The sequence below is a fragment of the Salvelinus fontinalis genome, chromosome 39, assembly GCF_029448725.1.
Source record: "Salvelinus fontinalis isolate EN_2023a chromosome 39, ASM2944872v1, whole genome shotgun sequence".
Lineage (NCBI taxonomy): Eukaryota > Metazoa > Chordata > Actinopteri > Salmoniformes > Salmonidae > Salvelinus > Salvelinus fontinalis.
The window spans coordinates 16590005-16662093 of record NC_074703.1 but is presented as its reverse complement, the minus strand read 5'-3'; the positions used below and the strand labels follow the sequence as shown (position 1 = coordinate 16662093).

The following is a 72089-nucleotide window of genomic DNA, read 5'->3' as shown; positions in this document are numbered from 1 at the left end:
AGTGCCTTTGATTGGTGGTCTGCACATGCGCAGTTCGACACCGAACGACCATTAATACCGATTATGTGCTTCTGCGCATGAGTTTAGCTAGCCAACGTTGCCATGACATCACCCACAAGCGTGATAGGGGATTTCTATTGGAGATGCAGTTTCTACATACTGTAAAACTTAAATGAATAGCCAGAGCGGTTTATTTGCTTCAATCACCGAACACAACTGGCGCATACATTGTAACACTTGCAGATCTGTCTAATGGGAGTTTGAATTGGAGGCTTCCATTTGAGCAAGGAATCTATTGTTCAACAACATGTTGAAAAGACTACCACACTTTATTGTGACCAGTATGACCAGTATAAACATTATAATAACACATCCATTGCAGATCAGACTTGCAATTTCAGCTTCAGCATCATTCTCTCACTCTTTGTATTCACTGTAATTGAGGCGACCATGTCAAACCACACTGCAGTCTCATCCATGGCAATACTGTTGCCCTCCTGTATCTTTTATTGCGCAATCTTTACCATTTGCACTGAAGTTCACTTGTAAACAATGTATTTAGATCCATCGTTTTTTGTAAACATGCCCGGCTATTAAAAGGAACAGGCAGCTATTTGAGACTGCATTTAATTGAAGTTTTATGGTATCTTCATACTCAACCATCTTTGACTGCAGGACAAATGCAGGGTGCAGTTTTATAGGCTAAAATGTCAGGGCCTAATGTTTGCCAATTCAGACCAATTTACAGCAGTAGGCAAACACTATGGTGCAATTCATTCAACAATGGGCCATAAAATCAATATTGATATCATCAATGCTAAAACTCCTTCTCTTTAGATGAGTAGTCCCACCTTGAAAGTTGATTGATTCCTTCACTGAATAGCTTCAGACATTCAACTGCCAGAAAAGCAATCAGATGATTGATAGACTATTAGACTAATGTTAACTAACGAGTTCAATAAGCATCGGTTATATCGTCTTATTCAACAGATCATATTTCAATAATAATTATATGTTTGTTATCGTTTACAAAACCCCTTTCCATTATTCTACACGGGTTACAGGAAGACCATACTGAAACAGGCTATACCCTGGGCAATTGGGAATTATGAATAATTTATAATGGATTCATTCCGTGCCTCATGAATGCTCTCATCAGTGAGGTAATATTTGATTCACAGAGAACAAAATAATGCATAGGCTCTACTTAACAAAACAAATTCTTGATAAAATATAATTTGTAATAACATATTAACAAAGAATTTAGCTCATCTAAAACACATTGCGTTTTTCTCCATCTCTCTTAGAAACAGCATGCCCAGCAATAGAGGGAAATACAATTGCGCACACCTACCGTTCCATACAATCTTCCTCTGCTGTTCATTGCGACAAACAGCTCACTTTTCACCCCATACATACTTAGCACTCCTATCTCCACCGTGGAGATCTCTATTAGACCTAGTCAAACAAAGCATGGTGTTATACAGAGGGACCTTGTCAAATTGACAGTGTATCAATGCGTTTGATTATGGAGGAACAAAGACGTGCATAATACAGCGGTGGGTGTAACCTTGTAGGTGGCTACTCTGCACGCATCGTCTTTGTTCTGTATCATTTGGGGAGCAATGCTGTTCATCTCCTATTGCCCAAATAAATATCTATCATAACTGCACTTTCTGACGTGCATGGCAATCCTTTTCTGGGCCACAGAAGGAGCCAGTGTAAAAATAAGTTGGCGTCTATATTGGTCCAAGCATTCATGTCATGTTTTGGCCTGGGAAGATATTTAGCACTGACTGATACAAGGTTTTTTAATAGATTTGTCTTTGCTTTGAGAGACATTCAATGTTGTCGACCCCAATGATTAAATATCATGCAAGACCGACAAGGAGCTCTCAAGTCGCCTTTACTTGGGACCGCTCATATTATACGTTCTCTATTGAATTACATTTCAGGATGCGACTCACTGTACTGGTTCTCATTATGTACACCGTTTATCCTGCCGTCAGGGAGGATCTGCAGGTGAAATCCAATGCCCACGTTGCAGTAAAGTCGCCGCACTCTCTTGATGCCCAGCAAATAGTCCCTCTCCCAGTTCATGTCCGATTTCGCCCCAGAGATTCCCAGAACGGAGCGGGAAAAGAGGGTCTCCCACCTTTGCTCCAATAAAGTTGCATTAGTCCTGCTTGGAATCGGATATGATGACACAATCCCCAATAGAGACCCCAAGAGAACAATTGCAGTCAACGTCCAGTGCGTGCTTGCCTCGTTGCACATACCGATGAAGAACCTTTGCGCAATGGCCATCCAGTTTACCTTCGGGGCACGTGGTCAAAGTTAATGGCCCTAAAAATACCTCTCTTCTTGTTTTTCTTCCTTTGGCATGGTGGTAAAAGCTTATTTTTGGAAGGCAGGTCAGGTCTTCTGGGTTGAAATGACAGCCCGAAAGAGGAGTAGAAAAAGGAGAGAGCGTGACAGAGCTTGAGATGGTGGTGATGATCATCTTTTGCAGCTCCGCGCCTCTCTCGATAGGCAACGCTGGCTGTGGAGAATACCACTCACCAAAAACCTATGTCACCTTGCCAGGCACTCGCATCCTTATATGACATCACTCTGACTTCATTGCTACCCGTCGAAGTGAGGGAGGGGAGAGAGAGAGAGGAAGAAAAAGTTGCAACCCAGCAAGTGTATGCAGCAAGCGCTGAGCTGCAAGTCTGATGAGAGAATGTGCAGCCGCGGTCACCTCACATGTGAGATGGGGCAGGGGGAGAGGAGTTTCATTGGGTAGAGTTGAGCAATCATGGGATGCGATGGGTACTTTGACGGAGCCCAAATTGGGACGCTGGTCATATGTCTGACAGGCTGCTTCCTTATTTAGAATGAAGGTGTAAAAACAGTCCAGTAGTCACCGGAGAGCAATGGCAATCCTGTCCGCCACTTCCTTCGCTGTTTGTTCAGGAAGTTTACACAACAACACATTTCGGAATGCCTGAAAATATTTCTTATTATTATTTCGGAATGCCTGGAAAGTTTATTATATAGAGAATGCACTTGTTACCGATTAAAAAAGGAAAACCCATGTCACAGGAATGTGAGTGATCTTTCTGTCTCGGGGTTCCCTTACGCCCCCAAACTTCGGGATACTGGAAAACGCGGTGCTATTGTCAGCCTTGAACAGACGACATAATACATATGCCGCGGGGAATGCCCATACGTCAGAGAGTACCATGCTACGTGGTTCCCCAAGTGCTCTGGGTGCCAAGGAGCACAAGTCAAGTCATACCTTGGCAACCACTATGAGGGGCGCTGTTGCTGATACACAAACAACAGTTATATGAAATCATTGCTGTGCTTTGGCAACATTTTCAATTTGAAAAGACAAAGCATTTTGTCTGCTACGTCATTTATATCTATACATTTCTTAAAATCAGAATTTAGACCAGTTTCCATGAGAAATAAGATTTTATTACATAGCAAATATTGCATTTGTATAGGTCTACAGGAATGGAGTTGAGTAGCCTGATTTTTGTTCTTCCAGAAGTGGATATGGACTGTTATTCTATTTGTGAAATAACATAAAACACTCCATTACTATACAATAAGCAATAACTGTTGTTAATGTTGTAACTTCCAAAAATGATTGCTATAAAAATTCTAATTGGGACAGTTGTAGTGGGGTACCAAAGAGTCAGAATATTCCAATATGTTTCACAATTATACAGTTTAAGTGATCTACAGTTCAAGTGAAAGGGGAACAGTAGAATAGGCAAGCATGGCAGAGAGTTTATTCAGCAGGCCCTCAGTCTGCACAGAGGCCAACAAGCAGTTACAGAGACCAACAAACTGTTATAGAGGCCAACAAACAGTTACAGAGACCAACAAACTGTTATAGAGGCCAACAAACAGTTACAGAGGCCAACAAACCGTCACAGAGGCCAACAAACAGTTACAGAGGCCAACAAACAGTTATAGAGGCCAACAAACAGTTACAGAGGCCAACAAACCATTACAGAGGCCAACAAACAGTTACAGAGGCCAACAAACAGTTACAGAGGCCAACACACAGTTACAGAGGCCAACAAACCGTTACAGAGGCCAACAAACAGTTACAGATGCCAACAAACCATTACAGGAGGCCAACAAACAGTTACAGAGGCCAACAAACAGTTACAGAGGCCAACAAACCATTACAGAGGCCAACAAACAGTTACAGAGGCCAACAAACCGTTAGGGAGGCCAACACACCGTTACAGAGGCCAACAAACCATTACAGAGGCCAACAAATCAAATCAAATTTATTTATATAGCCCTTCTTACATCAGCTGATATATCAAAGTGCTGTACAGAAACCCCGCCTAGAACCCCAAACAGCAAGCAATGCAGGTGTAGTAGCACGGTGGCTAGTAATAACTCCCTATAAAGGCCAAAACCTAGGAAGAAACCTAGAGAGGAACCAGGCTATGAGGGGTGGCCAGTCCTCTTCTGGCTGTGCCAGGTGGAGATTATAACCTAACATGGCCAAGATGTTCAAATGTTCATAAATGACCAGCATGGTCAAATAACTTCTTGCCACTAGGGGGGTGCCATTTCGACATAGCACAAATGTGTACCCAATGTAAACGGCCTCGTACTCAATTCTTGCTCGTACAATATGCATATTATTCTTACTATTGGATAGAAAACACTCTCTAGTTTCTAAAACCGTTGGAATTATGTCTGTGGGTGAAACAGAACTCTCTCTGCAGCAAAATCCATGACAGGAACTGCGAAGGTCTGAAAACTAGGCTCTGCTCTCGGATCAGTTTAAAGATCTGTATGTATCCTATGGGTCGACATGAACTGCACCCGCCTTCCCCTGGATGTCAGTAACCAATGAGAAGTGGAATGGACTTTCTGCGTAGTTCCCAGAGTTTATAAAAGGCCAAGGAGCGAGAGGACCTATCTTTTCAACGCTCGCCATTACGCAAAGCAAGACCTCAGGATGGCATTTTGGAACGCTCAGTTATCGTCCTTAGATATATCCGTCTGCAATTTAATTCGTTATAGGTGTTAGAAACATCATAACGAAGTTATTTTAAACCGAGTTATATCAGTTTATGCGAGTATATTGCTATTTTCGTAATTTCCTTAGTATTGAGTATAAAGTTTTGGGCATGCTGTTTGTTATAGCTACTTGTTAGCTGCTACTTCCGAATTTGAACACAACGTTTTACAACCAAGCAACAATTCTTTTGGACAAAGGACCACTTCGCCAAGATTCTGATGGAAGCTTGTCCAAAAGTAAGAGCTATTTATGATGTTATTCCGTATTTATGTGGAAAATTTTTGCGGCACTAGTCTGGCTGTAACGCACACTGTATGTCTAATAACGTTAATTTTTAAAATATAACTCAGCGATTGCATTAAGAACTAATTAGTCTTTCAATTGCTGTCCAACCTGTATTTTTTTAGTCAAGTTTATGAATAGCTTTTGATAAGAGTAGGTGCCTTTCCAAGATGGCGCAGGACAGATTGCTTGATTGTTTGCCCACTAATCACGGTGTGTAACCACGAATTGTGCGGCTAAATATGCACATTTTCGAACCAACTCTATATGAATTGTGTAATATGATGGTACAGGACTGTCATCTGAAGAATTCTGAGAAGGTTAGTGAAAAATGAATAGCGTTTGGTGGTTTATAACGTTATTGCTATCTTTGCCTTGAATCAATGCTGCTGTGTGACTGACTTGTAGTAAGCTAAGATAACGCTATATTGTGTTTTCGCTGTAAAACACTTAGAAAATCTGACATATTGGCTATATTCACAAGATCTGTGTCTTTCATCTGCTGTACGCTGTGTATTTTTAAGAAATGTTTTATGATGAGTAATTATCTATTACACGATGGTCTCTGTAGTTATTCTAGTCATTTTAGTGACAGTTGTGATGGGGGCTGCAATTGTAAACTATGATTTATACCTGAAATATGCACATTTTTCTAACAAAACCTATGCTATACAATAAATATGTTATCAGACTGTCATCTGATGAGGTTGTTTCTTGGTTAGTGGCTATTTATATCTTTATTTGGTCGAATTTGTGATAGCTACTGATGCAGTAAGAAAATGGTGGAGTATGAGAGTGGTGTCTTTTGCTAACGTGGTTAGCTAATAGATTTACATATTGTGTCTTCCCTGTAAAACATTTTAAAAATCAGAGATGATGGCTTGAATCACAAGATCTGTATCTTTCATTTGGTGTCTTGGACGTGATTTCATGAACATTTTATTTTATGATATCCCTGTAACTTTAGGCTAGGCTATGCTAGTCAGCTTTTGTGATGGGGGTGCTCCCGGGTCCGGGTTTGTGAGGCGTTAGAGGATAATAGTAATCACAGTGAACAGGTCAGGGTTCCATAGCTGCAGGCAGAACAGTTGAAACTGGAGCAGCAGCATGGCCAGGTGGACTGGGGACAACAAGGAGTCATCATGTCAGGCAGTCCTGAGGCATGGTCCGAGGGCTCAGGTCCTCCGAGAGAGAGAAAGAAAGAAAGAGAGAGAAAGAGAGAATTAGAGAGAACATACTTAAATTCACACAGGACACTAAGACAGGAGAAATACTCCAGACATAACAGACTGACCCTAGCCCCCCGACACATAAACTACTGCAGCATAAATAAACTACTGCAGCCTCCCTACCTCTGAGGAAGTACAGTTCCCGCTCAGCCCAGTCAAAACTGTTCGCTGCTCTGGCACCCCAATGGTGGAACAAACTCCCTCACGACGCCAGGTCAGCGGAGTCAATCACCACCTTCCGGAGACACCTGAAACCCCACCTCTTTAAGGAATACCTAGGATAGGATAAAGTAATCCTTCTAACCCCCCCCCCCCTTAAAAGAGTTAGATGCACTATTGTAAAGTGGTTGTTCCACTGGATATCATAAGGTGAATGCACCAATTTGTAAGTCGCTCTGGATAAGAGCGTCTGCTAAATGACTTAAATGTAAATGTAATAAATACTGGAGGCTGAGACAGGGGTCAGGAGACACTGTGGCCCCATCCGATGATACCCCCAGACAGGGCCAAACAGGCAGGATATAACCCCACTCACTTTGCCAAAGCACAGCCCCCACACCATATCTTCAACCACTAACTTACCATCCTGAGACAAGGCCGAGTATAGCCCACAAAGATCTCCGCCACGGCACAACCCAAGGGGGGGGGCGCCAACCCAGACGGGAAGACCACGTCAGTGACTCAACACACTCAAGGGATGCACCCCTGCTAGGGACGGCATGGAAGAGCACCAGTAAGCCAATGACTCAACCCCTGTAATAGCGTTAGAGGCAGAGAATCCCAGTGGAGAGAGGGGAACTGGCCAGGCAGAGACAGCAATGATGGTTCGTTGCTCCAGTGCCTTTCCGTTCACCTTCACACTCCTGGGCCAGACTACCCTCAATCATAGGACCTACTGAAGAGATGAGTCTTCAATAAAGACTTAAACGTTGAGACCAAGTCTGCATCGATCACATGAGTAGGCAGACCATTCGTAAAAATGTAGCTCTATAGGAGAAAGCTCTGCCTCCAGCTGTTTTTTTAGAAATTCTAGGGACAATTAGGAGACCTGCGTCTTGTGACCGTAGCGTACATGTAGGTATGTAGGGCAGGACCAAATCGAAAAGATAGGTAGGAGCCAGCCCATGTAATGCTTTGTAGGTTAGCAGTAAAACCTTGAAATCAGCCCTTGCCTTAACAGGAAGCCAGTGTAGGGAGGCTAGCACTGGAATAATATGATCACATTTTTTGGTTCTAGTCAGGATTCTAGCAGCCGTGTTTAGCACTAACTGAAGTTTATTTAGTGCTTTATCCGGGTAGCCGGAAAGTAGAGCATTGCAGTAGTCTAACCTTGAAGTAACAAAAGCATGGATTCATTTTTCTGCATATCTTTTGGACAGACACTTTCAGATTTTTGCAATGTTACGTAAATGGAAAAAAAGCTGTCCTTGAAACAGTCTTGATATGTTCGTCAAAAGAGAGATCAGGGTCCAGAGTAACGCCGAGGTCCTTCACAGTTTTAATTGAGACGACTGTACAACCATCAAGATTAATTGTCAGATTCAACAGAAGATCTCTTTGTTTCTTGGGACCTAGAACAAGCATCTCTGTTTTGTCCGAGTTTTAAAAAAAGTTCATGAATTTATTACTGCTAAAGAGAAAGCCATCCTCTCTTGGGGAATGCTGCTTTTGAGTTAGCTTTGCGACAGTATCAAAAATACATTTTGGATTGTTCTTATTTTCCCCATTTAAGTTGGAAAAATAGGATGATCGAGCAGCAGTGAGGGCTCTTCGATACTGCACGGTACTGTCTTTCCAAGCAAGTCGGAAGATTTCCAGTTTGGTGTGGTGCCATTTCCGTTCCAATTTTCTGGAAGCTTGCTTCAGAGCTCGGGTATTTTCTGTGTACCAGGGAGCTAGTTTCTTATGACAAATGTTTTTAGTTTTTAGGGGTACAACTGCATCTAGGGTATTGCGCAAGGTTAAATTGAGTTCCTCAGTTAGGTGGTTAACTGATTTTTGTCCTCTGACGTCCTTGGGTAGGCAGAGGGAGTTTGGAAGGGGATCAAGGAATCTTTGGGTTGTTTGAGAATTTATAGCATGACTTTTGATGCTCCTTGGTTGGGGTCTGAGAAGATTACTTGTTGCGATTGCAAACATAATAAAATAGTGGTCTGATAGTCCAGGATTATGAGGAAAAACAATAAGATCCACAACATTTATTCCATGGGACAAAATTAGGTCCAGAGTATGACTGTGGCAGTGAGTAGGTCCAGAGACATGTTGGCAGTGAGTAGGTCCAGAGACATGTTGGACAAAACCCACTGAGTCGATGATGGCTCCGAAAGCCTTTTGGAGTGGGTCTGTGGACTTTTCCATGTGAATATTAAAGTCACCAAAAAATGGAATATTATCTGCTATGACTACAAGGTCCAATAGGAATTCAGGGAACTCAGTGAGGAACGCTGTATATGGCCCAGGAGGCCTGTAAACAGTAGCTATAAAAAGTGATTGAGTAGGCTGCATAGATTTCATGACTAGAAGCTCAAAAGACGAAAACATCGTTTTTTATTTGTAAATTTAAATTTGCTATTGTAAATGTTAGCAACACCTTGGGCTTTGCGGGATGCGCGGGGGATATGTTCACTAGTGTAACCAGGAGGTTTGGCCTCATTTAACACAGTAAATTCATCAGGCTTAAGCCATGTTTCAATGAGGCCAATCACATCAAGATTGTAATCAGTGATTAGTTCATTGACTATAACTGTCTTGGAAGTGAGGGATCTAACAATAAGTAGCCCTATTTTGAGATGTGAGGTATCATGATCTCTTTCAATAATGGCAGGAATGTAGGAGGTCTTTATTCTAGTGAGATTGCTAAGGCGAACACCGCCTTGTTTAGTTTTGCCCAACCTAGGTCGAGGCACAGACACAGTCTCAATGGGGATAGCTGAGCTGACCTCACTGACTGTGCTAGTGGCAGACTCCACTAATCTGGCAGGCTGGCTAACAGGACTTTCTGAGTCCCAGAAAGAGGGCCAATTATCTACTAATTCTATCTTTTGGGAGGGGCAGAAAACAGTTTTCAACCAGCGATTGAGTTGTGAGACTGCTGTAGAGCTCATCACTCCCCCTAACTGGGAGGGAGCCAGAGACAATTACTCGATGCCGACACATCTTTCTAGCTGATTTACACGCTGAAGCTATGTTGCACTTGGTGACCTCTGACTGTTTCATCCTAACATCGTTGGTGCCGACGTGGATAACAATATCCCTAAACTCTCTACACTCGCCAGTTTCAGTTTTAGCCAGCAGCATCTTCAGATTAGCCTTGACGTCGGTAGCCCTGCCCCCTGGTAAACAGTGTATGATCGCTGGATGATTCGTTTGAAGTCTAATACTGCGGGTAATGGAGTCGCCAATGACTAGGGTTTTCAATTTGTCAGAGCTAATGGTAACGGGAGGAGTAGAGACCAGAGACGGCTCGGCCTCTGACTCCGACTCGCTGCTTAATGGGGAGAACCGGTTGAAAGTTTCTGTCGGCTGAATGAGCGACACCGGTTGAGCATTCCTGCAGCATTTCCCTCCAGAAGCCATGAGAAAGTTGTCCGGCTGCGGGGACCGTGCGAGGGGATTTATACTACTATCTGTACTTACTGGTGGCACAGTCGCTGTTTCATCCTTTACTACACTGAAATTACCCTTGCCTAACGATTGTGTCTGAAGCTGGGCTTGCAGCACAGCTATCCTCGCCGTAAGGCGATCATTCTCCTGTATATTATGAGTACAGCGACTGCAATTAGAAGGCATCATGTTAATGTTACTACTTAGCTTCGGCTGCTGGAGGTCCTGACGAACCATGTCCAGATAAAGCATCCGGAGTGAAAAAGTTGAATGAAAAAAAAGTTGAGTGAGGGAACAACTAAAAATATAAACGTAATTAAAAAGTAAAAACCGTAAAGTTGTCAGGTAGCAAAGTAAGGTTAGCAACAAGACGCACAGCAGCATGTAAACAAGTCTGCTTGTTGTTGGCCTCTGTAACAAACAGTTACGGAGGCCAACAAACAGTTATGGAGGCCATCAAACAATTACAGATGCTAACAAACCGTCACAGAGGCCAACAAACAGTTACGGAGGCCAACAAACAGTTACGGAGGCCAACAAACAGTTACAGAGGCCAACAAATAGTTACAGAGGCCAACAAACTGTTACACAGGCCAACAAACAGTTGCTGTTGACGTGCCCTTGGTGAGGGTGCTTGACCCTGGGTGCTCCTGTGGGTCGCTCTGGATGGGAGTGTCTGCTAGATGATTGGAATGTAATGTACATTTTGAATGGCTTCACTACGGGTAGATTGTATGTTTGAAAATTCAACAACACCAAAAAAAAACAGTTACATAGGCGCTTTGCAATCTTCACTTATTAATCTATATGAGCTGAATGCGCACAGCGCTGTTCAGTGACCGTGGTGCTGAATCACTGATTTTCTGTTTTCTTTTCGCTGATTGCTGGGTTGTCCATGGTTCCGAATGTTTGGCTGCACTGTTCCGTTTAGTTCGTGCTGATCGAGGTACTGTCCATGGTGCTGAATGTTTGACCGTACTGTTCTGTTTAGTTCGTGCTGATCAGGATAGGCCTACTGTCCATGGTGCTGAATGTTTGAGCGCACGCTGTTCTGTTTACTTCGTGCTGATTGGGCTTCTGTCTGTGGTGCTGAATGTTTGAGTGTGTGCTGTTCTGTTTACTTCGTGCTGATTGGGCTTCTGTCTGTGGTGCTGAATGTTTGAGTGTGTGCTGTTCTGTTTACTTCGCGCTGATCGGGGTACTGTCCATGGTGCTGAATGTTTGTGCGCCGTGGTATTAGGGGGTATTAATATGCAGTGATGCATCGCCTAGCCACGCTAGCTTTGTCCAGAGTGGCTCGTCATGTGGTTTCTAGCAAGCAGACAACATGCTAGGTAGTGCTCGGTATCAACAGCCAATCCAGTAGGGGCTTGAAGCTATAGTGAGCTTCGATTGGTCAATAGCCCCGCAATATTGCTGAGTACTTGCATAAAGTTCCGTTTTCCCCAACTTAAGTCCCGCCTTGGTCACGCTCCCTCACCCACTTTGCTTCTCATCACTTTTCTTCCATTGAAAAGGAATGACTTCCGTTGTTTCATCGCCTCACATCGTCTTCATTTAACACGGGCTGTTAGTGCACAACAATGGTCGTCACTATCTGGCCAAGAAGCCCTGGTTTCTTAAAGTCTGATTTTGAACCTAACCCTAAGCAAATTCTTTACCCATAGATTTTAACGATATAGACAAATTTGATTTTGCAGCTTGGCCATAGTGGGAACCCACAACAATGGATTCCTGCAAGCTAGTTAGATGTCTTCATTGTACCTGCCGCTTCTACAATTGAAGTTACAACATCAGTAAACAATGCTGAAAAGCACATTTATTGTATGCCTACAGCATTTAACTTGCTGGGCAAGCTGAAAGTCCTGCAGACAGCATCTGAATAGGCAAAAGGAAGATGGCATTGACAAAGTAAACCTTAAATCAATTTTGGGAAAGCTATGTTAATGAGAACCATGCTGAGGCCCCGACACTGACGCTGCTGAGCTCTCAGACACAGACATGGATCACAGAGAACTTTCAATAGTCTGATTAAAGTGCAGCTCAAACTGCTGGGTGTAATGACATAGCCTAACAGATAGTGATTTTAGAGTAGACCTTGCTATACCACCACCATCATCATCAGCTTACCACCATATGTCCAGTCCTGACAATACTGCACGGATACTTGATGATAATACCTAATATTGGCCATCATATCTGTATCCTCTGTACAAAAAAATCATTGCAAAAAAATATGATTAACTGCTTTCGTCCAGAATTTCCATATCAAGTGTATCTGTACTGACAAAATGTAGGGGTTTCTTTAGCAGAAATGAAAGAGATCCACTGTCAAATTTGAAGTGCACAGCCATTATGGGTTGTTTAATGGTATTGGGACATCCTAGAAATAACGTTCTGGAGCAAAGTTAATATTTAAAATGCTTAAGGGGGTTACCCAATGGCCACGTTAATCTTGTTCATTTTATGAACGACCCCTAGACACCTCTGCATTTTGAACCGTGACAATACTTTCAAAGCCTCACTACAGACCATGACGAGATGATGGTATGGGAGGAAAACTAATGGGCATCAGCCAAGAACATTGCAATTTCCCAAAGCATGTTCTGACATACTTTCCATTAGCATTTAGAATGCATTATGTCACACAGCGAGATTAAAAGACGTCTAGATGCATGAATCCTTGACAGAGACAACTGTACTTGACCCATTAACAGCTGGGTTACTATCCACAGCAATCTGACTAGAAAGATACAATTAAGCACAGCTGCCTGCAGCACAAGAAGGAAACAGAAACAGGTCAACAGCAACTGCTGTTGTCGAACAAACTGGGTCTCAAATGTGGGTTTGCTTTCATTTATACTAATATACAACCAATTTCAGAAAAACTAAGGATACCATCGAAAAGAGAAATTCTCTACTCTGAGAAGAAGTAACCCCCTCTATGGAGTTCATATTATCGTTTCTCTTCCTCCCTCCCCATCAAATTTCTAAGACCTTACAGTTTGTTTGATATGTAAAATATCACTGAGTCGGCAGGATTATTCAACACTGAGGGTGAAAGAGAGATTTACAGCACTATAAATGATTGATGAGCAAACTCAGCCTAGGCCTACTACTAATCTGGCACAACGGCACATAATATCAAGATGTGATTTAGCCTTCTGTAAGGTTAACAGCTAGATCAAAATGCATTAATTGACTTGCCTTGACCTCAAACATTAATAGTATGTGCGTGTGTGCGTGTGGAATGATCATATACGGAACAAAGAAACAGGCAGTTACCCAGAGGGAAATGTGCCAGAGAGGTTTCTTTTGTTATTGGCAGGTCAGCTGTCTCCATACCAATTATAGGGTCCTCTATTCAACACACACACAGACACACACACACAGACACACAGACACACAGAATGGGCCGAAGGGTATAGCCATTCATAGAGGCTTTGTGTACAAGTGCAAGTAACTGGATATACTGGGATATCAAGCTCCTTCAATTAGGCTTTTATTAACGTGGGGTTAGATGATATTGAAACAACAGCTGGGGAGACCCAGTATGCATTGGAAGAGAATTGTTCAAGGATGACATCAGAACCACTAGCATACCCCCAGCAGTGTATTCAGCACAGATATCTTCAAGCAACTAGTCCAACCAGCACTGTTAGTGTAGCCTATATGATAGAGCATTCTTTAAACATAGGATACTATGAAAAACATTCTGTTGAAAGTCAATACAGTACTTAAAAATTGTTGCATGATTGCATGTCTGCTCATCTATCAATTATCCCTTTCAGTACTAACATTCCTGACCATTACATTTCAGGAATTGACATCCCACTGGGCACAGATGTAATTTCAGCGTGTAGTTTTGATTTAGATTTGATTATGTTGTCAACTAACGAGAGTTCAACGTGAAATTAACAGAAATGTGATCATGTCATTAGATTTAGGTTAAAAGTTGGTTGAAAAAAAGACAAAATTCCCTTACGTTGATGACTTCTTGCAAATCCAATCTGTTTTCCACATTGATTCAATGTCATAAAGTAGATTTTTTTATTGTTGAAATTACTTGGAAACAACGTTGATTCAACCTGTTTTTGTCCAGTGGGATGAGAAATTCACATTTGAACTTGAACCCAAAACTAGCAGTAACTCTGCTGCACGAGCTCATTCAGATTACAAAACTGAATTTCCAACTTCGAAATCGAGTAATAAAACTCACAAAAACAAAGTGGACAAGCATTCACTTCAGTGATATGATGACAATTAAGAAACCCAGTAATCAATATGGGATAGACTTGAAATGAAAAGCATTGGATTTCAGTTGGAAGGAATATAGGCCAGTCAAGTCAAAGGGGACTGGATACAACGTGGGGACTGGATACAATGTGAGGACTGGATACAATGTGGGGACTGGATACAATGTGGGGACTGGATACAATGTGGGGACTGGATACAATGTGGGGACTGGATACAACGTGGGGACTGGATACAACGTGGGGACTGGATACAACGTGGGGACTGGATACAACGTGGGGACTGGATACAACGTGGGGACTGGATACAACGTGGGGACTGGATACAACGTGGGGACTGGATACAACGTGGGGACTGGATACAACGTGGGGACTGGATACAACGTGGGGACTGGATACAACGTGGGGACTGGATACAACGTGGGGACTGGATACAATGTGGGGACTGGATACAACGTGGGGACTGGATACAACGTGGGGACTGGATACAACGTGGGGACTGGATACAACGTGGGGACTGGATACAACGTGGGGACTGGATACAACGTGGGGACTGGATACAACGTGGGGACTGGATACAACGTGGGGACTGGATACAACGTGGAGACTGGATACAACGTGGGGACCGGATACAACGTGGGGACCGGATACAACGTGGGGACCGGATACAACGTGGGGACCGGATACAACGTGGGGACTGGATACAACGTGGGGACTGGATACAACGTGGGGACTGGATACAACGTGGGGACTGGGGACTATTTTCTTGCCGATGCAGCTGATCCATAATCCATCAGCAGAAAAAGAAGCAGTATGACTTGGCCGTTTGGCATTTTCTACGACAGCAGGAACTGGCAGTGTTGTATTTATTTATTAATTCTGTTTGATGGAGCATGTGCTTGTACACTTCAGCGAGCAGGCCTTTCTAATCGACCTGGCCCGGGTATCCTGGAAGGATATTGACCTCATCCCGTCAGTAGAGGATGCCTGGTTGCTCTTTAAAAGTGCTTTCCTCACCATCTTAAATAAGCATGCCCCATTCAAAAGACTTGACTGCCCTTGGCCAGCACATAAACATCCTGTGGCGTTCTGCATTAGCATCTAATAGCCCCCACTATATGCAACTTTTCTTGGGAAGTCAGGTACCAATATACACAGGCAGTTAAGAAAGCAAAGGCTAGCTTTTTCAAACAGAAATTTGCATCCTGTAGCACTAATTCCAAAATGTTTGGGACACTGTAAAGTCCATGGAGAATAAGAGCCCCTCCTCCCAGCTGCCCACTGCACTGAGGCTAGGAAACACTGTCACCACTGATAAATCTACGATAATAATGTCAATAAGCATTTTTCTACGGCTGGCCATGCTTTCCACCTGGCTACCCCTACCCCGGCCAACAGCTCTGCACCCCCTGCAGCAACTTGCTCAAAGTTGCAACCCCCCCCCTCGCTTCTTCTTCACCCAAATACAGACAGCTGATGTTCTGAAAGAGCTGCAAAACCTGGATCCTGTCACGTTCCTGACCTGTTTTCTGTTGTTTTGTATGTGTGTGATGGTCAGGGCGTGAGTTTTGGGTGGGCAGTCTATGTTTTCTGTTTCTATGTTGGTTTTGGGTTGCCTGGTATGGCTCTTAATTAGAGGCAGGTGTTTTGCGTTTTCCTCTTATTGAGAGTCATATTAAGGTAGGTTGTTCTCACTGTTTGTTTGTGGGTGATTGTCGCTGCGTCTGTGTTTATTGCACCACACGGTACTGTCTCGTCTCGTTCGTTCGTTCGTTCGTTCGTTCCTGTTCATGTGTTCTTCGTTTCATGTAAGTTCGTAGTTTAGGTCTGTCTAGTTCATTTTGTTATTTTGTAAATTAGTCAAGTGTATTTCGTGTCTGTCTTCATCTTGCATTAAAGCATTATGTATTCATCACCCGCTGCGCCTTGGTCTAATAACTATCCGAAAGACGACCGTTACAGATCCCTACAAATCAGCTGGGCTAGACAATCTGGACCCTCTCTTTCTAAAATTACCCGTCGAAATTGTTGCAACCCCTATTACTTGCCTGTTCAACCTCTTTTTCGTATTGTCTGAGATCCCCAAAGAATGGAAAGAACGAACCTCCAAACGAGCTTCAATGCCATTACAACACTCCTTCCGTGGCCTCCAACTGCTTTTAAATGCTAGTAAAACTAAATGCATGCTCTTCAACCAATCGCTGCCCGCACCCGTCCGCCTGACTAGCTATCACTACTCTGGACGGTTCTGACTATATATACTAATATGTGGACAACTACAAATACCTAGGTGTCTGGTTAGACTGAAAACTCTCCTTCCAGACTCACATTAAGCATCTCCAATCCAAAATTAAATCTAGAATCGGCTTCCTATTTCGCAACAAAGCCTCCTTCACTCATGCCGCCAAACATACCCTTATAAAACGGACTATCCTACCGATCCTTGACTTTGGCGATGTCATTTACAAAATAGCCTCCAACACTCTACTCAGCAAACTGGATATAATCTATCACAGTGCCATCCATTTCGTCACCAAAGCCCCATATACTACCCACTACTGCGACCTGTATGCTCTCGTTGGCTGGCCCTCGCTATATATTCGTCACCAGACCCACTGGCTCCAGGTCATCTATTAGTCTTTGCTCGGTAAAGCCCCGCCTTATCTCAGCTCACTGGTCACCATAGCAACAACCCACCCGTAGCACGCGCTCCAGCAGGTATATTTCACTGGTCATCCCCAAAGCCAACACTTCCTTTGGCCGCTTTTCCTTCCAGTTCTCTGCTGCCAACGATTGGAACGAATTGCAAAAATCACTGAAGCTGGAGACATATCTCCCTCTAACTTTAAGCATCAGCTGTCAGAGCAGTTTACCGATCACTGTACCTGTGCACAGCAAATCTGTAAATAGCACAGCCAACTACCTCATCCCCATGTTGTTTTTCTCTTCTTGCTCTTTTGCACCCCTGTATCTCTAATTGCACATCATCATTTGCATATAATCACTTCAGTTTTAATGCTAAATTGTAGTTATTTTGCCTGTATGGCCTATTTATTGCCTTACCTCCCTAATCTTCTACATTTGCACACACTGTATATAGATTTTTCTATTGTTTTGATGACTGTACGTTTGTTTATCCCATGTGTAACTTTGTTGTTTTGTCACACTGCTTTGCTTTATCTTGGCCAGGTCGCAGTTGTAAATGAGAATGTCACGCCCTGGCCTTATTATTCTTTGTTTTCTTGATTATTTTAGTTAGGTCAGGGTGTGACATGGGTAATGTTTATGTTTTGTTGGTTTTGGATGTTTATTTGGTAAAGGGGTTATGGGGTGTAAAATATGGTTTTGTGTTTAGTGTAGAGGTCTAGCGTTGTCTATGTTGGTGAGTGATCTAGAAGAGTCTATGGTTACCTGAATGAGTTCCCAATTAGAGACAGCTGATGTCGGTTGTCTCTGATTGGGAGCCTTATTTAGGGTAGCCATAGGCTCTCATTAATGGTGGGTAATTGTCTATGTCAGAACGTTTGTAGCCTGTCTGTCTATGCACAACGTTTGTAGCTTCACGGTCGTTTTGTATAGTTTGTATTAAGTGTTTCGTGTTTATTTTTCGTCGTCTTTAAAATAAAAGAAGATGGCTTATTTTCCAAATGCTGCGTTTTGGTCCGTCAATCCGCCACACGATCGTGACAGAGAACTTGTTCTCAACTGGCCTACCTGGTTTAATAAAGGTGAAATAAAAAAGTAAATAAAACATGCATGATACTATGCTCACATACTTATACATGCCGCTTACTCAGAAAGGTAACTGATAGCCTAAGTTATGTACTGTGGATAACATGTGCATGTATAAGATTCTGATAGGAATAAACACGTGAAAGAGTCAGAGGTGTATGGGAGAGATTGAACAGCAGTGAGCACGCCACACAACACAGTAGCCTACATTCACTAGCCTAACAAAAAAACTAAATACACTACTAAACAGACAGGCTGCCACAGAGGGCCCACCGAACGTAATCAATAATAAACCCTGGTTCAAATGGCATGCTCAGTCCGACCTTTTGGCGGCATTGAATTGGGTAAGCGCAGCTTGGCAGACGGGAGTGTTCAGAGTGGAAAGCAGTTTTCAAGGATATAGCCTCTGCAGAGAAAGGAAAAGTGCATCTGGTACACAAGTGTCACAGAAATTCTCAAATGGGCATAAGTGTTTGAGGGGAAATGTACCAGGGCAGAGGTGACCTTTCTGCAGGTCCACATTAATCGATGACACAGCACAAATCATTGGCATTTTACTTGAGTCAAAAATACTATTTAAACAGGAACTGCTAGCATACTTCTAGCAAAATGTTCTGGACTGTCTTAGAAGAGGGCTGTAGTCAGAAGGATATGATACTTCTCCAGTATCTCCAAAGAGGTTTCTCAGTCTATAAATACAATACACCATTTATGACAACAACGTAACCCAATCCCGATAAATTGTCAGCCATACTCAATTGTGCGTTTAAGTCCATTCAATACACTTTAAGCAGAATCTGATATGAAGCCTTTAGATACTGTATTTATTTTGATCACAAGGTTGCAAATTCAATGGACAAAATGAATTGGAGAATGTTGACCATGGGAACATTTTCTCCTCATCTGGCTTGAGTGTTGAAAAGCAATTCCTGTCGAGCCACATCACTCATAGGCTAACTAATAGATTGGCTTTTACTCCAACTGACAAGAGGATGCTTCACAACATGGACATTGATTCACCCCATGATAGGTGAGGGGAACAGCAACGCCTCTTCAATGAGATGTGATCGAACAGACTGGTAGGCCTTGCATGGCAAAATGTTCAGGGCATTCCAATCTTCCTGCTACACCACTATGTCTGTGTCAATTTTCAGTTCATCTGACTATTCCCTCATCAATGAGTTTTCAGTCATTATTAGGATCCCCAGGAAACAACACAACAAATAAAATACATCATATACATAAATATACATACATAGCACTACATTTACATTATAATTTAGCCATTCAGCAGACACTCTCATCCAGAGCGACCCACAGCTATTGCATTCATCTTAAGATAGCCAGGTGAGACAACCACATATCACAGCTGTATCCCAAACACATATCACAAACATAATACAATACAATACACAATACAATGCAAATACAATACAAAATGCATAAAAATGTCTGTGTCTCTTCACTGTCCCTGTCGTGCTGTAAGGTGTTCTTTTATATGTTTTATTTGCCAGCTTGAGTTACCTGTGGTGGCAGAGAGTTCCATGAAGTCATGGCTCTATTTAGTACTGTGTGTTTCCCAGCCTCTGTTCTGGACCTGGAGACAGTGAGGACACCTCTGGTTGCATGTCTTGTGTTGTACCAATGAGTGTCTGAACTGTGTGCCAACTGCTTGAACAGACAGTTCGGTACCTTCAACACATCACACCTCACACAAAGACCAATAGTGACGCAGTCCATCTCTCCTCAACTTTGAGCCAGGAGAGATTGACATGCATGTCATTGACATTCGCCCTCCGTGTACATCTAAGTGCAGTACGTGCTGTTCTGTTTTGTACCAACTGCAATTTGGCTATGTCCTTCCTGACCACACAACTGGACAGTAGTCCAGGTGCGATGAAACTAGGGCCTGTAAGACCTGTCTGGTTGACTGAGATATCAAGAAAGCAGAGCAACGCCTTATCATGGACAGACCTCTTCCCATTTTAACAACCATTATGCCTATATGTTTTGACCATGTTAGCTTGCTATCTAGGGTAGCACCCAGCAGTTTAGTCTCTTCAACTTGCTTAGTAGCCACATTATTCATTAATAAATCCAGATGAGGTTTCGGGTTGAGCGAGTGATTTGTCCCAAAAATTATGCTTTCACTTATTTTAAAATATATTTTTTTGACTTTTTAGCCCTTTTTCTCCCCAATTGGTAGTTACAGTCTTGTCCCATCGCTGCAACTCCCGTATGGACTAAGGAGAGGCGAAGGTCGAGAGCCATGCGTCCTCCAAAACACGACCCTGCCAAGCCGCACTGCTTCTTGATACACTGTTTGCTTAAGTTGGAAGCCAGCAGCACCAATGTGTAGGATGTGTCAGCGTGTCTGTGCCTGGCCTGCCACGGGAGTCGCTAGAGCGCAATGGGACAAGGACATCCCGACCAGCCAAACCCTCCCCTAACCCGGACGACTGCGACACAGCCCGGGATCAAACCCGGATCTGTAGTGACGCCACAAGACCGCTGCATCACTTGGTTTTTGAGATATTTAATACCAGCCTATTGCTTGTACACATTCAAAAAATGACTGTAGCTCTATGTTAAGGGTGTCAGGTATTTATTTTACTGTTGCAAACGATGTCTATAGTGTTGAGTTGTCAGTGTACAGGGACATACATGCTTTATTCAAGGTCAGTGGAAGGTCATTAGTAAACACAGAAAACAATAATGGTCCAAGCTGGCTGCCGTGTGGTACACCACACTCAACCGAGTCTGCATTAGAGAGTCTTCCATTAAAGAAAACCCTCTGTGTTCTATTGGATAGGTATCTGTCCATCCATAATAAGGCAGAAGATGTTAATCCATAACACCTAAGTTATTTCAGCAATATGTTATGCTCAATGATACCAACGTCCCTCCGAAACTCCAAAGTCCCTCCAATACTGAAGTCCCTCCGAAACAGCTCACATAATCTTCTTATTATAAATGTATTTCAGCCAATCATCAGTCATTTGTGTCAGTGCCGAGCATGTTGAGTGGCCTTCCCTATAAGCATGCTAAAAGTATTTTTTTTTGTCTTATGTTGGTGGGGCATACTACTCTGTTTTAATGTCACTCCTTAATCTCTAAGATAAATAAAATCATTTTTCTTGAGTGTACTTTTAACATAGCTGAAATTTACTTTAAAGTGCAACGTGTAGAAATACAGGTGAAAACAGTTATTGACCTAGACATGGTGGAGTAGCAGAACGATTGGAATGCTGTGAACCAAGAGGTTGTGAGCTAAAATCCTAGGTGAGATAATGTTAAATATTAATTACTGTATAAGTTAACATACACAATGTAATCATGTCAACGTGTTAAAATATGAAAGTTGAAAACATTATATGTTAAAAGCACTGTGTGTGATTTTCATATTATGAGACAATTTGAGCTAACACATCATTGTACGTTTTTTGCCTTTTTTTGCCTTTGTTTTTCTCATGTTGGAGCTAAGTTTGAGCCAACTAAAATGTTAAGTTCAGGTAACATTTTGCCCGAAAAGTTGAGTAAACAAAAAAAAGGCTGTGGAACCCAGTTACTTAATAATATTTGGTTGAAACAGCTAGATCATTTTTTTACAGTGTGGCTTAGTATTTAGTTAAGGGTGGAGGACGGAGGGAGGGAGAGAGAGAGATCAGAGGTGTCAGCTGCTGAGTCGGCACCCTATTCCCCTGGCTCCTCTTTCCTTACCCCCAGGAACCCAACACCGAGCCAGCCACCCCAGACCTATCCCAGGAATGTAAGGAATTCTGTGACATATTCACTCACCGCTTCGCACATTCTCACCCTCACACAACGTAAACTGTGCCACCGGCTTTGAGCGCGGTGTGAGGGTGTGACCACCTAGTCTCCGCAGAGTGATTTGTGATGTAATAGGCATCCATAAAGGTAATCATGTTGATGGAGACGCTCAGGGATGGCACACCGCTGTAGGTGTGAGTCATCGATACACCGATTCTGTCATTGTGCCAGCAGACCAAAGTTGACATAATCTCTGTCTAACACGGCCTCTACAGAACAGACAGGATGTCCGCATTCACTGAACTTATCAAACAAAACTGAGGGGATAACTGTAATGAACTGAATTAAAGTTGACTGTAATCAAGGCCAACTGAAAACGTCTCAAATGTTCAATAATGCTAATCAAGGCCTGCATCCACAAAGCATCTCAGAGTAAGAGTGCTGATCTATGATCAGGTCCTCACCTGTCTTTGCAATCGCATTTATTGTGATCTAAAAGGCTAAATTGATCCTAGATCAAATCAAATTGTATTAGTCACAAGCGCCGAATATAACAGGTGTAGACCTTACAGTGATATGCTTACTTACGAGCCCCTAACCAACAATGCAGTTTAAATAATAAGAATATGAATAAGAATAAGAAATAAAAGTAACAAGTAATTAAAGAGCAGCAGTAAAATAACAATAGCGAGACTATATACAGGAGGGTACCGGTACAGAGTCAATTTGTGGAGGCACCAGTTAGTTGAGGTAATATGTACATGTAGTTAGAGTTATTAAAGTGACTATGCATAGATGATAACGACTATGTAGCAGTGGTGTAAAAGAGGGGGGGGGGGGGGGGGGGTAATGTAAATAGTCTGGGTAGCCATTTGATTAGATATTCAGGAGTCTTATGGCTTGGGGGTAGAAGCTGTTCAGAAACCTCTTGGTACCTGCTCCGGTACCGCTTGCCGTGCGGTAGCAGAGAGAACAGTCTATGACTAGGGTGGCTGGAGTCTTTGATCATTTTTAAGGCCTTCCTCTGACACCGCCTGGTATAGAGGTCCTGGATGGCAGGAAGCTTGGCCCCAGTGATGTACTGGGCTGTACGCACTAGCCTCTGTAGTGCCTTGCGGTCGGAGCAGTTGCCATACCAGGCAGTTATGCAACCAGTCAGGATGCTCTTGATGGTGCAGCTGTAGAACCTTTTGAGGATCTGAGGACCCATGCCAAGTATTTTCAGTCTCCTGAGTGGGAATAGGTTTTGTTGTGCCCTCTTCACGACTGTCATGGTGTGCTTGGACCATGTTAGTTTCTTGGTGATGTGGACACCAAGGAACTTGAAGCTTTCACAGCTGCACTGTATACGGGCACTGGTCTTTATCTAAATCTAATAGTGTTTCACCATTTCAGTTTTAGTTCGGAAAGCTAATTTATTGGATAAGAATCTGTGTTTCTTTTGGTGACATTCTTAAAATTCAGTTCAAGCTCTTGAAAGTCCCCATATTACAACACGTAGTCAAATTCATACTCCACCTTGTTGTCCAGATAGAACTCATTGGATTTTTACTTTTTAAATGGTAGTAAGCATATTTGTTAGGAAGCACTGTTGGATCACAGTCAAAGGGCAATGCTTGACATTGATGAATAAGGCTTGGCGTAGCACTGTGAAATGAGTTTCCATTCTGGGCTGCGTGAGTCACTGTTGTGAACATCGCCATCTGGTGTGGAACAGGTGGAAAGACAACACACCCTGTCCAACAGATAATAATTCACTGCATTGCAGCATTCATTGGGTCACCACCAGCACATGGCTTGACTGAGCATCAACTGTCTTTTTTTTTTTTAAAGGACATAAATATATATTTTTTAAGAACTGTACATCTGCATTGTTTTCACAGACAACCTTTCCATAATTGGAGCACGGACATAAGCAGATTTACTTTATCAAGCCAATGCATCATGCATTGTTTAAGTAATAGGACACTGTGTCAGCCCCTGCATTGCAGGCAGTGAGTCTCAGTGGAATAGCAAACAGGAAAAAACTGCCCAGGAGCATCTGCAAGAGGGAGCTACTTTAGGCCTAAATCTTTTTAATACGGCAGTTTAATTGCTGTAACTGTTGTTCCCCCCCTAAAGATAACTAATTTGTGTTAATTTATCTCTTCCATTTGCTATTACATGGAGAAGTTGTAGAAATTTTACAAATGGATTGTGAATAATTAATCGAGAAGGGTGGGACTGGAGTCATCCCATGTGCAGCAACCAAATGCCTTGATTACACCGGAAGCGACGAGTGCTGTGTATGTGGGTTTGTGGGGACTCTGATTGGTCTGAAAGCTGGGCTTGTCTCTCTACGTCAGCACAGAGAAGGAGGGTGTGAGGGTAAGGATGACAGGGAGGGTCTGATACAGACAGCTGCACAGTGAACACACACGCAATGCATCTATCGCTTCATGAATCACAGAAAAACTGTGTTTATAGAGTCATTTACAGATTTTAACGAGAAACAAAACACATATTGTACAAAGAATATGAAATCAGTTTGCAAGTTGTCTCGTCCGCCAGCCGGCTCGCTCTACAGTAAGAATTAGCCTGGGTGGGGACAAGGTTATTTAGAAAGTAATACAATAGGACTTGTATGTCATCTTCTCTAGTTAAATATTCATAAGCATTTTTCATAAGGCCAGTTACATAGTAACATACAGTTGACTCCTACATAGGAACACTGGCTATTGAGATGGGATTGTTAGAGCTTGTGTCTTTCAGCCAGACACTTCCCTTGGGGGAGAGGTAGTCCTAATGTCTTTCAGCCAGACACTTCCTCTGGGGGAGAAGTCGTCCTAATGAGGCTGATCCTGGGTGCCCTTCAAGTGCCACGCCGGAGTGTAGAAAACTATGCTGTTTTAAAGATGCTATTTTGAATGGTGTCAGAGTGTAAGACTGGCAGCACTGAATGCTGCGAGGCCCTTCAGATGCTGTTTATATCCCCTGAGTCTGTCAACACTTGTAATCATACTGCAGATGCCTGACCCAGGGGCTGACACTGGCAATAACCCCCCACATCCCCTTCCCCAGAACTCAAGTTCCTACATTCCTCCCCAAGAATGATTCAGCATATGAATGATACAACAGAATTTATATTTATTCATATGCACTATTCTGATTGTGCTCCATCATCAAATATAAAACTGTATTTTTGTTATATTCTATTCTGGAGTATTTTAGGATTGAGTTCTGTGCAAAGGTTACAGAATAATATGCCAAACATTTACAATTTGGATACAATGTTTCACCGTGTCGGCTAGGCTATATCACAGATATTTACACACAAGGCCAGCTCAGTTCTGGGACCGGAATATGCCTACCTCACTCAGAGAAGCACTGATGAAATTGAGTCTGTGGTGAGTCCGTTTGTGATTGTTTTTCTACCGCCTCACATCCCCCCAGCAATTAGCATTGGGCTGCCTGGTGAGTGCATAAATAAAGTAACTGAAAGCGTACACTTATGAAGAGGAGTCTTGGACAACAAACTCCGGAACACACTGATCGAGTGACTGGTCTGGCCCACTTTGGTCCGCCTGAGGGCTGGAGCGGTGGCTGCTGTGGTCAGAACTGTTTGGTGCCCAAAGACATCAGACCTAAAGCCATTTCTGAGTTACAACAACACCACGCTGACACAACCTCAGTACCGGCGGATATCCGAAACACTTATGAGCCAGACAATCCATATTTAGCAGAGGGTTGTGTGTGCATATATACAGCGCCACCTAAAGAGTACAAATTACACTATCCGGTCTAGCAGTACTGAATTAATTGGTAAACAATCAATTAAATTCAACGATTTCAATATTCAATCCAATATATTGGTGTGATTGCTGTGCGATCATCAGGGTTGTGCCTCCGTAAAAAAACAAGCATCCTTTTGGACAAGCATCCTTTTGCAAATGATTTAGCAAAACTTAACTTAAAAAAGTTGAGATGCCTTAAACTTGTGATTTCCAAAGATATTCTTAAAAAATACATGCACTGGATGCATGCGGTAGATACATGCAGGTAGTGGATGCATGCGGAAGATAAATGCGGGTAGTGGATGCATGCGGAAGATAAATGCGGGTAGTGGATGCATGCGGAAGATAAATGCGGATAGTGGATGCATGCGGAAGATAAATGCGGGTAGTGGATGCATGCGGAAGATAAATGCGGGTAGTGGATGCATGCGGTAGATAAATGCGGGTAGTGGATGCATGCGGAAGATAACCGCAGGTAGTGTCCCTGTGAAAGCATCTTCCTGTTGTCTGAGCCTCTATTAAAGGGGACAAGTCAAACAATGAAAATCTTTGTGGCCAAACCAAACCAATGTCATGAAGGGTTCAATGAGACTGTGACCAGTAACAGCATCAATATCTAGCAACAGACCTATATATGTAAATAGATGTTTTTTAGGGGATTTAAAAAAATGTAGTCCAATGTAAAGAGCGTAAAAAATTATAGGAGTTACGGTAGTGGTTTAAAGAGAAAAAATGTGTCCAATTCCATTCTTTTATACTACATGTTCACAGTAAGTAGCACACAGATGACCACACTGCTGCCGTGCCAAGTAGGATAAACACTCACTCCTAAGACTGAATGAGTGAATTATTTGTTGAATTTGTCAGCAAATTCCCTACCCCTAGTAGATGATTTACATGGTGGTTGCTCCAGCACTAAGCAGGTAATTACATTGTCACATGTAATTAGCCTACCTTGTCACAGTATGTTCTGAATGGGTAATTACACTGGAAATCTATTCATTAGATATTCACTCTTTAATTAAACTGTAATTCATTGTGTTTAATACCCATAACCCCCAGTTATTGATTAAATGGTAAATGTAGTGCAATATAGTGTATTTATTTGCAAAACCCATTAGCTGTCTGCCTAAGCAGAAACAACAGTGATGTTTACTCTTACTGCCCAAAATATTATGATTGACTTTGTTTGGGTACATATAGTGGTCAGGGAGTGTGCTATTTCCCCTTTCCTGTACCGAGTTATAAAGAGCTAGAAGTCTATATGGATAAGTGCCAATGCAAATTTCTGATGGGTATGTCCTAGATCAGTTTAGCATAGTCTTGTCTCTCTAGCCTCAGACTGTCTGGTCTGTGGCATATGACACCAACTATCAACGTTTTACATTCTGTATGCTATTGAAACACCTTTACCTGTCAAAGAAAGTGTGATGTTATGACCGCAAGATGGCCGGGGCTGATATTTTAGTCTGAACTGTAGGCAGTGTTGTAGGAGTAGAGGAATGTGACCGCAATCCCTTTAGCCTGGCTGCAAAAGCATTCCGTCCTAAGTCTGGGTCCAGGGATATGGACCATCACTAGAAAGGTCCACTGCGTGACAAACCACACCCGACTGTCTGCCACCCACCCACAAACTAGAAAATGACAACCCTCCAAAGTGGTGCTTGTTCAGAAGTCTCGTTATAAGAGAAAATGAGTGAGTTGTGATTGCTTCCAGCCGGCGTGTGGGCGGGCTGGGGACGTGTCACGTTCATGTCACTCACCAGGTCACCAGGCCATCTGAAACTTATCCAGTAGGACAAGTCACATAGTGCCACCTGCTGGATCACTGGCTTCTGTAGAATTGTGGCTGTCACTTAAGTCTGGGCCTGCAACAGAGATCAAAGGTATCAGTACACAACGTACTGCTCTGGTCATGTGACAAATGCAACTCTAAATTTAATGAAAATAGCTATGTCCTCTCACACTAGACCCTGATGTGCATTAGTGGGGGCTGGTGGGATGAGCTATGGGAGAACAGGCTAATTGTAATGTCTGGAATGGAATAAAAGAAACAGATTCCAACATGGGATTTCCATATGTTTGATGTTTTTGATACTGTTCCATTTCTTACATTCCAGCAATTACAATGAGCCCATTCTCCTATAGCTCCTCCCACCAGCCTCCTCTGAAGTGCATGTTATGAATGATGATCATGACGCAGCAGCTCCCTCTAGTGTCATACCTTCAACATATGCAAAATAAATTGTACAAATTCAAATGATTTCACAACAGTTCAAACATGGAGGGGTAGTAAGCTAACATATTACATTTTTTAAGATGGTCCTATCATTTAGCTGTTCTATTTTTTTATTTTAGGACCCCAGACAGTCAAAGAATTAAGGAATAATAGTTTGAAGTGCCTGTCCAATATCTAGGAGATATAAGAAAGCTCAGGAAATATTTTGTTTTCTTTGGACACATATTTAACCCCACAAAACTACATCCATACTTCCATTCATTTGTATGGGTTCAAATCCAATCCAATCAAATTGTATTTGTCACGTGCGCTGAATACAACAGTTATAGACCTCACCGTGAAATGCTTACTTACAAGCCTACCTACCTACATGTACAATATACCTAGACTAACCTGTACCCTTAACCAACAGTACAGTTCAAGAGTTAAGAAAATATTTACTAAATAAACTAAAGTAAAAAATTAAATTGAAAGTAACACAATAAAATAACAATAACAAGGCTATATACTTGGGGTACAAGTGCCTAGTCAATGTGCGGGGGTACAGGTTAGTCTAGGTATATTGTACATGTAGGTAGGGCTAAATTGACTATGCATAGATAATAAACAGTGAGTAGCAGCAGTGTAAAAACAGGGGGGGGGGGGGGGGTCAATGTAAATAGTCTGGGTTGCCATTTGATTAATTGTTCAGCAGTCTTATGGCTTGAGGGTAGAAGCTGCCTTTTGGATGTAGACTTGGCGCTCCGGTACTGTTTGCCGTGTGGTAGCAGAGAAAACAGTCTTTGACTTGGGTGACTGGAGTCTTTGACAGGTTTTTGTGCCTTCCTCTGACACTGCCTAGTATATAGGTCCTGCGTGGCAGGAAGCTTGGCCCCAGTGATGTACTGGGCCATATGCACGACCCTCTGTAACGCCTTACGGTCGGATCATTTGCCATACCAGGCGGTGATGTAACTGGTTAGGATGCCCTCAATGGTGCAACTGTTGAACTTTTTGAAGATCTGGGGACCAATGCCAAATCTTTTCAGTCTCCTGAGGGGGAAAAGGCATTGTCGTGCCCTCTTCACAACTGTCTTGATGTGTTTGGACCATGATAGTTTGTTGGTGATATGGACACCAAGGAACTTGAAACTCTCGACCCGCTACACTACAGCCCAGTCGATGTGAATGGGGGCGTGTTCTGCCCTCCTTTTCCTGTAGTCCACGATCAGCTGCGTTGTCTTGCTCACGTCGAGGGAGAGGTTGTTGTCCTGGCACAACACTGCCAGGTCTCTGACCTCCTCCCTACAGGCTGTCTCATCATTGTCGGAGATCAGGCCTACCACTGTTGCACCGTCAGCAAACTTAGTGATGGTACTGGAGTCGTGCTTGGCCACACAGTTGTGAGTGAACAGGGAGTACAAGAGGGGACTAAGCATGCACCCCTGCGGGGCCCTTGTGTTGAGGATCAGCGTGACAGATGTGTTGTTGCCTACCCATAACACCTGGGGGCAGCCCGTCAGGAATTCCAGGATCCAGTTGCAGAGGGAGGTGTTTAGTCCCAGTGTCCTTAGCTTACCAAATCTGGCAATCTTCTGTATACAAACCCAATCACCTGACCTAAACCCAATTGAGATGGTTTGGGATGAGTTGGACCACAGGGTGAAGGAAAAGCAGCCAACAAGTGCTCAGCATATGTGGGAACTCCTTCAAGACTGTTGGAAAAGTATTCCAGGTGAAGCTGGTTGAGAGAATGCCAAGAGTGTGCAAAGCTGTCATCAGGGCAAAGGGCAGCTACTTTGAACAATCTCATACATAAAATAGATTTTGATTTGTTTAACACTTTTTTGGTTACTATATGTTTTCATATGTGTTATTTCATAGCTTTGATGTCTTCACAATGTAGAAAATAGTAAAAATAAATGAAAACCCTGGAATGAGTAGGTGTGTCCAAACTTTTGACCGTTACAGTTTGTAAATAAGATATATTTTTTAGCAAAAATGTCTAAAAACCTGTTTTCACTTTGTCATTATGGGGAATTGTGTGTAGATTGATGAGGATTTTTTTTTAAATTCAATTTTAGAATATTTTTTTATATTTTTTAAATATTTTTTTATTTCACCTTTATTTCACCAGGTAGGCCAGTTGAGAACAAGTTCTCATTCACAACTGCGATCTGGCCAAGATAAAGCATAGCAGTGCGACAAAAACAACACAGAGTTACACATGGGATAAACAAACGTACAGTCAATAACATAATAGAAAAATCTGTATACAGTGTGTGCAAATGAACTAAGGAGGTAAGGCAATAAATAAGCCAATAGTGGCGAGATAATTACAATTTAGCAATTTACACTGGAGTGATATATGTGCAGACAATGATGTGCAAGTAGAAATACTGGTGTGCAAAAGAGCAGAAAAACAAAAACAAATATGGGGATGAGGTAAGTAGTTGGTTGAATGGGCTATTTACAGATGGGCTATTTACAGGGCTATATACAGCTGCAGAGGTTGGTAAGCTGCTCTGACAGCTGACGCTTAAAGTTAAGGCTGTAACGTAACAAAATGTGGAAAAATCAAGGGGTCTGAATACTTTCCGAATACACTGTAGGTTTTCCTTTTGTCCAGGTGGGAAAGGGCAGTGTGAGTGAAAGTCTCATCTTTCCATAAAGTGGTCACATTAGTTTGTAGTCCAAACCGTTTGAACAATACTAACGTTTTTGTGAGAAGAACGATTTTCATGATGTTTCATGGTCTAACATTCATGGTTGACCTCCTTCCACCGCAATTGCGGAAAGCCGTCATGCAGCAGATTGAGACGCAGGCCATGCAAAAAAATTGAAATCTCTAGTTTAAACTGACTAATTTTGACTGGGATTTTCTGCGCCAGCGATGCGGTGCCCTAGACCACTGCGCCAGCCTCCCGGGTTCGCGCCCAGGCTGGGCTGGGTTCGCGCCCAGGCTCTGTCGCAGCCGGCCACAACCGGGAGGTCCGTGGGGCGACGCACAATTGGCATAGCGTCGTCCGGGTTAGGGAGGGTTTGGCCGGTAGGGATATCCTTGTCTCAGTATGTAAAATGTATGCACTCTACTGTAAGTCGCTCTGGATAAGAGCGTCTGCTAAATGACTAAAATGCAAAATGTAAATGTACATTTATTTATATTTTTTATGTTACTTAGATTGACACAGAGCTTGAATGGAAAGCTGCCAGGAAAAAGCTGGGAAAATATGCGTAATGTCTTAATAATAAAACACAATGTTCCACCACCATGCTAGAGTGGCTAATGCTACTGTACTTCCTGATGTTCAGCCAATCCTGTTGCAGCAGTCTGTTGTTAACCCTTGGCTGAACGGAATGGCGTGTATTTTTTATTAACACATTTCGCATATTTTTTCCAGTTCTTTTCGGGCGGCTCGCCATTAAATCTAGTTAAGAAGGAAATCGACACCCTTGCACCCTGAATGGACACAAGTGTATAGCCGGCTGCATACATTCCAGTTGGACACACATGACAAAAGACATAAAATAAATAGTAGTGGCATTGATCCCCTCAAATATTTCCGCTTGCACAGCCAGCATTAACCTTTTATACAGTGGTGGAGAAAGTAGCCAATTAATCAATCAATCAAATGTATTTATGAAGCCCTTTTTACATCAGCCGATGTAAATTGTCATACTTGAGTAAAAGCAAAGATACCTTTATAGAAAATAAATCAAGTATAAGTGAAAGTCACCCAGTAAAACACTACTTGAGTAAAAGTCTACAAGTATTTGGTTTAAATATACTTAAGTATCAAAAGTAAATGCAATTGCTAAAATATACCCTGCTCAAAAAAATAAAGGGAACACTTAAACAACACAATGTAACTCCAAGTCAATCACACTTCTGTGAAATTAAACTGTCCACTTAGGAAGCAACACTGATTGACAATAAATTTCACATGCTGTTGTGCAAATGGAATAGACAACAGGTGGAAATTATAGGCAATTAGCAAGACACCCCCAATAAAGGAGTGGTTCTGCAGGTGGTGACCACAGACCACTTCTCAGTTCCTATGCTTCCTGGCTGATGTTTTGGTCACTTTTGAATGCTGGCGGTGCTTTCACTCTAGTGGTAGCATGAGACAGAGTCTACAACCCACACAAGTGGCTCAGGTAGTGCAGCTCATCCAGGATGGCACATCAATGCGAGCTGTGGCAAGAAGGTTTGTTGTGTCTGTCAGCGTAGTGTCCAGAGCATGGAGGCGCTACCAGGAGACAGGCCAGTACATCAGGAGACGTGGAGGAGGCCGTAGGAGGGCAACAACCCAGCAGCAGGACCGCTACCTCCGCCTTTGTGCAAGGAGGAGCAGGAGGAGCACTGCCAGAGCCCTGCAAAATGACCTCCAGCAGGCCACAAACGTGCATGTGTCTGCTCAAACGGTCAGAAACAGACTCCATGAGGGTGGTATGAGGGCCCGACGTCCACAGGTGGGGGTTGTGCATACAGCCCAACACCGTGCAGGACGTTTGGCATTTGCCAGAGAACACCAAGATTGGCAAATTCGCCACTGGGGCCCTGTGCTCTTCACAGATGAAAGCAGGTTCACACTGAGCACATGTGACAGATGTGACAGAGTCTGGAGACGCCGTGGAGAACGTTCTGCTGCCTGCAACATCCTCCATTATGACCGTTTTGGCGGTGGGTCAGTCATGGTGCGGGGTGGCATTTCTTTGGGGGGCCGCACAGCCCTCCATGTGCTCGCCAGAGGTAGCCTGAATGCCATTAGGTACCGAGATGAGATCCTCAGACCCCTTGTGATACCATATGCTGGTGCGGTTGGCCCTGGGTTCCTCCTAATGCAAGACAATGCTAGACCTCATGTGGCTGGAGTGTGTCAGCAGTTCCTGCAAGAGGAAGGCATTTATGCTATGGACTGGTCCGCCCGTTCCCCAGACCTGAATCCAATTGAGCACATCTGGGACATCATGTCTCGCTCCATCCACCAACGCCACGTTGCACCACAGACTGTCCAGGAGTTGGCGGATGCTTTAGTCCAGGTCTGGGAGGAGATCCCTCAGGAGACCATCCGCCACCTCATCAGGAGCATGCCCAGGCGTTGTAGGGAGGTCATACAGGCACGTGGAGGCCACACACACTACTGAGCCTCATTTTGACTTGTTTTAAGGACATTACATCAAAGTTGGATCAGCCTGTAGTGTGGTTTTCCACTTAAATTTTGAGTGTGACTCCAAATCCAGACCTCCATGGGTTGATAAATTTCATTTCCATTGATAATTTTTGTGTGATTTTGTTGTCAGCACATTCAACTATGTAAAGAAAAAAGTATTTAATAAGAATATTTCATTCATTCAGATCTAGGATGTGTTATTTTAGTGTTCCCTTTATTTTTTTAGCAGTGTATTTAAGTATCAAAAATGAAAGTATAAATAATTTCATATTAATAAAACCAGATGGCACAATGTTTTAGTTTTTTAAATTTACATGTTTTAAATACTGACATAATTTTCAAACGAAGCACCCCCTAAAAATAAATAAATAAAATAATATTTACAAAAAAAAGCAACAAAAGCATTCCTGTTAAGTGAGTATGCGAGGTCAGAGGCAGTAGGGATGACCAGGGATTTTCTCTTGATAAGTGTATGAATTTGATCATTTTCGTGTCCTGCATTCAACATGTAACAAGTACTTTTGGGTGTCAGGGAAAATGTATGGAGTAAAAAGCACAGTATTTTCTTTAGGAATGTAGTGAAGTAGAAGTTTTAGTTGTCAAAAAGATCAAAAGTAAAGTAAAGTAAAAAAATACTTAAGTCGTACTTTTAAATATTTTTACTTTACTTAAGTACTTTACACGATTGCTATTATATTGCACTTGCTTAAAATGTCAATTTATGTAGCTAAACCTGTACAACTCGAATTAAATTAATTAAGTTGATATTGTTAATTCACACAACAATACCTAAATTAGCTAATCTAATTTCAGCGATTTTTAGCCCTAAAACAGAGGCCACACATAACACTTGCTACTTCTACAACTTCAATGACATCATTTACAATTCAATGAAAATAAAGCAGAAAACAATTTCTGTACAAAACAAAACCTCTCGAATTGTTAATTGATTACTGATGGTTGATTAATCTTTTATTGGCAGCAGGAAGCCTAGTGGTTAGAGCGTTGGACTAGTAACCGAAAGGTTGCAGGATCGAATCCCGAGATGACAAGGTAAAGAAATATTGTCGTTCTGCCCCTGAACAAGGCAGTTAACCCACTGTTCCTAGGCTTTCTTTGAAAATAAGAATTTATTCTTAATGACTTGCCTAGTTGACTAAAGGTAAAATAAAAACTGTTCCTTGGTATAATCTGATCCTAGACCTGTGGTGATTGGTGAAAGTTGTATTTGTTCTCAGTAGATTCGCCTCTTCTCACCATCACACAGATGGAACAAGGAGGGTTAGTTAAAAATATCTTTGGGAAGATCTCGTCTCCTTCTCACAACACATTGGAGGAGAAAGCCAGAGGTCCCGCCCCTCTGACATTCTTCTCCATTGGGTTTTGAGAAGGAGACGAAGAGAGGACGCAACGATATTTAAGATGTGAAAATCTCCCTTTGTCTCATACACGTGAAAAACAAGAAACGACGAATCATCGAATCTAAATCGTGAGATTTGTAATCACATTTTCGAGCGGGATGATTGAAAGTTTGTTTTCGTGGACCAGTGACCACTGTTGAAAATCTGCATAGTATGTTTTATGGCTACTTTTATGATACGATCATTAAAACATTTGAGCAATAATATAATTTTGACCATCGCTAAAGAAAAGAAACTGATATGGAGCGACCATCGAGGTTTGTAACCAAAGCTTACCTTTTTTATTAGCTAAGCTTCACTAGCTACAGTAACTTGCTAACGTAACGTTAGTACGAACTGACAAGTGAAGTTTATTGCTTTGCTTGATCTTTAGTCCCGGAAATCCCAGACCTACATTGGTACATTGTGGGAGGGAACCCGTCTGTCTAGAGAGACTGCCTGATCTTGCAAATCTAGTCACTTATAAGGTGTGTGAGTTTTGTTGACAGGAAGACAAAGGTTGTAAATAATTCAGATTTCCAGGACTTGGCTGATGGTATGTCAAATCCAATGTATTTCATTAATTTATGGTGTAAATAGCCAGTTGGTGTTGCAATTCCCTTCTCCTTTTATGGTTTGTATGTAATCATGTGTCCCACTGTTTCTGATCATGTGAAACAGATGATGATTTTGCCTCTGTGAAAGCACCACCCAGCAAAAAAGCCAAGGAGAGTGTGAAAGAGCCAGCGCAGGAGAAGAGCAAGAAACCTTCAAACAAGGCCTCCAGTCAAGAGACTAGCTCGCAGCCCATAGGCCACAAGGACAGGTAGGAAGTGGAATCAGAAACAAGCAGAAAGAACCCTTAAAAGGTTTACAAAACAACACCATATATTCAATAGAATTACATGTTGTGTCTTTGTTCCTCAATATGCTGTGGAGACAAAAGGTATGAAACATTCTTAACAGTTTTGTAGTGTGTGACAGCAGCTATGCAAACAGAAGCATGCATTCAGAACACAGACACACTGAATGTCTTTGTTGCCCTCAGTCAGTGCCCCTTCACCTTATTCTGCATAGTGAGAGATAAACAATAACAAATACCCAGTTGCAGGCAGTATTAGGGACACTGTGTCTAGATGGTGTATGCAATGACATCATGCTGACAACTGGCCCAGAGAAGAACTCCATAAATCAGTGCTCAAACTCAAATGAGTCTTTTAGCCAGACGCGTTGCTTGTGATCTGCCATGCATCAAATCACAAAAAGCCACAAGGTGTGGGGAATCATTGGCAAGGTCTCTGAGGCCAGTGGCAGTAGGGGTGTTTTGATGTGTCATGGTGATACAGAGTGAAAGTCACTCTGAATGTAACCTTGTGATCAATCTGCTCTATGTTGATCAGTATTGTCGGTGAAACTTCCGCACTGCAGGTCAGGATGACCAGAATTCAACTACACTACACATATCACGTGTTACATGTTAACTTTGTCACACTTTTGTCACATGTCCCTTTGAGAAGGCCTTTAATGTAAAATATGCTAACATCAGAATTGTACCTGTGTTTTTCAGGAAACCATTGGATGAGAAGCTGTATGACAGAGATTTGGAAGCAGCTCTTACTCTGTCGTTGCTTAAAACCACAGAGATAAATGAGGAACAATGTTCTTATAATCCAGGTTTTCATTGGACTGTTGATTCTTTACAACTGGTGTTTGAGACACTGCTGTTCAACAGCAAAACAGCAATTTGGACTGGTTTGGCTCCATGGTAGTTTTATCACAATGTGCACACTACAAACAGTAGAGAATGGATGACTCACATTTCTCACTCACTGCCAAAAATTATTTGCAATTTAATTTTGTTTTATTCTATATATATATATTTTTAAAAATATGTCAAGAATCAACCAAAAATAGATGGGGAAAATCTGGATCCATCATTACGCCTTTCCAACTGCAGTGTGGACATCAACCTTTTGGGTATTTATTTTTGATATCTCAAATGCATGGGTGGTGATGCTACACATGCCCACCACTGCCTAATCTATTTAATATTATTCGATCCCATGCTTTTGCATCTCAGTCACTAGTGATCCCTTTGTGATTAGATCATCTCCTCCCTTAGGCCTTGACCAGATCACGAATGATCGGGGATCCCCTTACGCCCCCTCCAGACAGAGGAAGGCAGCCTCCAAGGCTACAGAGCAGCAAAGGAGCATGCTGAAGGATGGCGATGAGGACTACAATCCCAAAGGGACATCAGGTTGTCATAGCAACCCAAAGGCATAGGCTCTTTGTTTTTCTACATTCCAGGTGTATTTCATGACACACATTTGTTGCGTACTGAATATTTCTTTCTATTCAGATTCAGAGAGTGATGCTGATTTCAGTGATCCAGCTGAAAGTGATGATGATGAGTTCACAGTAAAGAAACCAGAGAAAAAGAACACAGAAGGGAAGTCAGCCAAGAAGGAGCAACCAAAAGCTAATCCAAAGGAAGAAAAGCAGCCTTCAAAACCATTAAAAACCAAACCACATTTGAAAGGTACTTATTAGCTTAAAGAACTACGAACTGACATTCTAATAACGCAATCTATTTATGCTCCCAGTCTGCAGACTTTCAATCAAATTGTCCTTCTGTGCCTCTCAGGGACTTCCAGTCTAAAAACTCCCCCCTTAGGTAGAAGTCCAACTGCCAATCAGCCTCCGTGCCCAAGAGGGCTCCTGGCACTTCTCCTATCTCCAGACCTGCAGTCTCTGGCAGTCCAGCGGGGGGCAGAATACCCAAGTGGAATCCTCCAGGTAAGACTGACTGAAAGGTCAAGGAGGTCATCGAAATCTCATAAGCAGGTGTAGGACTGCATGTTTGTTAACAAGGTTGTGCCTTGTATTCAGGCATTTTAAGACCCAGTTCACCCATTATTTTTTATCATACAACTTGTCATCAGGTCACGTTGGAAGAAGTCCCTGCTCATCACAGAGTGCCCCAGTGAAGTCTCCAGGGCAGGGTCTAAGACTTGGACTGTCTCGCATGGTGCGGGATGCATGGTGCTGCAGTGTTGCTAGTCACTGACCCCACCTATCTATTAGACAGGAGCTCTGTGCCTCTCTGCGTAATTGACAGTTGACTTTCACAATTTCTTTTGTAATCCTCTAGATCTGTCTATTTTATAAGAGGCATTAGAATTGTACTGCTAATTGTTATTAGTCTGGGGTCGTACATGCTCTCCTTTTTATAACAGCTCATCTTTTGGACCATTTGACTTATCAAAGGTCAGTTCCCAACTTTTACTGTTATTCGGCCTACAGCAAAGCCTTCAGATTTCAAACCCTTTGTGTCTTTTATTATTTCAGAGAGGATTTTTGTCTTCTGTCTGTTTTTAGTTTTCACTCCAACATGTAAATGAAATGGTGCAATGGCGCACTCTGCTGGATGTAATTATCTGAAAATGCTAAATTATCATGGTTAAAGTGGCAATCAGTTGAATCAATAACAAAGCAGAGACCCGCCCCTGTTTTGGTAAAAAGCTGAGGCATGAGGCTGGAGAAATGTAACCACGCTGAAATTCATCGTCAAAGCTGTGGATGCCAAGGACTGACCACCCGTGATATCAAAACTATAGTTTTAACCATGTTTTGAGGCTATATACCCAATGGGCAAAAACTGGTTGAATCAACTTTGTTTCCACGCCATTTCAACCCAAAAAATATATGTGATGAAGTTGAATCAACGTGAAAAACTGATTGGATTTACTAAAAGTCACGGTAAGGGCATTACATTTTTTTTTTCATCCACTTTTAACCTAAAACGACATGACATTTGTTGTTAATTTCATGTTAAATTCGTGTTAGTTGACAAGTAAACCAAATGTAAATAAAAACGAGAAGTTGAACTGAAGGCTGTGCCCAGTGGGTAGTGTTTGTTTGCATTTTAATTGATTTATTGTTTATTTCACAAACATTGGAGTAAAAACAAAGCTTATTTTAAAAGTTAAATAATGGATGTAGCAACTACAGAATGCCCCTTTATATAACGTTTTACCTTGATTTTATGAACATCCAGTAGAATAGACTACGTACGTGTTCTATTTGTGTTTAAAGTTTTGTGGATTTTGTTCAGCGAAAGCGTTGTACAATGTGTAAATAAAAACATTAAAAAAAACATTAAAGATTCAATATAAACTATACGTTTTTATGTAGTGAGCATGTTTCCAGTATAGCCTGTATAGGGCTAATGAGTTTGTGCAACATCTCCCCTGTGGTATGGAACATTGTGGAAATGTTGTTTTTTGAGTGAATGATAATGCTAATTTCTCCCAAAACCAGAAATGGAAAGTGAATTACCAAACATTATCATGATTTTTAGCGTTACATAATGCGTTGTTTTACGTGTTGATTTCACTTTTAGCGCTGATCAGTCAACAGCGCGCCGCCGTCAGTCCGAATGTATCTCCATTACGACGTCATGAAATCACAATGACATGACGCGAATGTATGCATAGTCAGTTTGACCATTGCGTTTGACTGAGTTCAATATTTAGTTTAGTCTGTTACCTTGCAGCAGTAAACACCGAACATGAGCGAAGTAAATCTATCCAATGAGCGAAAGTAAGTGTGAATTAGTAGTATAACTACCATTTCCGATTTTGTTTATCAATAATTTTTTTTAAATCGTGAATTTGCCAAATTTTCGAGTACATTTCAATTTATTCATTCTATTGCTGTGTTATTTACTCATCAACTGACTGTATGCGAACATCTAAAGGGATAACAGACAAATGATTTAAAAAACTTGCTCACAAAAGATAATTCCACTATTTAAAAAAACAAAAAGAAGCCCTGGATGTCAAAAATCTTCAGAGACTCTTTAAACATCTCAAGTTGATGACCATTCTGTTTCAATAGGAAAGAAATGAAAAATAAATTGAAGAGATTTATCGAAAACAGGAGCCAACTTCTCCCATTGTTGAAAAAGGTACTGTATTCCTCTTGATATTTACAATATAGGCATTTAGCAGACACTTAGATTGTCTTGACCACCTGAGATCAGCCCACAATCCAACAGTCAGATTTGCCTAACAAAACTCCAGCCTTGAATCCAACTGCGCCTACCACAGGAAGAAGGTAAGCTTACCATCAATCTGAAGCCCAACCCCAGTTCCATTTCAATCCTCTGGCAATTAAAAAAGACCATATATTGATATCTGAATAGCACAGTCTCTGCACAGGCTGAATTCTATGCAATGCTGCAGTTCCAACTAATTGAAACAATAGTCAGTATCCTCTGTGACTGGGATCTGCAGTAGGCTACCTGAGATTTGGGATACAAATAGCTGGACCACTGGAGAACAGGATAGGAAGTGTGGAATGAAAAAAATCCACCAAGAAAAAAAGAGTGGGAGACTCCCTGATCCAGTGGTGCTAATTCATTGCATGTAGTATACCAGTGAGAGGAAGCCTGAAAACAAAGGCAGGAGTATGAAATGGTGAGATGATGAATTCCCTCTACACGCCATGCACTAAGGAAACATCTCCGTGCTACTAGATATGTTGTTATACAGACTTCTCTGATCAAATGTCTATTTAGGGCTGCTGGCTGCGGCACGATCTGCCACAAACTCTGGAACGTACTATCAGAACTCAGCAGGGGCTGATAATGAAAGTGAAGAAAAAGACATGAGCATTTCTTGATTTAAAGCTTGCTTTCATTGGTTCCTATTGGACTCAAAAGAAACATCACATTATGCATTTTGTTTCAGGTAAAATGCTCATGGCTGTACATTGTTCCCATATGTGGTTGCAAACGGTGGCAACCAAAAATGGCCTCTTAGAGCACTAGCCCATTGCCCTTGGCAGGGGGTGGAGGAGGTGACGTAAACCTGTCTTGGCTTACCTGGCTGACATTGAGCCAGACTGCCTGTCTCATCTCCAGCACCATGGACAGCGGACAGGGGAACAGAGAGTGCAGCTCACCCCACCCCACCACCTGGCGGATGTGCCGACAGATGGTTCAGAGTGGTAGACAATGCAAACAGGTCGCTTACACCGTGTTCAGGGTTTATGGGGGAGTGATAAGCCAAAGGCGTTGGGTGCTCTACAACATGTTATACATGCGATATAGACAGTCCACTGAGCAGTCATTTCATACATGGCGATGGACATTTCTGTTTTGTCTGTGGTGTGTGTCCCGTGTTTTCCTGGTCTTGTTGGAGGCATTCTCAACAAAGTATTTAGCTGGAAATTGGAAATTAAGCATCTTCTAATCATGAAAGCTACATTTTATTATTTAAAGTGTCCCCCCCTCCCCCTCATTGTATGTTGTGGAGTTAAATCTCTGTTACAGCACAAAGAAAAGCAAGTATGTGCATTCTCTGACCCCTTGTAGCTAAGTCAAATAACCCACACATTCCCAGAGGAATGAACCTGAAAGGTAGCCCACTCTGTCATTCACTTCCCATTCCTCAGCCACCGCCTGCCTGAGGTGTCTGTCTGTCTGTCTGCCTGCCTGTCTGTCTGGGACAGTTGTGTCACCACCACTGCTCAGTCAAAAGGATAGAGTTCACTCTGACCAGCAAGGTTAGACCGGTTCTGACCCCTGACAGACAGTACTGTTTAGGGTAAAGCCAGCAGTGCCAGATTAGTCTACTCAAGACAATATTTTGTCTAATTGACTCTGTACGCAGATAGAAGCAGATACAATCTGTGTTATAGTATGGGTCCTTGGGAAAGGCCAGCTACACGGGCCAAGCCTATCTGTCCCCGGCCTGTTCTGGGACATGAAGATGACAAGGTAAGACTCAAAACAGGGCTGATTACTAATGCCTGTTTTGACTTTATTTGGATCAGCAGTTGAAGAGGTGGTTGATATTGAATGCTCTTAGTTATTGTTGGATTTACCTTGGACTCGATCATAGAAATTCAAACTGCATGAAGGGCATTTGGTTTGTGTGTGGAGATCTAGACAATAGAGATGTAGGCTTGGCCACTGTGTTTTAGTTCTATTGCTATAGTTAACACTGCATTGTGTGCTCTCAGGGTTGTGTTGCTATTGATGTCCACCACAGTGCTTATGCTCCTAGCTCTGCTCCTTCCAGAGTGGTTTTCCTCTGTGTCTCTGTGGCAGTCAGTCCAGGGCAGGCTACTAATGGGATTTAGCCTGATCTGGATTAGACCAGTGGGTGGTCCCTCCATACTCCTTAGCCTTGGATGCCTCCTACTACTAAAGTTAGAGAATAAACACCCACCAACAACACAGGTCTACTGGTGCACTCCATCATGCTGCAGGAAAAACACACCTTTGTTTCCACTAGAAAATAAAAAGGGCTATGTTTTACCTTTGCGCAATTGTTTCCAGTTGGTCTAGTGTTATGAGACAAAAAATAGTGTCAAAAAATAGTGTGGACAATGACCCTTTGCCCAATAGTGCAGTTGAGGTAAAACTGCTACACTGCATTAATAAAACTCTCTTCATAACAATTATTGTGCTCAGCCTATAGCCATGAACAGATAAAGGCTGGAGGCTTACTAGTGAGGACTGGTTGTGACTGTATACGCATCTTCAATATTGTGGACTGAAGCTGGAAATCATATCACCATGGAGACTGCAGCTTGTGTAATGGCAAAAAAAACATATATGGATGGTATATCAAAGGTGAGAGAAATACACTGGGTAGCAATGGAAAGAAAACAGCTATTTTCTGTCAGCACTAAAAAAAAACGTGTTATGAAACGACCAGTTATGTAGTCGTGTCTACCCCCGAGATGACTGACCGTGCCGGCGTAGGCTTCAGTAGAACATACTGTACCACCCACTTCACGCTTGGGGTATGTAGGATGAATCATATGAAGGTGTAGATGGCTCTCCTCCACATCTCAAAGGATTCTCCACTCTGGATGAGCTAGCACATGGTTTGCCTTGATGTGAAATTCACTTTCAATTATAAGGTGTGCGTGTGCGTGCATTCGTTTTTTACAATAACTGTACCAGAAGTCCTCACAAGATTGGTAAACCAAAGAACATTTTGAGAAGTGAGATCCTCTATAAAAAGGCTGTTTTAGGCTAAGGTTTAGGGTTAGGGAAAATAGGATTTTGAATGGCAATCAATTGTTCGTCCCCCCAAAAAGTCCTCACAAGTATAGTAAGACATAGCTGTGTGTGTGATTTAAAAACGGATCCAATGATTAAACATTTGATTTAGTACTGTTTTTGACAATTGCATTTTTACAACTAAATATCTTTACAAATGTAAAGCTGTTGTGAATCATTAAATATTCGATGTTTAATGTGGTTATTTTGATGGTACCTTCGTGGGAGACTAAAGTGAAGTAGTAATCAATAACCTCAGATGTGTGGTTGCTACTCAGCAGTGTTTCTCTGAGTTTCAGTTCCCGGACAGTGAGTCTGACACGTGAGCATCGAACCAGTGTGAGTGCATCTCATTCTCTACAGTAGGCCTACACGATGAGATAAAATACCGCGAAGACTGTACCCAAGGATTTTGGGATTTAAGAACAAATGTTGTCATACAGGGGCTAGAGAGGGGGGATTTGTTGTTGTTATTTGAGCTTGGTCACAAACTGTCGGTGGATTTTGCTTTGCGGGAGGATTTGGCAAATACTGTACATGGTTCTATAGGCTACCAGCAGCATAACGGTTTTACGCGCAATGTTGATTCTCATGCTTGGAAAGTTATGACTGAGCAGTCTGCGGAGTTGGACAGTTGAATGAATTGACAAACAATCTATACCGGGAGTCAAGGTGTCGCTTGTCGATGTGGAATAAGCTGTGACCGTAGAATACCCCAACAGGTGTCTCTCCGACGATATGCGCGCCAGGCTAACAACAGCGTGCACACTCTCCATAATCTTCGGCTGACAAAGCTTTTTCCAATATTACAGTCCGTTCATTGCTATTCAGCAGCACTACTCTGCAGTTTCCACCGAGCCCCAACGTCGTTTTGATGCTAAGCGGAATATTGGTTTCTGCGTTTACTCGGGAATAAAATTGAGCCTGGGAATGTTTTGAAGCTGTGCGCTCACGTGGACCAACTAGGAGTGACTCTCAATCATAATTGGAATTCACCCGGGTTATAAAGCAATGTTTCCAGAAATTCATATCAAGGTGAGTTATAAAGCATGCTATTGCTTTGTTTTGTGTAGCTTATTGGATACAAATTCAACATTGTCTTTTTTTGCATTTTGTTTAATTTCACAGTACTCTATTTGGAACCTCTCTGCACTCTTTCATCGCTAACTTTAAGTGTACTGTACAGACTGTACTGGACAGTCAGTAATTAGGTCTGAAAACACTTTCCAGCGGATTTCAGAATCAGATGTCAATGCGTTGACATAATTACTCCCATGGTCTCATGGTTCCACTGACCTTCAGATGGACTAACCCACTTTAATCCCCATGATCTACAGCTTGGTGTGCTCAGGAATGGATCGTTAGCTTCCTGGGATCTACTGGGTTAATATGATCTGTTTGTCACGGCTGACACATAGCTGGTGTCAGCACTGGATTCACAATATATTTGGGCTACTGCACATTTTTATATTGCAGTATTCAAAAACGGGCTTAATGTGCCTACTGTAGCCATAGTGGAATACCCCCCCCCCCCCCCCCCCCCCCATGCATTTATGCAGTATTAACTACAGCTGCATATGAACCACATGTTAGAATCATCGCTAGTTCTAAAAATACGTTGTAATTTAATTAGAACGTTGGCCTTCATAGATTTTCTATATGCAGTTGGTGTGTGTGTGTGTGCATGTGCACACGTGTGAGTGCTGGGGCCAAGTAAAATAATGTGTGCCTATGTGTAAGTGTGTGCACGAGTGTGTTCATCTTCAGCTAGCTCATATTATATGACATCCTTTTCTCGTCCAATCCCCACAGACAGGGAGGCCCGATGCCTACTCCCAGCAACACAAACTCCAGCCTGAATGCACACGCCTTGGGTCCAGCCGGGCCTACCAGCAGCAGCAGGTAAACCTACTCCCTGCTCCTCCAGTATTCTGCTCTTGTCTGTGGGTGTGCGGGGGAATACGATGACTGTGTCATGATCTGATCATGTGGGGGAGTACTATGACTAGTGTGAGCTGTAGGGGAATACTGTATGATGCAACTGCCCAGCCCGCACCTCTGAAAAGATGGAGCAGGGTAGTTATCAGCAGTTGTGAATTGTGGATCCTGAGTTTTAAGATTAAAAGTCATTTTCCTTAACCCAAACGATTAAATGTTCATAATAACAGAGTGTGAAAACGGGCTGGCCGGGTGCAGAGGTAACTGTCTTCGGTACCATGTTGCTATATATAGCTCTTTATGAATAATTAATCTTGCAGAGACTGCAGTAAAGCCCTGGAGATTAAACAGTGTGTTCTATTAATAGAAACTCCCCTCTCAATTTGTCAGCGCTGTTTCAGTTCAAATCAATAAGGCCACGAAAGCCATACCACTGTAACTACAGCACAGCTCTGTCCTTCAGTCAGAGGTGGTGTCCTGGTATAACCTAGCCTTTTGGGCAGCTTTTGAGAGGATGTGTACATAGAGTACTGAGAAAGACTAGCAGCCTATAAACAAGAGAGAGTGAAGGAAAAATACATGGAGAGCGAGACTTCGATTCGGGCTGCAGTGAAAGCTTCTGTCGAAAAGCAGACCTCCAAGGCTTTAGAGCCTGCTTCACTCTCGCCCTTGCAGGTAACTCAATGCCCTTTCTGGGAACCACAGGCTACTTGCTGCCTCATTACTGAATCAGCAGGAAAACTAGAAACACCCAGTGCCTCAAACCTCGTTATGTAACAACACCTGTATTATCTCTGTTTGATTTAACCTAGATGACCCTCTAAATGTGGGTCCTTCTCTCTCTGCCTCCCTCTCTCCCGCTCTCTCTTGTTCTGGCTGTAGAACTGTGGCTCGGGCAAAGGCACTCTGCCCAAGCTGGATACTAAGCCCTTGGTTGTAAACAATGCCAAGCACCATCACCAGTCCGAAAGCATCCTGCCCCACATCACCAGCAAGGGCCTGCAGAACACCTGTGATAGGCAGCTTTCAGGAACCAGGCACCAGGAAAGCTTCCAGGTGAGTCCTTGTTACAAGTAGGCTAATCTCTTGGTATTATGTACTTAGAGCCTAGTATATTGAAGCAATGAAACATTCCACTGAGAAATTCTAACAGTGTTAAATTGTTACCATGCAAAACCTCTGCAACTAGTTAATTTCCTGTATGTTTTGTAATTGACAGGATGAGAGATTACGGAGCTCCACAGTGGAGAGTCTGCCAGAGTCCAACAGGAAGAACAATCAGGAGCAGGAGAGGAATATTGAGGGACACAATCTGCCCATGTCTCCTGCAGGTGTGTGTGGGCTAAGGGTAGGACTAGACCTGAGTTGGAGAGTAGGGAAGCGTTGGTGGAAGTTGCTGGTGTTGGAGATTAGTATTGGCAATTCTAAAGGAGAAAGAGTTTTCTGTCCCTTGATCTTATTAATCAGGAAGAAACAAATGCAAACTGGGATTTGCTGACAGGAATTTCCTTTCCCTCCTATACAGAGGTCCTGAAGGCGTTCAAAGTTCGTCTGACTGAGCATGAGCAGGAGGAGATCATGGACTACTCCGAGGTCTGGTACCTGGGCCTGGATGCCAAGAAGATGGAGGGTTCCCCCAGCCTGCCACACAACTCTGGCTACGACGATGAGAGCGGAGGCTATCTTAAGGTAACATAAAAATGGGCACAAAGATCGCAGTAAAGAAACTGAATTTCAGAACCAGTTTTAGTGCCATATAGAGTTTTCAGTTTTTGCAGTATTGCTTTAAAGTAAATTATACCCTTTTCTCTGCAGGTCGCGCATGACCACATAGGCTTCCGGTTTGAGGTACTGGAGGTGATCGGAAAAGGATCCTTCGGACAGGTCCTGAAGTGCCTGGATCACAAGACCACTGAACTTGTCGCCATCAAGGTCATTCGCAACAAGAAAAGGTGACTAATGCCACTAGCTAGCTAGCATATCGTAGCACAGCTGGGTTGTCAAATACCAACCTTTCACTAATAACATGCTATGACATGTTATGACACTGCTTCTCTGTTATGATTGGCTGCAGGTTCCACCACCAGGCCATGGTGGAGTTGAAGATCCTGGATGCGTTGAGAAGGAAGGACAGAGACAACCAACACAACGTCATTCACATGAAGGAGCACTTCTACTTCCGGAACCATCTCTGCATCTCCTTCGAACTCCTGGGGTAGGATTGATGGACACTGACACTGTAGGGCCAAAGATAAGATCATATTCAGAAATACATTAATACCTTTTTGTTATTTGTTGATTTAGTTCAGGAGAGAATACTTCTGCTATATTTCATACACAGGAGGTAAACATGTAGTATTACGATTATTTGGCCTTTTAAATCTAAAGGATGTTTGCTTATCTTTGACCGTGCAGAGTGAACCTGTACGAACTCATCAAGAAGAACAACTTCCAGGGCTTCAGCCAGATCCTGGTGTGCCGCTTTGCCTACTCCCTCCTCAAGTGCCTGCAGATGCTACACAAAGAGAAGATCATCCACTGTGACCTGAAACCGGTATGACCCCTAGCCATGACCTTTAACCCCTAACAACCTTAACATTACATAATGAAAGTGAAGCATATTTGCAAACATATTCCTTGTTGGTTTAGTTTAATGGTGCCACAGGAGATGGAGAGAATGTGCTCATACTTGGGTATTTATTTTCCAGGAAAACATTCTTCTGTCACACAAAGGCCAAGGCAACATCAAGGTCATTGACTTTGGGTCCAGCTGCTACGAGCAGCAGAGAGGTGAGTGTCCTAGTTTGTATGTTTTCTAATGTAAGGTTAGATCAAGTAGGCAAACAGGGGGCACGACCTCATTATAGCATCACATTATAGCATACCTAATTCCTGGCTCTCCTCCACAGTTTACACCTACATCCAGAGCCGCTTCTACCGTTCCCCAGAGGTGCTCCTGGGCCATTCCTACAGCATGGCCATCGACATGTGGAGCTTTGGCTGCATCCTGGCTGAGCTCTACACTGGCTTCCCCCTCTTCCCTGGGGAGAGTGAGGTGGAGCAGATTGCCTGCATCATGGAGGTACCTACCTAGTACCTACAATATCATGCTCTCTTTGTTAATGGCTCTTTCAACCTTGTGGTTTGGCGAGCAACGTAGATGTATTACTCACTGGGTGTGTTTGTCTGATTTGTTCTCAGGTGCTGGGAATGCCTCCAAATGATTTATTGTCAACAGCGACCAGGAAAAGGCAATTTTTTGGTAAGCATTTTTGATCTAGTGCAGTCACATGGTTTTCTCTTTGACTGTTCGATGGAAATTCTGTTTAACTGAGACCTTTCACTTCTACTGATGTACCAATAGGATCACTGTTAAATGTATACATTGCTAATGTAGGGATTTGCATAATTTTAGTGTCATATGGTGTTTAATTAAGCAATAAGCCTGAGGGAGTGTGGTATATTGGCCATGTAACACAGCTGAGGGCTGTTCTTATGCACAACGTGAAAGGGAGTGCCTGAATACAGCTCTTAGCCGTGGAATATTGACCATATACCACATACCCCCGAGGTGACGTATTGCTATTGTAAACTAGTTACCAATATAAATAGAACAGTAAACAAGTATGTTTATGTCACAACCGTGGTATATTGTCTGATATACAGACAGCTGAAATGCTGTTTCAGCCAATCAGCATCCAGAACCCAAACTACCCAGTTTATAATTCTTAGTAAGAGATCCTCTCGTTGATTAATCATTGGTTGTGATTGTGCAGATTCCAAGGGCAACCCCAGGAACATCACCAACAGCAAGGGGAGAAAGAGACGGCCCAATTCCAAGGATCTGGCCAGTGTCCTGAAGACCAACGATCCTCTCTTTCTGGATTTCATCAAACGCTGTCTCACGTATGTACTGTACATACTGTACACCTGTCAATAACGCAGCCATAGAATCACCCAATCTCAAATGTTACTAATAGTATGGAATCATGTTAAACTGTCAGGTGAAGTGAGCCCTCTTTCGCATTATTATTGATTTAAGATTATTTACCCTTTACTCCTCCAGGTGAGGCCCATTGAGATTTAAATCTACAAGGAAGCCCAGTGTGTGGTTTTACCTCTGGTTCTCTCTGGGAGAATCTCATTTGCAAATGACGTGAGGATCACGTCATTTCTTCTCTCTCCTCAAGATCTATCTCAAAACTCAATGCAGGAGAAGGTCAGAGGGGAGGGACCTCTGATTTTCTCCTCCGATCGGTTTTGAGAAGGAGAGAGGACGTGAGGTGTATGCAATTGGGATTTTCCCTCTGACTGACTCTCTTCTCTCTGTCAGGTGGGACCCTAAGAAGCGCATGACGCCCGACGAGGCCATGCAGCATGAGTGGATCCAGGAGGCACGCTCCAACAAGTTTCGGCCCAAGACCCGCACCGTGAGAAGGCCCAGCGAGAGCCTCAGCAACGTGGAGAACAACAACAAGAAAGAGCAGCATATTTCCCACAAACCAGCCCTTATCAACAGGATAGGTAAGAGGAGCAGTCATCTACCATACTAACACCATGCCTTCTCATATGTATGTGTTTGCATGTAAAAATTAAATCTTCATTAGGCATTTTTTACACTTTGAGAGTGGCAGATTGACACAAAGACTAAATTGACTCCACATCTCTATGATGTACATGAAGTAACAGGCATCTTACTTCCCCCTCTCTGACGCAGTTGACAAGGCATTCTCCAGCCCGTTCTCCAATGCCACAGACAGGCCCAAGAGAGAGAACTCTGTGAAGCTGGCGTCCGCCGAGCGCTTGTGTCCAATCAGGGCTTCGGCTGAGGGCCAGATGGGCGAGGGCAGGACCAAGAGCACCAGGGCTGTTAGCAGCAGCAAGCAGGAGGTACCCAGGGAGAGATCAGTCCACATTGTCATCAGGCCCCTGCTGGAGCACACTGCAGACAGTGACAGTCTGGAGCACCAGCAGGGCCTGTCCCCCATCACATAAAGGCCCCAGGGACAGAGGGCTTGGGGCTGGGAGGGGGTTGAGGGGAGGGGGGATGCATAGGTCACATCAGGGTTAATATCATCGGAGGTCAAACATAAGACACATATTAATAACATTAAATGGGGGTCATTGTTGGAGTATATCCTGTTTTGTAGATGTAGTGGGTTATCAATTTGTTATATTTGTGCTGCACTATAGAATTTATTTCCTTGTCCAATCCTATGTTTAGTGCTTGGACTCTGTCTAGCTGCAGGAGACGTCTTTGGAACACAGTCTTTGGTGGGTCTTTTGGTAATGAGCTGTGTATCAGCAACTGTTGGTCTTCTCTGTTATTGCAGTAGTCACAAATGGGCTTATTGCATCTTTGTGGCCATATTCACTTGTCATAAGCTTGGAAAGTAGCACAGGTCACTTGCATTAGTTTAAAATGGGATCCCTTAGCTTAGAACCTAGATCAATGTCCAGATTGGCCTGTTTTCCACTCTCGGTCTAGCCAGGTTAGGCCGAGCAACATTTAAGGTCATTTTGCCAGAGGTTTAAAGCTCCTTGAGTAGGCTAATTCCCTGCACGTTTTCTACTGGCATTGACGTTTTGGCTTTGACAACACAGACGTCTGACCCGAAATATACACAGGTTAAGCCCTGCCACCTGTTTGCACTGAAATATGCATGGCAAGCCCAAGGAGTTGCACGTGCCATGGATGCGATGTTTAAGGCTCTTAGCAGCACAAAGCATCTCCCATGCAGAGATGATGGTGATAGTGGAAAAACGTAAAGCACTAATGTGCACAAACTCCCCTAGAGATTACTCAGAGTTTACCATGTTTATGGAGTTTGACTTTGACTCAATAATTTGTGGTTGTTGACCATAGTATGTTTCATTACTAGTTTATTATGAAAATTAATAATTTTCCTGAATAAAATTACAATCACTTATAAGTCAAAAAAATTGCTGTCCACCTGACAACAACTTTTACCTCAAAAACAGGGCCCTCAAGTGGTCAATGAAGATTAATGTTATTTTCCTGACCTGAAATGCCTAGCTTGGACTGGGATTGGATGGTTTGATATTCTTCATACGTCATTGTCATATACAAAGTTTTCCAGTGTCTACAAAACAGGAATATTCTGACCAGTGATCCTCACAACTTGTTATTCAGATGTCCCTTTCAGCATCCAAAGTGACTTCCCTCTGACCCACAATGCATCATCTGTTTTTTACTCCTCCTCACACAAACTTCATTTTAAAAAGCTCTTAATTCCTCATCAAAGCAGTTCCATCTATTTTGATGAACTTCTCTTACTTTGACAAAAGGACAATTTGCTACAATGTTGAGCTTTCTTCAATAAAACTTGGGCCAAATGAAGGAGAGTAGACTTTTTTTGTTCTCTGTAAACTTCTTTAAGGCAACTTGTACTGATGCTTTTCACTTGCTCCAGTTATAGAAAGTAATTTTAAAACAGTGTTTATATTTGTAACATGATCAGAAATGGAATAGATTTCCTTTTTAACAGAACATAATTGAATGTACATTTTACACTTTTGTTATGATTAAATTATTGGTGTAAGGTGTGACCTGTATATGAAATATTTGTGGTAATATCTCAAGCACTGTATGTGTACATAACCAGGTCACATTGGCAATGTCTCAATGAGATATATATTTTTTACCATGTTTCAATTGTAACTTTAATGGTTTTCTTGTTTATTTTTCGGTGCTCACTGAACATTGTTATTTAAGAGAGCCCCACAGACATTAGCTGGTGCCCTTAATGATGATATTGTGTGACATACTGAATTACTGTTTTGATTTCTCTAAGTCCGTATAATAGCATGCCAGGACATTGTTGATTTTATTGTACTGTACTACAACAAAAAGAAAGTGTGTGCATTCATTTCAACCCAATTATTTCACAATCAACCATTAGGGTATATTTGGAAGTAATTGAATTGAGGGCATTCCACCTGATTAACTGTACATTGATGTGAAAAAATGTATGAACATGTAATTGAAAGAACATGTAATTGAATAAATTGGTGTTTTATATTCCTTGCCTCTGCCCCTTTTGATTGGACCTTTGATCATTTGAATGCTGTGTAACTCAAACATTCAGCTTATGAGTTGATGAAACGATAGCAACATATAGCATTACCATGTAGGTAGAGTGAGGGGTGAACATACAGGCCAGAGGAAGCAGAAAAGGTATGGTGATCACAGAGTTAACAAAGTCTCATTGTTCCCTGCCTCTATTGATCATACATTCTATGCTCAACCCTCATTTACCAGACAGGGTCAGTGGTTAACCTTGTGCATCCAGACCCTCATGCTGTTTGGTTTGAGCTCTGAGAGCAAGTTAGACACAGGGGAAATTGAGATATACTTCAATGCTCCATTCAGCCTGGTCTCATAGACTAGACGTAGCATACTAAAAGTAAATCCGGGATGCTCAAACTTGTATGAGATGTTACGTTTGGTATGGTTACATAAGACAGAAGGTCTCTTAAGGCAAGAACAAAAGGAGGGTGGTTGGTTGAGAGTATAACGTGAATGTCTAGCAACCCAAAGGTTGTATGTTTGAATCTCATCTCATGGACAACTTTAGCATTTTAGCAACTTTGCAACTACCTACAGTACTACTTTTTTAGCTACTTTGCAACTACTTAGCATGTTAGATAACTCTTCCCCTAACCTTAACCCTTTAACCTAACCTTAAATCCCAACCTAGCTAACTCTAGCCACCCCCTAACATTAGCGTTATCCACCTAGCTAATTGGAATTCGTACATACAGTATCATACGTCTTGCAAATTCATAACATATTGTAAGAATTGCAATTTGTGACATATCATACGAATTGTAATTCGTAACATACTGTATCATATAAAATGGATGATGGACAACTACAAATGAATACATACCTTACGAAACAACATATCATACTAAGCGGAGTGTCGTGGATTTACAAACGGAATAATACGAAATGCTCTGAGACCAGGTTGCTCCGTTACCTCTTAAAGCAGGTGGTCAACCAGATTTTCGGTTACTCTAGAATGGAAAGAGCTACAGATACTCTTCATTGTGGGCTTGAGTTTGAATTACAAGACAGAGTGCTAGTGACAGCCAAGACCATCACTTTCAGAGAGCCCCACCTTTGCAGCCTGTAGTATTGTGGCTTTTGGCATTTATTCCCTGGCCTCAACAATGACTTGAATGCCAAATGAACGGTTGGATCCATTAGGTGCATGTTTTTGACCTGTTCAGTTGTGCAAATATTTAAAAAAGGTGTTGGTGAGTGGCAGCCAGGTATGGGGCACCTCACACTCCCCCCTTTCAGGGGAGCCTGGATCTTAGTCGGAGAGTGAGAGAGGAAGGCCGTCCTGTCTGTATCCCCAGGCTGAGCGCTCACACGCAGAGGGATGATGAGTCTGGGTCCGAGGGCTGGCCCCTTTGCTGGCCATGGCTGCTGGAATGCTCTACATCACATCCATAAAGAGGGAGGTTCATTCTCATGGGGAGAGACTGCAGAGGGCCCGTCAGAATGACTCGATCAGGGGCCAGGACATGTTCAAGAGGCTGGAGAAGATCGAGAAGCTGGGTAAGTCTCAATATCATTCATTTAACTGTGACTTACCTAGAAGGGAAATGCCAGTAGCTCTGTCCACATACTCAGCGGTGTAAAGTACTGAAGTAAAAATACTTTAAAGTACTACTGAAGCCATTTTCGGGGGTATCTGTGCTTTACTATTGTCACGCCCTGACCTTAGAGATCCTTTTTATGTATCTATTTTGGTTGGTCAGGGCGTGAGTTGGGGTGGGCATTCTATGTTTTTGTTCTATGTTTTCTATTTCTATGTGTTTTTGGCCGGGTGTGGTTCTCAATCAGAGGCAGCTGTCTATCGTTGTCTCTGATTGAGAACCATACTTAGATAGCCTTTTCCCCCCTTGTTTTGTGGGTAGTTATTTTCTGTTTAGCTGTTTTGTTTGCCTGACAGAACTGTTCGCTTTTGTGCTCCTGTTTTTGTTTGTTTGATTGTTTTTTTTTGATTAAATCATGAACACTTTAAACGCGGAACCTTGGTCCACTCTTCCTTCAGCCCACGAGAAGCGTGACAACTATTTATATTTTTGACAACTTTTTCTTCACTACATTCCTAAAGATTTTTTTTTTCTTTTTACTCCATACATTTTCCATGACACCCAAAAGTACTAGTTACATTTTGAATGCTTAGCAGGACAGGAATATGCTCCAATTCATGAACTTTAATTAATTCATTAAATTCAAGAACATCCCTGGTCATCCCTACTGCCTCTGATCTGACGGATTCACTAAACACAAATTGCTTAGTTTGCAGATTATGTCTGGGTGTTGGAGTGTGCCCCTGGCTATCCGTAAACAATTTACAACAAGAAAATTGTGTCGTCTGGTTTGCGTATATAAGCAATTTGAAGTTATTTATACTTTTGATACTTAAGTATATTTTTGCAATTACATTTACTTTTGATACTTAAGTATATTTAAAACCAAACACTTTTAGACTTTTACTCAACTAGTATTTTACTGTGTGACTTTCACTTTAACTTGAGTAATTTTCTATTAAGGTATCTTTACACATACTGTACTTGGACTGCAGTCTGCCACTGTTGTAGCTGGTAGGGCAGATTTAGAGGGAGGGTTTGGGAACACATTAGAATCTAGCCTGAGCCTACATTTAGAGTTGATCCCAGTAAGTTATTTCACACTTCACAGTGATGATTGTAAAAGGGAATTTGTTCTCAGTTAAATAAAGGGTTTAAATGAACTAACAAAGAATCTAATTAAAGAATCATTTCAGATTGTTCTTTAATCCTGTATGCTGTTGCTTGTTGAACATTTGTTACATTTTGATCTACCAACGTCTGTGTGCCACATGTATAATAGTTTGAGGAGCAGCTGTCATGTGTCCACAGTGAAGTGTCAATAACGGGATCAGTCTGAAAGAGGGGCAGGCTGTGAAGGCTACCGAGGTCAAGAAGGAGAGGAAGGTGGTGAAGAAGTTGTACCCCAACTCAGCTCTGTTTACAAGCTGGGGTGATGAGCTCTCAGAGGAGGAGCAGAAAGAGGCAGAGGAGCTGTTTCAGATGTATGGATACAATGCCTTCCTGAGTGACAGACTACCCCTGAACAGGGAAATACCTGATACTCGCGATCCTAAGTAAATCCTTTTCCTCATCTCTCTGCCACCTCTACACAAAAAATGATGGATAACTCAAGACTTTTTAATTGTAACCACAGTCTGTTGCATTGTGGCCATCCAAGGTTAAATCTATATCCACCACTGTTTGAGCAATCGTGACCATAGGATTAGAAGGTTTTATCTAACTAATAAGGTTCTACCCCTCATTAGTTTGAATGGTGTGAGCAATTTATATATTGCATTCTTTTAAACTCAACAACATGGATTGGGGTGTTTAGAGTACTATATAGGTAGAGATCATTGAACAGAACAAGGCTTTGTCTATAAATCAATTGTGACAATAATGTAGATAGAACCTTATCATTCCAAGCTCTCGCAATGACATTGAAATTGACTACATTTAAGAGAGAAACAGCAGTTTTGGTGAAGTGACTGAATGATATGAGGTAGACCAAATGTTTTTGTTGTGCCTGTCAGATGTGCTAATCACCAGTACCCCCATGACCTGCACACCATCAGCGTGGTGTTGATCTACTTGGACGAGGCCCTGTCAATCATCAAGAGAGCTGTCCGCAGCATCATAGACAAGACCCCCCAACGCCTGCTCAAAGACATCATACTGGTGGATGACCACAGCTCCAATGGTTCTGTCACGATCGTTTTTAGGTGAAAGAGAGGACCAAGGCGCAGCGTGATATAGATACATCTTCTTTTATTTGAGAAGATGAAACGAACACTAACACAAACTAGACAAAACAACGTGAAGCTACAAAACGAAAGTGCAGACACAAGCTACTAACGTCAAACATAGACAATTACCCACAACCTACCTAATGCCTATGGCTGCCTTAAATATGGCTCCCAATCAGAGACAACGATAGACAGCTGTCTCTGATTGAGAACCAATCCAGGCAACCATAGACTTACATAAACACCTACACTGAACACAACAAAAAACCCTATACAATACAAACACCCTAGACTAGACAAAAACACACAAACTTCCCCCATGTCACACCCTGACCTAACTAAAATAATAAACAAAACAAAGATAACTAAGGCCAGGGCGTGACAGGTTCGCTTACTTTGTCTATGCTCTCTACTTAGAAACATTTGCAATTATATTTGTTAACATTTCGATTGAACTTAGGTGTGGCTTTCAACTGATATGCAAGTGTCTGCTCTGCTTTCACAAAGGATCTAAAGGCGAAATGGAATACCTACATCTTTTTCATCCATGAAGAGCGTCCGGGCGTGGTGAAGAGAGTGAGACACTCAGAGCAGCTCGCATGTTGTTGTTGACACTGGTGTTTGACAGAGTGTGTTTCGATGACTTGACAGTCACACATTATCGGCCATATGCAGATGCATTTGATTGGGCCCTGTGGTGTATGTTTGAGTCCTTCACACCTGAGTGGTATGTCTAAAAAGACGAGTCTGTCACACTCTGACCTTAGTTCCTTTTTTATGTCTCTATTTTGGTTTGGTCAGGGCGTGAGTTGGGGTGGGCATTCTATGTCTGGTGTTCTATGTTGTCTATTTCTTTTTGTTTGGCCGTGTGTGGTTCTCAATCAGAGGCAGCTGTCTATCGTTGTCTCTGATTGAGAACCATACTTAGGTAGCCTTTTTCCACCTGTTTTTTGTGGGTAGTTGTTTTGTGTGTATTACCTGACAGACCTGTTTCGTTTTTGTTCTTCCTCGTTGTTATTTTGTTTATTGTTCAGTTTTGATTACATTTATAACATGAACACCTACCACGCTGCATTTTGGTCACCTTCTTCCCAGGACGATCGTTATTTTTGCGTTATCTGTTCTTTAAAAAGAATGTCAATTCTCCCCATGTAGAATTGACCATGATACTTTCAATTCTTGATTCAGTCTGAACAAACCAATCTACGTCCAACATCCAGACATCCAGTCCATATCTATAAACTCTTCCTTCTCTCTTGGTGTTTGGTGTGTCTAGGTGTGGCTGTGTGGTGGAAGTGTCGAGGTCATACCTTGTTCTAAAATAGCCCACATTGAGAGGGCCCATAAACCCTATCTCCCAGACCTGAGCATTACAATGAAGAGGAATGCTCTGAGAGTGGCTGAGGTCTGGAGGGATGAATACAAACATAATGTCAACATCGCCTGGAACCTCCCACTGAAGGTACTGTACACATCAAACCATTCAAAAAGTAGGTTTTGTTCAGCTGCTCCAATGGAATAACAATCATTGCTGTTATGCATGCTTTGTGTTTGAAAATAAGTAGACTAGACAGTCAATATTATAAAATGGTCTATTACTCAATGTCATAATAAAGATCATAGGATCTATGTAAAATGATGATCTCTAACTTCCGGCGCCGACCGAGATGGCCACCTCGCTTCGCGTTCCTAGGAAACTATGCAGTATTTTGTTGTTTTATGTGTTATTCCTTACATTGGTACCCCAGGTAATCTTAGGTTTCATTACATACAGTCGGGAGGAACTACTGAATATAAGAGCAACGTCAACTCACCATCGTTACAACCAGGAATATGACTCTCCCGAAGCGGATCCTGTGTTTTGCCTTCCACCCAATACAATGGATCTGATCCCAGCCGGTGACCCTAAACAACGTCGCCGTAAAAGGGGCAAACGAGGCAGTCTCCTGGTCAGGCTTCGGAGACGGGCACATTGCGCTCCACTCCCTAGCATACTACTCGCCAATGTCCAGTCTCTTGACAATAAGGTTGATGAAATCCGAGCGCGGGTAACATTCCAGAGAGACATCAGGGATTGTAACGTTCTTTGCTTCACGGAAACATGGCTCACTCGAGAGACGCTAACGGAATCGGTGCAGCCAGCTGGTTTCTTCACGCATCGCGCCGACAGAAACAAACATCTTTCTGGTAAGAAGAGGGGCGGGGGTGTATGCCTTATGATCAACGAGACGTGGTGTGATCATAACAACATACAGGAACTCAAGTCATTCTGTTCACCAGATTTAGAATTCCTCACAATCAAATGTCGACCGCATTATCTACCAAGGGAATTCTCTTCGATTATAATCACAGCCGTATATATTCCCCCCCAAGCAGACACATCGATGGCCCTGAACAAACTTTATCTGACTCTTTGTAAACTGGAAACCACACACCCTGAGGCTGCATTCATCGTAGCTGGGCATTTTAACAAGGCTAATCTGAAAACAAAACTCCCTAAATTCTATCAGCATATCGATTGTGCTACCAGGGCTGGTAAAACCTTGGATCATTGTTATACTAACTTCCGCAACGCATATAAGGCCCTCCCCCGCCCTCCTTTCGGAAAAGCTGACCACGACTCCATTTTGTTGCTTCCAGCCTACAAACAGAAACTAAAACAGCAAGCTCCCGCGCTCAGGTCTGTTCAACGCTGGTCCGACCAATCTGATTCCACGCTTCAAGACTGCTTCGATCACGTGGATTGGGATATGTTCTGCATTGCGTCCAACAACAACATTGACGAATATGCTGATTCGGTGAGCGAGTTCATTAGAAAGTGCATTGACGATGTCGTACCCTCCACCCTACCTGACACCCTAGACCCACTCCAATTTGCTTACCGACCCAATAGGTCCACAGACGAAGCAATCGCAACCACACTGCACACTGCCCTAACCCATCTGGACAAGAGGAATACCTATGTGAGAATGCTGTTCATCGACTACAGCTCAGCATTTAACACCATAGTACCCTCCAAACTCGTCATCAAGCTCGAGAACCTGGGTCTCGACCCCGCCCTGTGCAACTGGGTCCTGGACTTCCTGACGGGCCGCCCCAGGTGGTGAGGGTAGGTAACAACATCTCCACCCCGCTGATCCTCAACACTGGGGCCCCACAAGGGTGCGTTCTGAGCCCTCTCCTGTACTCCCTGTTCACCCACGACTGCGTGGCCATGCACGCCTCCAACTCAATCATCAAGTTTGCGGACGACACTACAGTGGTAGGCTTGATTACCAACAACGACGAGACGGCCTACAGGGAGGAGGTGAGGGCCCTCGGAGTGTGGTGTCAGGAAAATAACCTCACACTCAACGTCAACATAACAAAGAAGATGATTGTGGACTTCAGGAAACAGCAGAGGGAGCACCCCCCTATCCACATCGACAGGACAGTAGTGGAGAAGGTGGAAAGTTTTAAGTTCCTTGGTGTACACATCACGGACAAACTGAATTGGTCCACCCACACAGACAGCGTTGTGAAGAAGGCGCAGCAGCGCCTCTTCAACCTCAGGAGGCTGAGGAAATTCGGCTTGTCACCAAAAGCACTCACAAACTTCTACAGATGCACAATCGAGAGCATCCTGTCGGGCTGTATCACCGCCTGGTACGGCAACTGCTCCGCCCACAACCGTAAGGCTCTCCAGAGGGTAGTGAGGTCTGCAAAACGCATCACCGGGGGCAAACTACCTGCCCTCCAGGACACCTACACCACCCGATGTCACAGGAAGGCCATAAAGATCATCAAGGACAACAATCACCCGAGCCACTGCCTGTTCACCCCGCTATCATCCAGAAGGCGAGGTCAGGTGCATCAAAGCAGGGACCGAGAGACTGAAAAACAGCTTCTATCTCAAGGCCATCAGAGTGTTAAACAGCCACCACTAACATTTAGTGGCTGCTGCCAACATACTGACTCAACTCCAGCCAGTTTCAAAATGGGAATTGATGGAAATTATGTAAAAATGTATCACTAGCCACTTTAAACAATGCCACTTAATATAATGTTTACATACCCTACATTACTCATCTCATATGTATATACTGTACACTATACCATCTACTGCATCTTGCCTATGCCGTTCTGTACCATCACTCATTCATACATCTTTATGTACATATTCTTTATCCCTTTACACTTGTGTGTATAAGGTAGTAGTTGTGGAATTGTTAGGTTAGATTACTTGTTGGTTATTACTGCATTGTCGGAACTAGAAGCACAAGCATTTCGCTAAACTCGCATTAACATCTGCTAACCATGTGTATGTGACAAATAACATTTGATTTGATTTGGTAAGCCATCATCAAGTGGATAATAGGTGGATTGCTCACATAGCCTGTGTTTCTGATTTAGAAACCTTCCTCTTTCTCACCACAGGATCATGGCATAGACATTGGGGATGTTTCAGAGAGGAAGAAGTTGAGAAAGAGTCTGAACTGCAAACCCTTCCAGTGGTATCTGGACAATGTGTATCCAATGTTAGACCCCCTGGGTGACTTGCTTGGTTATGGAGCTGTGAGTGATGCTATAATGTTACTGTTTTGGAATGATTTCCTCACCAACTGTGTTTGGTCCATAGAATTATTTCTTCAATAGGATGCAGGGTCATAAATCCAACTCATTATCAGGATAGTAATTTGCACTTTTATAACTGTTTAATCTCGGTCCATAAAATCAACAGCTGATCAATGACCTGAAGACGGATCTCTGTATAGATCAAGGCCCAGTTCCGGGGAACACACCTATTTTATATGAATGCCATTATTTTGGTCCACAGGTTTGTAGAATTATTGCTTAGTATTTTAGAATGTAGCCAATTGTATAATATGGTCCATCCCATAGCAGAGCGGGGATTCAACCCATACCACAATGCAAAGTACTGTCAATACCACAGATACAGAAAAGTCTAAATATCTATCCTCTCTGTCCAGAACTGTTATTATCGAGCCAGCGGGGAGATCTACATTGGAGGCATCAAGTCTCACAAGTACAACAGTAATCGCTGTCTGATGGACATTGGCACTCGAACCCCAGGACTGTATGAGTGCAAGGAGGCCAAGCAGAAGGGATTCCACATGCTCTGGGAATTTCAATAGGCAAGCACTCCAACATGAAATAGGGAAATTGATGCCTATAAACTGTTGGAAACATGGGAGATGTCTTTGACTTTAGTGTGATGTTGTACAGTGGAATGTTTGCTGTGTTTTACAGGGAAAAGTCATCCAGAACAGACAGACAAAGACATGTCTGGAGATTGCCCCAGGGGAGGACACTTACTACCAGCTCATCATTCAGGAGTGCAGTGGGCAGCACTGTTAAAATACGGAACGTGATAAAAGACTTCTGATACACTGAGATAGTTAGGCCTACTGTACCAGAGACAATACAGCAGGACAATAGGAGTTATGCTGCGATCATAAGCATGTGGGAAGGTAGTATTTACAAACATACGATTCGTAAAATCCACTTGAACACCCCTCCAACTGGTAATTACCCGTGTGAAACTAGTCTATCATCCCTGAGCTCCGACATCTCCCAGATGCTGACCTCTGACGTCACCTACTAAGGAAATGACCTCTTTAACGGAATTATCAACAGTTAAATGCAACAACAAAACATTATTTACAACGTTTTTGAACACTTTTTTTGTACAAACATGATAGCTGTACTTACAGTTTATGGTTGACGCAGCTTGTTGGCCATTAGCCAATCTGAGTTTCTCAACGAGTTGAAAGCACGTGAATGCATTCAACTGATATTTACGACTTCACAGCTGGTAATTACCACCTTCCCACTTCTTTATGAACACAGCATTATTATTACGCTTTGAAAAGCCCATCTGTGGTCAGCAGTGAGTTGACTGTGTGATCTTAGTGAGCCGTTGGTTGGACATAGCTTCATGGGGACAGATGTACAGTTTCTTCACAGAATGTGGAATGCTATTGAGCTGTGTTGTCCTTGGTCCTGAATGTAATTGCAAAGAAATAATAAATATGATTCCTGTATTTACGCTCATTTGTGGTTTGTTATTGATTCACTGTAGATTTTCACCAAAGAGGGTCATAGAATATTTTTCTGCATTGACATCATATAGAGCTGAGTTGACATCAGTTTAGTTTTAAAGAAGACCCGTCCTCGACTGCTCAGGGATTTCTCTGAGTTCTCTCTCTCTTACAGCTTTGGTGGCAGGTGGCAGGGAGTTATACAGCGCATTCGGAAAATATTCAGACCGCTTTACTTTTCCCACATTGTTAAGTTACAGCCTTATTCTAAAAAGTCCTGGCTCTGGCTGGGCCACTCAAAGACATTCAGAGACTTGTCCTGGAGGGGAAGCCTTGCTGCCAGAGTTGTTATGCCAGAGTGCGGAAAAAAAGAGGTCAGGGGATGGTGTTCTGTCAGCAAGGTGAACCTCCACCCGAACAGGTATGTGTGGAACTTTTTGATCCTGAAGATAATACCCAATGCTTCTTTCTCAATCTGCGGGTATTTCAGTCCTTGACATGCAGGGAATGGGCTTATCTTCTCCTGCAGGTGTGGAGTGACACGATGGCCCCAACTTCATATGGGGAAGTGTCACAGGCCAAATGAATTGGCAAGGATGGGTTGAAGTGAATCAACACCTTATCAATCAACACTGCCTTTGCTTTCTTGAAAGTAGTGTCCCACTCCTTTGTCCACGACCAGGGTTTGTTCTCTCTCATTAACTCGTGCAAAGGCTTCAGCTGCTTCGCCAGCTTTTCGATGTACTTCCGTAGTAGTTCAGGAGGCCCAGGAAAGACCGCAGCTGGCTTACAATCTTGGGAGCAGGTCCCTCTGCAATGACTCCCGCTTTCGATGGAGCTGTTTGGAGAACGTCAGCATCAATCACATGGCCTAAGGACTCCACTGCATGCTTGCAAAAGTTGCACTTCTATTTTGCGAACACGTAAGCCTTGCTCTTCGAGTCGATTAACACAGGACAGAAACAAACAAAAGAGCCAGGCTTTACTTTATTGGGTGCCAAGGGGAGAGATATAATGACACCCCATCGTCTCCTAAAAGAGAACATAAACATTTAGTTAACTTCTTATGGGCAGGTGGGACGGTAGCAGCCAACATCCGGTGAAATTGCAGAGCGTGAAATTCAAAAATACCAAATTCAAATATTTAACATTCTTGAAAATATATGTGTTATACATCGAAATAAAGCTTAACTTCTTAATCCAGCCGCTGTGTCAGAGTTCAAAAAGGCTTTACAGCGAAAGCAAACCCTGCGATAATCTGAGGACAGTGCACCACATACAAACACATGAAAATCATATTTCAACCAGGCAGGTGAGCCACAAAAGTCAGAAATAGCGATATAATTAATGCCTTACCTTTGAAGATCTTCTTCTGTTGGCACTCCAAAATGTCCCAGAAACGTCACAAATGGTCCTTTTGTTCGATAATGTCCTTCTTTATGTCCCAAAAATGTCAATTTATTTGGCACGTTTGATTCAGAAATCCACCGGTTTATACTCACCCAACATGGCTACAAAGTATCTAATAAGTTACCTGCAAACTTGGTCCAAACATTTCAAACAACGTTCCTAATCCAACCTCAGGTACCCTAAAACGTAAATAATTGATCAAATTTAAGACGGAATAAATTGTTTCTAATACCGGATAAAAACCATGTGAAGCGCGCTCCAGTTCACCCAAACCAAAACAGAAAAGTCCACCTGGAGTGACACTTACAATGAATAGGACTACTTCTTCATTTCTCAAATAAAAACATTGAACACTTTCTAAAGACTAGTAAAAAGAGGAGGAAGGGAAGCGCTACTAAGGAACACAATAGTAAATTTGGTAGACAGAAGGTGCTCTTCGGTAAATTGGTCATCAAAAAGAAAGGAGGACCAAGGCACTCTTAATATAATGAATTAAAATGCCTTTATTAGTATGACATGTTCAATAGAAACAAAGTTTTTTTTAAATAAGACGCGTTTCGGCTGCATGGCCTTCGTCAGGGAGGCTGTTAAAGACTGTTGATATCTAGTGGAAGCCATAGGAACTGCAACCAGGTTCCTAATAATACGGGTATCCCATAGAAATCTATTGGAAAATCCTATGACCTCAATTTCTTTTTTCGCTGGATGGTTTGTCCTCGGGGTTTCGCCTGCCATATCAGTTCTGTTATACTCACAGACATCATTCAAACAGTTTTAGAAACTTCAGAGTGTTTTCTATCCAAATCTACTAATATGCATATCCTAGCTTCTGGACCAGAGTAACAGGCAGTTTACTTTGGGCACACTTTTCATCAGGAGGTGAAAATACTGCACCCTACCCAAGAGAGGTTAATCAGTCCAAACAATAAAACATTTGAATTCCTACTTTCAATTTATTTTCCAATTAACTTCCCATTTCCTTTGTTACTTTCACTATACATATCTGTTTCCTTCAACTCAGAAAGACCTCTCAATCTCCGTAACCCAGTACATTTCTCTTCCACTCTAACACTTGTTTCCCTCTACAACCTCTACTATACTTCAACCCTGTCTTTCCGTCTAACATAAATTTACCAGGTGAACAAAAAGTTTTCAGTTACAGACAAAACACTGTCCTCCCTCCACTAGTTAATAGTTTGTGTTTTAATCCACCCCATAATTGACTCTATATACTATAACCAATATCTGTTGTGTACTCACTATTTGCTTCACACTCATTTTATTGGTTAATAATCTTATCCTTTACAGTCTAAGAATTAACAATGCACACTCCTCATTCACAGAGAAGGCTATTCCTCCAGTCAAAAAGGTTAGTCATTCACATTTATTCTCTCATACATGCATGTTCAACACCCCACTACACAGTATTCAACTCCTAATTCTCTATCTTCACTACTCGTAGCTCTCATTTTACAAAAACTCAGCAAAAAAAGAAACGTCCTCTCACTGTCAACTGAGTTTCTTTTCAGCAAACTTAACATGTGTAAATATTTGTATGAACATAACAAGATTCAACAACTGAGACAAACGGAACAAGTTCCACAGACATGTGACTAACAGAAATGGAATAATGTTTCCCTGAACAAAGGGGGGGTCAAAATCAAAAGTAACAGTCAGTATCTGGTGTGGCCACCAGCTGCATTAAGTACTGCAGTGCGTCTCCTCCTCATGGACTGCACCAGATTTGCCAGTTCTTGCTGTGAGATGTTACCCCACTCTTCCACCAAGGCACCTGCAAGTTCCCGGACATTTCTGGGGGGAATGGTCCTAGCCCTCACCCTCTGATCCAACCGGTCCCAGAAGTGCTCAATGGGATTGAGATCCAGGCTCTTCGCTGGCCATGGCAGAACACTGACATTCTTGTCTTGCAGGAAATCAAGCACAGAATGAGCAGTATGGCTGGTGGCATTGTCATGCTGGAGGGTCATGTCAGGATGAGCCTGCAGGAAGGGTACAACATGAGGGAGGAGGATGTCTTCATTGTAACACACAGCACTGAGATTGCCTGCAATGACAACAAGCTCAGTCCAATGATGCTGTGGCACACCGCCCCAGACCATGACGGACCCTTCATCCCTAAATCGATCCCTTCTCCAGAGTACAGGCCTAGGTGTAACGCTCATTCCTTCGACGATAACCGCGAATCTGACCATCACCCCTAATGAGACAAAACCGCGACTCGTCAGTGAAGAGCACTTTTTGCCAGTCCTGTCTGGTCCGGCGATGGTGGGTTTGTGCCCATAGGCGATGTTGTTGCCGGTGATGTCTGGTGAGGACCTGCCTTACAACAGGCCTACAAGCCCTCAGTCCAGCCTCTCTCAGCCAATTGCGGACAGTGTGGGAGTGAATGAGACACATAAGCAACACATAGATGTTTAGGATAGCTGAACACTAAAAATAGACCACATGAAGAAAGGGCGACACATAGGCGCCCAGGACAACTGGACACACTAATGATAGAAGAGACACATAGTCTGCGGATCCTAATAAGGGCAAACATACCAAGGCATAGACTGAGCTAAAAACAGGGCCAAGACATAGGCCTATAGGATAGAGAGTCATATATTATTTTTAGAACAAGCAAGGGCTCTGCCACCATTATAATCTAACTGAAAGCAGATATGGGCGTTAGTAGGCGTGAACAAGCAGGAAGCCTGAAATAAAAGATAATGGTGGCAGAGGAATTAGGGGAATAATGGTTATTTGCATGTGGGACGGACTCATATGCTATATATGTATAAATAGAGGAGCTGGGGCTCTGGGAAGCGGTGTGTGTTCCGCGGACCATTCCGGCTTGCTATACTTTGTATTAAAAGCTTATTTGATTTCACAAGTTCTTGTAAGCGTTATATTTGAACCGATTTTCCACGACAACAGTCTGAGCACTGATGGTGGGATTGTGCATTCCTGGTGTAACTCTGGCAGTTGTTGTTGCCATCCTGTACCTGTCCCGCAGGTGTGATGTTCGGATGTACCGATGCTGTGCAGGCGTTGTTACACACATCTGCCACTGCGAAGGCGATCAGCTGTCCGTCTTGTCTCCCTGTAGCGCTGTCTTAGGCATCTCTCAGTACGGACAAGGCTTTGCCTCCAAAACATCCCGTGAATTTGCACAGAGCCACATCAAATCACAGAAATATTCATAATAAACATTGATAAACGATACAAGTGTTATTCACAGATTTAAAGATATACTTCTCCTTAACTTCTTCTGGCTGCAAGCCCGAGGCCGGCCACAATATGACAACAGCCACTTCAAGTGCAGGGCGCGAAATTCAAAATATATGTTTTAGAAATATTTAACTTTCACACATTAACAAGTCCAATACAGCAAATGAAAGGTACACATCTTGTGAATCCAGCCAACATGTTCGATTTTTAAAATGTTTTACAGCGTAAACAGCACGTATATTTATGTTAGCTCACCACCAAATACAAAAAAGGACAGACATTTTTCACAGCACAGGTAGCATGCACAAAGCCAACCTAACTAACCAAGAACCAACCAAACTAACCAACAAACAACTTCATCAGATGACAGTCTTCTAACATGTTATTCAATAAATTTATGTTTTGTTCGAAAAATGTGCATATTTCAGGTATAAATCATAGTTTACATTGCAGCTACAAACAGAAATTGCACCGAAAGCAGCCATAATAATTACAGAAACCAACGTCAAATACCTAAATACTCATCATAAAACATTTCTGAAAAATACATAGTGTACAGCAAATGAAAGACAGGCATCTTGTGATTCCAGCCAATATTTCAGATTTATTAAGTGTTTTACAGCGAAAACACAATATAGCGTTATATTAGCTTACCACAATAGCCAGAAACACAAGCCATTCCCCAGTAGCAAAGGTTAGCGATCGTAACAAACCAGAAAAAATATATAATTTTAGACTAACCTTGATAAGCTTCATCAGATGACAGTCCTATAACATCAGGTTATACATACACTTATGTTTTCTTCGAAAATGTGCATATTTAGAGCTGAAATCAGTGGTTATACATTCTGCTAATGTAGCATATTTTTCCCACAACGTCCGGATATTTTTCTGACACTTTTTCTGACACATATTCTGACCAAATAGCTATTCATAAACATAACTAAAAAATACATGTTGTATAGGAAATGATAGATACACTAGTTCTTAATGCAATCGCCGTGTTAGAATTCTAAAAATAACTTCATTACGACATACAGCTTAGGTATAGCGAGAGAGTACCCAAAAGCTAGGCGCAAACGGCTAGCACAACATGTTCGACAGATATATGAAATAGCATCATAAAATGGGTCCTTCTTTTGCTGATCTTCCATCAGAATGTTGTACAAGTGGTCCTTTGTCCAGAACAATCGTTGTTTGGATTTAGAACGGCCTTTTTCCCTCTCGATTTAGCAAGCACACTTGCCAAGTGGCGCGAATCTCTCCATGTCAACAAACGGAAGAGAACGGAACACGGCAAAACTCCCGAAAAAATTTCAATAATCTGATTAAACTATATTGAAAAAAACATACTTTACGATGATATTGTCACATGTATCAAATAAAATCAAAGCCGGAGATAGTAGTTGCCTATAACGACAGCTTTTCAGAAGGCAATCCCCGGTTCCTTCTCGCGCCTTCCTGAAAACAGGAAATGGGTGACACGTCATTCCAAGAGGATTCATTCCAACTGAGACCAAGATAAACACCCCATTTCTTCTCTCACTGCCTCTTGACATCTAGGGGAAGGTGTATGACGTGCATGTATACTAATACGTATCATGCCCATTTATAGGCAGGACCTAGAACAGAGCATAGTTTTCAGACTTTCCACTTCCTGGTCAGGAAGTTTGTGCCAAATGAGTTCTGTTTTACTCACAGATATAATTCAAACGGTTTTAGAAACTAGAGAGTGTTTTCTATCCACTAGTAATAATAATATGCACATTGTACGAGCAAGAATTGAGTACGAGGCCGTTTGAAATGGGCACCTTTTATCTGGCTACTCAATACTGCCCCTGCAGCCCAAACAGGTTAATGCAACCGCTGTGTCAGATTTCAAAAAAACTTTTCGGAAAAAGCGAACCATGCAATAATCTGAGTACGGAGCTCAGACGACAAATCAACCCAAAGAGATATCCGCCATGTTGGAATCAACATAAGTCAGAAATAGCATTATAAATATTCACTTACCTTTGATGATCTTCTTTAGAATGCACTCCCAGGAATCCCAGTTCCACAATAAATGTTTGATTTGTTCCATAAAGTCCATCATTTATGTCCAAATTACTCCTTTTGGTTCGCGCGTTCAGTACACAATCAAATTCACAACGCGAGGGCAGGTCCAGGCAAAAGTTCAGACGAAAAGTCATATTACAGTCCGTAGAAACATGTCAAACTAAGTATAGAATCAATCTGTAGGATGTTTTTAACATAAATCTTCAATAATGTTCCAACCAGAGAATTCCTTTGTCTTCAGAAAAGCAATGGAACAGAGCTCACTCTCACGTGAACGAGCGTCACGAGCTCCTGGCATTCTGCCAGAGGACTGACTCATTCCCCTCTCATTCGGGCCCACTTCACAGTAGAAGCATCAAACAACTTTTTAAAGACTGTTGACATCTAGTGGAAGCCTTAGGAAGTGCAAAATTACCCCATAGACACTGTGTATTCAATAGGCAAAGAGTTGAAAACCTACAAACCTCAGATTTCCCACTTCCTGGTTGGATTTTTCTCAGGTTTTTGCCTGCCAAATTAGTTCTGTTATACTCACAGACATCATTCAAACAGTTTTAGAAACTTCAGAGTGTTTTCTATCCAAATCTACTAATAATATGCATATATTAGCAACTGGGACTGAGTAGCAGGCAGTTTACTCTGGGCACGCTTTTCATCCAAATGTGAAAATGATGCCCCCTATCCATAACAAGCCATTGGCTGTCACAAGAAAATCAAAATCGCTCCATGTAAGCATTTTTTCCACTGTTTCCTCAAAATGACCAAGTGCTCCAGTTAGTATTGGAGTCAGGTGAGTTAGCTGGGGCTGTGGCAAAACTGTGACACCAATCAGGCCCTCAAGGAACTGCCCACCCCTGAGTTAGAGGCATTTTAGTACCCTTCCATCTTGGTTTTCACGTTCGCTAGTAAAATCCTTTTACTAGTTTACTTTCTCCTCCCGTTTTCACTCTTTATTTAAAGTTTTGTCCTTTAGGTTCCTCTACTTGACAGAGTTTGATTAAGCTGCCTCGTGTTGAACCAAGAGTTAGAACTAAAGGCAAAGTTGGAGCAACAGAAATTAGAGTTGGAGAACAGGGAAAGACAAGATTAACATGCTGCCAAAGAATGAGAATATGCAGCCAGACTACAACAAGAAGAACATACGCATGCCATTCAGTTAAAAAAGATGGAGCTGGGAGTGCGACAAAGAGCGATAGATCTGGAAGCACTCCGAATCCAGTCAGGCCAACAGAGTTTGATCTTGGTCAGAACAGCCAGCTTGTACCGCATTTCAACGAAAACGTCAATTAATATTTTATTCTGTTTTGAGCGGATTGCCACATCCCTAAAATGGCCACACGATTTTTGGTCACTGCTTCTCCAAGGATGTAAAGACTCTCATACTTCTCGAGAGGAATTGCCTCCACTTCAGTGCCCACCTGGTCTGCACAAGTATGCATGTTTGATTATCTCATTATAGCCTAGTTTTTCATTGTTGATATACTTTTCAAGACAAAAGACTATGATGTTACAAGGTAAACATTCATGGGCCAGATACGTGACTGTGCTCACCTTTAATGGGAATATTTAAGATGACTAAAGTTCATATGTGACTTGTTTCAGGAAACTAGGTGTATGTCACAGGTCACAACTTCACAGGAGGCATTTGAATGTGAAATAAATGTAAAATAATGTTTTTTTTAATCAAAATGCATTTCTTGGCAGAAATGCCTTCTGGAACATGTGAACTTTTATGTGCCTTAACAAACGTGTATTACATCTGTAAATACGAATACAATTATTAAATAACAAGCATAGTTGGTTCAGCTACGGGAAAAAAGTAGGAACCTTCTCGCTGGCCATGATTGGCTGAGATAATGGTTATGTCAAGAGATGAGTTCGGATTGGTCTGCCATGTAGCACGCTTCTTCTGTCTATAATGAGCTGCTCAGTATTTGTAGGTATTCCTTTCTAACGTGCGTTTTTTTTTTAAAGATAGCTCTCCACTTTCTGGAGGACCGGGTTTTGAAATCAGTGGAATGCCCGGTGGAATGAGAACTAAGGAGATGGAGAAACCTCAGGCATTTGATTGCAAATGCAGGGGGAGTCGAAAAAAGAACACAGAAGGCTGTTGTATAAATCACCTGTCAACAGCTGTCTCCGGATTACATCTTTCTTACATCTTAAAACTAAAACAAAAACATAGCAAAAAAAATGGTGTGCATATAATATTTATATAAAAAAAGTAAAATAAACCGATAAAATAAAATAAACCGAAAACAAAAACATAGCAAAAAAAATGGTGTGCATATGATATTTATATAAAAAAAAGTAAAATAAACCGATTACATTATCAAAAAACTAAATCTCTGAATTTGTTTGGTGGACATGGCATCCGTGACAGAAAGGGAGAAGTGTTCTATGTAAGAGAGTCTAGCTAACTACATTTTCAGATATTATACGTTTCAAATTTTGCCATGAAGTCATTTTCATTGCAAGTTAAAGCGTACTGTGAACTAGCTAGCTAATGTTAGCTGGTTGGCTCGCTAGCTAACATTACTTGTATGATTAGTGTAGTAATATTATTCGTATCTCCTAGCCATTTGCATTGCTAGTTATAGCCTAAAGTTAGCTAGCGAGCTAACATTGAACCTAGTTGGTTAACGTTTAACTACCTGTAGATTCATGCAGGGTAGAAACATGAGTTGGGATCATCGTTCATTGCTTAGCTAGCTAGCTAGCTACATGTCTAAACAAAATAATCCACTATGCAAGTAACCATTTCACTGTACCGTTTACACCTTCTGTATCCTGTGCATGTGACAAATTAACATTGATTTTATTTGGTATAGTGTGTGTGTTTATCAGATATGGTAATGCAAAGAACAACATGACATGCACCAACGTCAAATTAGGATATAACATTAGGCCAACGAGACAGTGCCTAAATTCTAAAATTCACTAGCATAGGTATTCCCAAACTGGGATACACACAATGCCGTCGGGGGTACGCCAAATAAAAATGTGATTCACATTTTTGTTTTTAAATGTACTTTTATTTACATTAAAAAAAAAAATCTTCACATTTTCATACTTTATTTATATTTTCAAATGCGGCAATACATTTGGGTAAGGTTTTTATCTCGCCTGAGTGGCCTCGTTTCACTGCCAAAAATAAAATGTACCATCTAGTGTTCAGTGAAATAACAACACAATGTCAAATACAGGTAGCCTAGTCAAATAATTAACATCCAATCACATTAACCGTTACTCTCTCGCGAGAATTCCACTAACAGTCCATATGTAGCCAAACGTAGCTGCTGCGCATGTTGGTATCTGTACTGATGGCACAAAAGCCATGACAGGGAGACATAGTGGAGGGGTAATGCGCATACAAGCAGTTGCTCACGAAGCCACTTGGGTAACCTGCAGCATCCACGAGATGCTATTGCTGCCAAGGGAATGGCTGACAGCTTGAAAGACGTTTTGGACACGAGAGTGAAAATGGTTAACTTTGTTAAAGCAAGGCTCCTAAACTCTCATGTATTTTCTGCACTAAAAAATGATATGTGCAGCGACCATGTAACACTTTTACAACATACAGAAAGAAGTGCACTGGTTATCAAGGGGCAAAGCATTGACACGTTTTTTTTAAATTGAGAGACGAGCTTAAAGTTTTCTTTACTGAGCATAATTTTCACTTGTCTGACCGCTTGCATGATGACGAGTTTCCGACTGGCCTATCTGGGTGATGTTTTTCCTCACCTGAATCTGAATCTAGGATTACACGGACTGACCTTAGAGAGCCTTTTTATTTCTGTCTTTGGTTAGATCAGGGTGTAATTTGGGTGGGAATTCTAGTTTTTTATTTCTTTGTTGGCCGAGTATGGTTCCCAATCAGAGGCAGCTGTCTATCGTTGTCTCTGATTGGGAATCATACTTAGGCAGCCTGTTTTCCACCCTAGTTTGTGGGATCTTGTCTTTGTATAGTTGCTGTTTAGCGCTACAGAG

General features: G+C 42.3%; 2 protein-coding genes and 2 pseudogenes across 2 annotated transcripts in view; 3 read left to right on the top strand and 1 right to left on the bottom strand.

Moving 5' to 3' along the window:
* LOC129838542 (fibroblast growth factor 4B-like) overlaps positions 1 to 2711 on the bottom strand; it is an 8890-nt gene extending 6179 nt beyond the window's left edge. Inside the window, exons 1-2 of the mRNA XM_055905587.1 lie at positions 1968 to 2711; positions 1355 to 1458 (exon numbers count right to left, since the gene is read on the bottom strand). Coding sequence (XP_055761562.1) covers positions 1355 to 1458; positions 1968 to 2307 — 444 coding nt within the window. The 5' untranslated portion in view covers positions 2308 to 2711. The remainder of the gene's footprint in view (positions 1 to 1354; positions 1459 to 1967) is intronic.
* A 31772-nt stretch (positions 2712 to 34483) lies between these two features.
* On the top strand, positions 34484 to 38374 carry LOC129838559 (RAD51-associated protein 1-like; annotated as a pseudogene).
* A 4280-nt stretch (positions 38375 to 42654) lies between these two features.
* LOC129838558 (dual specificity tyrosine-phosphorylation-regulated kinase 4-like) lies at positions 42655 to 51542 on the top strand. Its single transcript, XM_055905613.1, has 14 exons — positions 42655 to 43597; positions 44375 to 44464; positions 45383 to 45556; positions 45720 to 45831; positions 46026 to 46189; positions 46316 to 46452; positions 46575 to 46715; positions 46916 to 47054; positions 47209 to 47290; positions 47410 to 47582; positions 47702 to 47762; positions 48277 to 48406; positions 48834 to 49024; positions 49218 to 51542. Exons 1-14 carry the CDS (start codon positions 43574 to 43576, stop codon positions 49493 to 49495), a joined length of 1896 nt encoding a protein of 631 aa, XP_055761588.1. The 5' UTR covers positions 42655 to 43573; the 3' UTR covers positions 49496 to 51542.
* LOC129838393 (probable polypeptide N-acetylgalactosaminyltransferase 8) lies at positions 50160 to 70217 on the top strand (annotated as a pseudogene).
* Positions 70218 to 72089: the final 1872 nt, after the last annotated feature.

Coding starts and splice junctions, on each gene's coding strand:
- LOC129838558 (XM_055905613.1), top strand. CDS start 43,574: ATGTTTCCAGAAATTCATATCAAG. Junction 46,716..46,915: donor ATCTCCTTCGAACTCCTGGG/GTAGGATTGATG, acceptor TTGACCGTGCAG/AGTGAACCTGTACGAACTCA. Junction 49,025..49,217: donor AGCCCTTATCAACAGGATAG/GTAAGAGGAGCA, acceptor TCTCTGACGCAG/TTGACAAGGCATTCTCCAGC.